The 72,089-nt window shown below is 34.0% G+C and overlaps 1 protein-coding gene across 1 annotated transcript; it reads right to left on the bottom strand.

The window, feature by feature from the left end:
• Positions 1 to 16,511: 16,511 nt before the first annotated feature.
• Positions 16,512 to 64,309, bottom strand: LOC115876117 (craniofacial development protein 2-like). The gene is made up of 3 exons (XM_030891808.1): positions 64,125 to 64,309; positions 17,037 to 17,203; positions 16,512 to 16,978 (listed from the first exon to the last, which is right to left on the bottom strand). The coding sequence occupies exons 1-3, from the start codon at positions 64,307 to 64,309 to the stop codon at positions 16,512 to 16,514; spliced, it is 819 nt and encodes a 272-aa protein (XP_030747668.1).
• Between the last annotated feature and the right edge of the window lie 7,780 nt (positions 64,310 to 72,089).

The following is a 72,089-nucleotide window of genomic DNA, read 5'->3' as shown; positions in this document are numbered from 1 at the left end:
TTACTACCTATGTTGCCATATTTTTAAGATTTTTTTTTAATAAAAACTAAAAAAAAAATCCAAAAAAAAATTCAAAAAATTCCGAATTTTCAATTTTTTTTTTCCGCGAAAGAAACCTCATAGGCGTATTCCTGGGGTTGAACTATACTACCAGTTAAAATACTTGCACTAATTTCTGGGACACCCTGTATAATAAATTCGTAATATATCTACAAGAGAACAGTTTCATAGCCATTCTTTGCTACAACATTTTTCTGTCCCAACCACTGAACGTATTTTTTATACTTCTTTTGGTAAATGGATTCACTTTTAGGTGAAATGCCTGTTAATATTTCTTCAGTTGGTTTGGTTTTTAAGAAATTCGTGCAAAGGGCGTTTTTTGATGAAAAACGAGTCTGTGTCGCTAAATTCATAAAGGACCAAGAGTTATCACTGGAATATTTCTCAAAAAAAAAATGTGCGCCACTGATTTCTTTTTTATATCAAAATTTTGTAGGTCGTTTAATGCCAATTAAGAGTTATCTCTTTATATTTTGTCGAATTCGGCTTTCTTGATGAGATAAACGCAATTTTATTAACCACAATTAATAAAACTAAAATACAAATAAAATTATTATTATTAATAAATTATACAGTGTGGCGCACCTCATTCGCCTCGGTTGATTATATATAAATACATAAAAACTTTATTATTTCAAATGCAACACCCTGTATTTTTTTAAATAAATCGAAGCAGATTCAAATGCTCTTTCAAACTATATTAGGGTTTCCTATACCTATCTATCTCAGATTTTGAATAAAAAGCAATTTTGAAATAAAATGGCAATCAAGATGGCTGGTATCGCCATGGCAATTGTAAAACCAATTAATGACATCTAGAGATCGACCTCGTCAAAATTACCGTCGATCGCTATTCCGGAGCCCTCTTTGACGCCGTGTTTTTATTCGATCATACGGTATAAATAGGATATCATTAATTCTGAATGTCTCGAATAACTCACATATTTTCGGTGTGACAAAATATTATGGCGGAAAATTAAATTTCTTAACTAACAGCACTTTGGTACACCTGGAATGATGCAACAACTTTGGCTTGAGTCCTTTCCTGAATCATTTTAATAGCCCCATTCTTCGGAGCTAAGTTTTTGCTGGAACCATATGGCAAACAATAAATTACAATAACCTCACCATGTAAAATGTATAGTAATATTCTTAATTATGTTTTATTAGCAAGGAAAAATAATGGTAATGAATCACTTAAAAAGAAGTTGTAGCTAGACCAAACTATTAAAAACTAATATTTATTTTTTGTCATGTTAAGCTGATTAAAAAGCGTTAACATTTAGTCTCAAATCTGTTTGGAAAAAATTTAATTTGGATTCAAGTATTTTCAACATATTTCTACAGGGTGTTTCATAAAATATATGCCATCTCTCGTAGGGAGATTTCTCCAGTAAAAATATAAGATTAGTTTTTCATATCAACATTCTGCTTTGTTTCGTAGCTACAGGAAGGTAAAGCTTTATTTTTCGATTTATTATAATTCTCTTCCAAGTGTTTTTAGCCATATTCGAGTGAAATTTGGAGGGTAAAAGTTACTATGAGTGCTACATATTTTAATGCTAAAAAAAGTGTCGACAGATTCACCAGGGACGTGCATATGGGTTATCACTGGAATTTTTTCAGTATCGAAGTCAATGGCGCACATATTTTTTTTAGAAAAATATTCCAGTGGTGCAACCCATATGCACGACCCTGGTAAATTTGTCGATACTTTTTTAGCATTAAAATATGTCGCACTTATAGTAACTTTTACCCTCAAAATTTTATTCAAATCGCTAAAAGCACTTGGAAGAAAATTATAATAAACCGAAAAGAGACGAAGACTTTAACCCCCTGTAGCTACGAAACAGAGCAGAATCGGACCTATGTTAATATGAAAAATAAATCTTATTTTTACGAGAGGAATTTTGCCACGATAGCACATGTTTTTTGAAACGCCCTGTATATATGCACTTTGTTTAAGTGATATTTATACATAAATGGCCAGTATCGACTCTGAAATTCAGCACAGGATTAGCAGCGTCTAAAGAGCATTATGGAAATTAAAAGACAGGGTTTTCTACAATCATGACTTGGGCACAAAAACGAAACTCGCAGTGTACCGGGCAATAATAATCCCCACCATGTTATATGGAAGCGAAACCTGGGTGTCGTACCGCCGCACGGTGGGGTATTAGCATGAAAAAGGTGATCGAAATTCGAAAAAGCAAATGTGTTTAAGATTTCCCAAAAAAAGGTAAATGATAAGTTAAATCATGTCTGCCATGAATGGCGTTGCTATGGATGTGTTTAGTTGCATTCATTTCTTTTAGCGAAACGTCAAAGTTGTTACTTCTCACAGATAAGAGGTAAATGGCTAAATTTTATGTTTAAAATTATAAATTGTTGTTGTTCTTGTGCTCTTTTTACGTTTATATTATCGTTTTGATTGAAAATGGCTCAGCAAGCTGCAGGTACGTATTCTCAAAAAACGTATTATTTATTTTGATATTCTCTATACTAACGATTTTTTTTGCAACTAAAAGTTAGGCGTTCAGAAAATTTGATTAAATGTGTGGCATTTTTATTATACTTAGAGATTTAGTTGCACATTTCAAAGAATTCAGAATTCATTATTAGCCATTAGCAGTATAGCACAATTTGGCATTAGTAGCGACTTTAGTGGTATGGGCATTGCTCGCGGATCAGTCGTAGCATTAGTAGTAGTAGTTGCGATATTACTACTGGCACTGACCGTGGAAACATTGGAACAGTGATTTTTCTTTTTTTTTAGAATCGACGAATTATCCTTTATTTTGTTCATATTATTTCCTCTTTAATTGAAAATAGCAATAATTTATATAAGGTCTACATAAAAAAAATTCGATGAACTATCATTGTCAAATACCCCACTGTGCGCCGACACATGAACGCATTAAGCAAGCTGCAACAGAGACACCTTAGACAACTCTTAAAAATCAAATGGTTATATCATGTCTCAAACATATCGGTCCTTGAAAAAGCTAACTGCGAGAGTATTGAAGTCATGGTAACAAAATCCCGCTTAAGATGGGCTGGTCACGTGTGCAGAATGCAAGAAAACTGCCTACCAAAATCTGTGCTTTACGGTGAGCTTGTAGACGGTAAGAGGAGGCTGGGTGGACAACTCAAAAGATACAAGAATATTTTCCACGAAACATAAAGGGGATTATTTTGCATTATTATGTAGAATGGGTGGGAAGAAGCAGCTCACAAAAGAACGCAATGGAGAAGAATTGTAAACTCAGTTAACAGCGACAACCAAAAAGTAAAGACGCAACAGAGCAATGAGATTTTTGAATGTCCGGAGTACCAGGGTCGTCCTTAGATTTTTGACCGCCTTGAGCAAGCCGGAAAAAATGCGCCCCCCCCCCTCCCTACAGACAATCGTTTTTTTATTAGTGCGAAGTTTGATCCGAAGAATCATGTGTGAAAAAAAAATATGAAAGTTGTGCCACAGACTGTAAGAAATATTATCAAAAGCTTTCCGAAAAAAAAAGGAAATAAATATTGCAAGATTTTTCAGAATTAGCAATTAAATTTTGTATTTAAAAGGAGCGTCACATGGTACCTAACAAGAATAAAAAAAACATTATAAGGTACATTAGCCAAACTAACACTTAAAACTAGGTATAGTCTGTCCAACGAGAAGATCCTTGACAGTGATGGATGTGTCTGTCATTTTAATTTCAATATAGTTTATTTTATTTTACAAAGAAATAAGTTGGTACAACTAGAACGCATAGCAGGAAATAGCAGGAAATTAATATATGTATTTAAAATTTGACTGACAAGTAACTTCAAAATATTGTGAAAAAAACTGTATAAAACTGAAAAAATGTTATCGAGTTATTTTATTTAATAAAAAACGGTATGTGTTAATACAAAACAAACAAAAACAAGACACCACATACCAAAAAATATAAAAAAGAACTATTTCTTACTTTCACGCTTTATGAAACTTCCCGCATTTATGATTATATTTATCAATATAACTTATGTACAAATACAAATTTGTAATATTCCGCAGGAATAAATAAAACAACATAAATAAAACAAACTATTTTATTAATAATAACACTTATCAAATTTTATACCTCACAACATTAATCTTAATTTTTTTTAAACCAGTACCTTTTGACATTATTTTTCTGCAGTACTAAAATCCATTATTTACCTATCGTGTTATGTTGATATTTTACAGCTGCTCCAGTTTTTAGTATGTGTTTAGTATGGTCTTTCTACCATATTCGAGATGCACTTATCTACGACGAGATAGTATACGAACTTTATTGATAGTAACTTTATTGGTGTATCTGTATAAGACTTTCTGCCTGGGCAGCGAGTATTAACCATAAACTGTGCTCTGGGTTCTACAATTAATTTTCACTCGATTTTTCCTCCACTTGACTTCAAAAGACACAAAACACACGTAATAACACGAATCAAAATGCATCATCTTCCAAAACGCAGGGTATTTGACAAAAGTTGTCACAAAATTATAACCTATAATTTGGCAAGACTTTGACAAACGTCAAAAATCTAAAGGCGAGTTCATACGCATCGGCGTCCGTTTGTCGTTCATCGTTCCGTCAAACCAATAAAATTGAAATACGAACTGTCATTTTTGAAATAAACCCATAAAACTGGTTAAAAACAACAAGTGACGACGCATGACGAATTTATATTTAAACCCATCCATAGTTAACTTAAAAATTATTAGAAACTTTTTTTAGTAAAATAAATAGATTGGTATGAGACGACATCTGCTTTTCTTCTGTCATCGTCTGTCGAAATCTTACCTGAGAAAAAAAAACAGAGTATAATATAAATTATTAACAAAATTCGCAATAAATACATAGACATAATCTTGAGAAACAAAATTCCTGAAATGGATAAAACTAAAACTTTTTTTTTGCTTTATTTTCGGCAAACTCTGAAATAAAATCGTCGATGTTTAGACTATTCGCCATTTCGTGCTCAATAGATATTAAAGATAATCCGCTTATAATCGTTCTTGGTTCTTGTGTCATACTTGACCTCAGGTAATTCTCAATTATTTTGAGTTTAGAAAAACTTCTCTCTCCGGTTGTCACTGAAACCGGCAGCGTTAATAAGATTCTTATGCAGATGTAAATATTTGGAAAGTGTTTCCTTCAACAGTGAGAAGGAAACATTATCAGGAAGAAGGAAGTTTCATCAGATCGTGAATTTTTAAATATTTTAGTGTTTGTTTTGGACAACTGAAGTTTTCGGCATTATCTGGTGGTATTAGAGCGATTAGAGCTAAAATCTCGTCCCGAAGCTCTAGGCCATTAATATCATGTTTGTCTCCGTCCGTTAAATAGAGATGCAGATCCATACAATGATTTGTTACTTTCTCTCGGTTGATATTCCTGAGAACTGTGAAGTCGTATAAAAACGAAAAATAGTCCGAGTAGGCTTTTAACAGATCAAACCATTTCTGGAGAGCCTCATGGATTGTATCCAGGACAACAAAGAAAAAATCGATTTTAAACTCTTCCTGTGGATCTAAAATTGGCTCATCCACTGATTCATACAAAAACTGTCTAGTTTTTTTTCTGGGACGAGCTCTAATGTCATTAGTAAAAACTGCTTCAATTTCCTGCTCTTCTGCCAGCTCTGCAGCATCCACTAATATTTCTCTAAAATGGTCGTCAGTTCTTATTTTGACAAAATAGTCGTCGATAGCTTTTAGAGCTTTTGTGGACTCAATGATGTCGAGTTTCTCATTCTGAAGCAGTTTACTAGTTCCATTTATACTGTTGGAAATTTCGTACCGAAAATGACCATTTTTCCAATTCGGTCAAAATGTACCGAATTCAGTACAATTGTACCGAAACGGCCTCCCTCAAATTTGGCCGCCTGGAGCAACTGCAACATCACGTACCGGGCTTTTCAGTCATAGAAAAGCTCATGATCGAAAACGCCTTGCGTGACCATCTTCTGATGCGTGTCAAATACTCGTCAGCGAGTAATATGGCAGTATGTATTTTTACATAAATAGGTACGATTGAGGCTATACTAGTGCAAAAACGGTCTAACCCCAATAAGCTTGTTTTGAGAAAGCTTGGAATAAAGTTTAGTGACAATAAAGCTACTAGTTTAAGTTTTGAACAATATTTTGATATTTTGCTGAAAATATTTGCCTAAAGACCAAATGGACTAACATTTAGGCATAAGTCTATGTATAATAAATGTTGGTTACCAAAAAAAAATATGGATTAGGCTATGTTTCTTTATGAATTTATTTGCAGAGTTTGTAGGCCAATATTAATAATTGCATAAAAACTATTAATGAAGCAAATTTTGTAGCTCAAAAAATTTATTTTTGTTTAGATACAAAATAAATTTAATAAAATAAATTTAACTCAGCTGAAATTTGCGAGTTTGTGAATTAGATGGTTTTTGCGCTGGTAGCTTCAGTTTATACCTACATCCTACGTTCACAAATAAACCATATTTGTTTCTATGATAGAAGAACACATACGAAAGAAATGAGAGATTTCTTATAGAATATTTATCCGATTTCAATTGCTATATACAGAAGCAGAAAAGAAAATGTGACCGACTCCTTTTATTCCCTGTTCCTTTTGATGTTCCAGTTTCCAATTTTTTCCCGCTGAGTAACCTGTTAATATTTACAGGATTTTTAATGTAGGTTTTCAGAAGATTTGGCTTGTGTAAACGCGCTTTTAATGACCCATCTCGAACTGACGTTTATGACTATTCCATTTTAAATTGCCGTTTCTTTTGGAATATATAATAATAATAATAATAATAATACTTTATTTTGCATGAATATCATTTACAACAAATGTAATTTACAAATAAAAAATAACAATAAAAAAAACATGCAAAAAAGGAACTGAAGACAATTAAAATTGGTTTAAATTCAGTTCCTGTCAGATTACAATATCAGCTAGTATAAATGTGTGTTATGTAGCTAAATTATTTTACTGTAACTTATCTACAAATATAAGTAAATTATATAGTAATCCTATGACTAAGAAAATTTAGTATGAAATTCAAAGAAATAAACACAAAGAAAAGTATTTTATACTAAAATAATTCTGAGGTAAAAAAATTAAGAGGGAAGAGAACTATCCAGAAAATGTTTTTTAAGTTTATTTTTAAATGCAGCACTCTGAAGGTTCATCATTTCTGCTGGTAAACAGTTGTAAAGCTTGGAAATATTAAATGAGAAACATCTAGTGAACAATGCTGTTTTGTGAGGTGGTGGACTAATAAGTCCCTTAAATCTAAGCTTTAAGTTGTGCACATCTGTTCTGAATTTTATTTTATTCACCAAGTATGGAGGACACTTCTTAGAAATAACTCCATGAAATAAAACCAATGAATGCATCTTACGTCTGTTTTCCATATTCAACCACTTAGCTTCTTTTAACTTATGCGAAATGGGATCATATTTTCTTATACCATAAATAAAACGTAGGCAGCTTTTTTGAAGCTTCTCTATTCTGTTAATGTCAATTTTTTCCAGACATGGTCCATATATAACGTCACAGTAGTTGAAATGGGATAAGACAAGTACTTCAGCTAACTTTATCTTTAAAGTTTCCGAAAGTAATTTTCGATGCGGATATAACATTTTTAAAGAGATGTAAGACCTTCTGATACATTGAGAGACATGTTCCTTAAAGCGAAGATTATAATCTATAATTAATCCCAAATTCTTGGCAGATTTAGTAAATTGTAATTTTTGTTCAGCTAAACTTACTGACATTACGTTAGATAGAAAATCCCGGTGTTTACCAGATATCATAACAGATGATTTATCTGGATTTATTGCCAGGCCGTGATGATTTGAGACTTGTACTAATTTATATAAATCGTCATTTATTAACGTTTGAGCTAATGTCCAGTCATCGAAATTAAACGAAAATAAAAGTTGTGTATCTTCTGCGTAGCAGTGTGCATTAACATTATCTAGGTATGTAGAAATATTACTTGTATATATTGTAAAAAGTAAGGGTCCCAAGATAGATCCCTGTGGAACTCTACAACTAATAACTTCCCTCGGTGATTCCCCTGTAGTAGTTTTTACAAATTGCATTCTATTATTTAAATAATTTTCAATTAGACCGACTGCATTTTCTGAGAAGCCTACATAATGTAATATAGATAGAAGTAGTTTATGACTTATTCTGTCAAAGGCCTTTGAATAATCTAATAGCACCAGTACAGAGTTTTTGCCCAAGTCACAGGATTTAATGATGTCATCAACTATGTTTAAAAGTGCCGTTGTGCAACTATAGCCTTTTCGAAAACCAGATTGATTTATTGGTAGGTCTACTGGTATATGAAACATCAGGGTTGCTATGTTTTAAATAATTTGTTTAAGAACAAGTGTTTTAAACAGTGCTTTCCATAAAATCAATAAAATGAAAAATATACGAAATAATATACATGTACTGATTTCTTTCGAAAATCGACAACTATGAAACTATAAACCCTTCCCGGACACAAACGATACATTGTGAGACAGGACATTATAGAGAGAAACAAGCCCTATAACATAGGATACAACATTTTAATGAACAGTGCTTTCCATAAAATCAATAAAATGAAAAATATACGAAATAATACACATGTCCTGATTTCTTTCGAGAATCGACAACTATGAAACTATAAACCCTTCCCCGACACAAATGGTACATTATGAGACAGGAAATTGTAGAGAAAAACAAGCCCTATAACATAGGATACAACATTTTAATGAACAGTGCTTTCCATAAAATCAATAAAATGAAAAATATACGAAATAATATACATGTACTGATTTCTTTCGAAAATCGACAACTATGAAACTATAAACCCTTCCCGGACACAAACGGTACATTGTGAGACAGGACATTATAGAGAGAAACAAGCCCTATAACATAGGATACAACATTTTAATGAACATTGCTTTCCATAAAATCAATAAAATCAAAAATATACGAAATAATACACATGTCCTGATTTCTTTCGAGAATCGACAACTATGAAACTATAAACCCTTCCCCGACACAAATGGTACATTATGAGACAGGAAATTGTAGAGAAAAACAAGCCCTATAACATATGATACAACATTTTAATGAACAGTGCTTTCCATAAAATCAATAAAATGAAAAATATACGAAATAATATACATGTACTGATTTCTTTCGAAAATCGACAACTACGAAACTATGTTCCTCTCCCCGACACAAACGGTACATTGTGAGACAGGAAATTGTAGAGAGACATAAGCCCTATAACATAGGATACAACATTTAAATGAACAGTGCTTTCCATTAGATCATCAAATATTATCTATTTGCTTTTTGCTTTAACAGTCTCTGGTTGAAAAATCGACCATCACTACCACACTCCCTTATTTGTTAACTTTTTGAAAAATGTTATTAAGAAGATATGCTCCCTTTCTGCTAGTTTATATATTTTTGAAATCAATTTGATCAAACTAGAAAATATTTAGTACTAACCTATAAAGGGTTAAAATTAAAAAAGTATCTTTTTTTACCGTTATCTACTGTCAAATACAAACAACACCTTAATTCAAATAGAATGCAAAAGACGTGTAGATACACAAATTTCAACTATAGCGTTAAATTTAGAATGTTAGAGTTAAAATATGTCACGGAGCACGAAACCCAGCCATATGTATGATCGGGCCGAGGACACGGAGAGGCAAAAGTGAAGTAACAAAGCAGTCATGAGTTTATAATTACGTCAGGAACAGTAATAGCGGATTATAAAAACGTGCGATTAGACATCCGTGAACGGAAATAATTGGGAGAGCAAGATGTCGTCTAGCTTGGTGGTAAAATTACCACGGGCAGAAGAGCGAAAAGCAAACAGAGCAAAAGTGCAGCGCGCGGAAAGATAGGATTTTTTGATGGGTTCGTTGTTCATGTGAGCGATTTTCGTCGGAATTATTAATGCTCGGTTGACCGCCTATTTGCGATGGAAGCGTTTTCGGTTGAAATGTCTAAATGGAAATATAATGGGTTAAAGTTCTTCTTTTCGATTGCATATTCACGTATTAGTTTTCTTTTTTTATGTCTGTTACGGACAATGATGTAAAACCGACCTTTAACAGCAATGACCGGTCAATATTGTATACCTACAAAGTGTTTCGAGAAACATGTACCATCTCTCGTGCATTAAGATTTATTTTTTATATCAATGTAAGTCCAATTCTAAGAGACTGGCATGTATTTGCATCACAGGTGCCATGAGAACATGTCCAACAGCAGCAATGGAGGTCATTCTAAACCTAACACCACTGCATATTGTCGTCGGTAGTTATGCCAATGCGACAATGATTAGAATGGTCATTGACGGAAACAGTACTGGGAGAATTTTCAGGTCAGGGGCTTGGAACATGCTCAAAAAGAAAATTCTAGTTCTCCAACTCCCAGTGGATGGCATACCAAGAATTTACAACTTTGAGAAATACCTCACTGTAGTATTGAGTAATAAAAAGGATTGGAAGCAAAGAAACGCTTACTCAGCATATAAAAGACCATACCATCACGTGGTATACTGATGCTTCCAAAACCAAAGCAGGGACAGGGATAGGAGTATCTTTCAGGCAGAAATTTACGCTATCGAAAGATGCGCGTACAATTTATCTTAGATAGGAACTATCAAAAACAGGAAATTGCCATCCTATCCGATAGTCAAGCAGCACTTAACGCGATCAACTCAGTAACCATCAATTCGAAGTGGGTCAAAGAATGCTTAGAGAAGCTCAACAAATTAGGCAAAGAAAATAAGTCCTCCTACTCTGGGTACCTGCTCACCAAGGGATAGAAGGCAATGAAAAAGCAAATGATCTAGCTAGAAAAGTTCTAGCTAGAACACTCCACTAACTGGACCAGAATCGTTCTGTTTTCCAAACGGGAACCAACTAAAAGCAAAACTGAAGAATCTGGAAGACTCCATCCGTAACTTGGAATGGGTGTCCTCCAACGGTCTAAGACACTCGAAAAAATTCCTCAGAACTTACGACTGAGAAAAATTAAAGGTTTTCCTTGATTTAAGTAAAAACAATCTTCGGATTGTCACGGGGTTTCTAACAGGACACTGTCTTCTCAACGAACACCTCAGTAGGCTGAAACTGAGAAATAACGGCGAATGCAGATTTTGTGGGGAAAATGGGGAAACACCAGTACACCTTATCACTGAGTGCGCCGAGACGACGACCATTTGTGCCATGAACCTTGGTACGTCTGATGTTGAGGATGGAGAGCTGGCCTCTCTGGAGCCGTCTCAGATACTGGCTTTTGTTAAAGCCCTGAAACTGTATGATGAGTTATAACTCGTTATAACTCAAGAAAGGGGAACACACAATAGATCTATAAGGTCGCGGTGATTAACTCCCCTCCTAAATATTCTACATTCTACAAGTCCAATTCTGCTTTTTTTCGATTTATTATAATGTTCTTCCAAGTGCTTTTAGCCATTCGAATGAAAATTTGAATGTAAAAGTTACTATGAGTGCGTCATACTTTAATGCTAAAAAAGTGTCAACGTATTTACCAGAGACGTGAAAAAAATATCAAAAAATATCACTGGAATATTTCTCTAAAAAAATTGTGCGCCACTGCCTTTTTACTTTAGTAAAATTGTGTAGACCGTTAAATGCTGATTAAAAGTTGTCTCTTGATATTTTGTCAATTTCGGTCTCCTTGATGAGATACACGCAATTTTATTAATTTGCCTTAATCCAAGTCTATACAAGGTGTCCTAGAAATAAGTGCAAAATATTTTAAAGGGTGATAGATATCGATAAAAGAAACATATTTTCTCTTTATCGTTTTTTCAAATAAGTCCAAAATAACGGAGTTGTTTTACTTTGAAAATTTCAAAAAAAAAAATGTTTTTTTGCTAAAATTTTGAGAACCACTGGGTCTTTTCTGGATTTTCTTTCATGTAAATTTAATCTATTACCTATCTATGTTGCCATATTATCAAGAAATTATGTTTTTTGACTAAAAACTAAAAAAAATTCAAAACTTTTTTCAAAAAATTTCGAATTTTCAAAAAAAAAATTTCGCGAAAAAACCTCATAGGCGTGTTTCTAGGGTTGAACTATACTACCAGTTAAAATACTTGCACTTATTTCTGGGACACCCTGTATATATAATAGCAATAACCTTTAGAAAAAATAAAGTCATTAACTTGCCAAAGAGTTAAATAAATACTCGTTGATTCCTTATCAAAAAATATAAAAATTGTGGCAACTTGACATTTTTTACAGCAGAGCTACTACCTGAATCCCCAGCGGGAAATTTAAATTTCAGTTACTCAGCCCGGTGCCGAATATGTCCATGGTTGGCAACAATGAATTTAAAAAGTTGCGCCCTCGATTACGTAACTAAAAGTTTAATTGATATGAAATATATATCCAGAGCTAATTTATAAACTACCCAAATGCACAGAATTTAATTTCTTATGACATATTTTACATCTTTTTTCTTCTTTGTACATTATGTTTGATTCAATCTGATATGCCAGCCAAAGAAATTGAATAGGTATGGTTGTTCCTCAGACCCGCATTTCGGCGAACCCTATTGTTAATTTCAGCATTTGGCTGAGATAGGATTCTTAACGAAAAGCTGAATAGCTCTAGCTGATGATGGCATAACTACACAGAGATCAATTTAATAATAACAATAATTTTGCTGGCATACTTATGTTTTTATTTTCAATGGAACTTTATTTTTCACAATTTAGTTATTCATTTTACTACAACTGATAATAGATTAATATATTTAGCTTAGTTATATTATCTTCATTTCAGTGGTATACATGAAACTTTTTAAAATCTATACTAATATATAAAATCCTAAAGTGACTGACATACTGATTAATCACGATCCTGCTTAAACCACTCAACGTAAGAAACTCAATTTTGGCATACAGGTTGATTCTAGGGTGTAGAGATTCGATAAGAAGGGATTTTTCGAAATTCCAGTTCCAAGAGGGTGAAACCATCCCTCAAATATTACAATATTTTTTATTTAAAAAACGGCCAAGTTTCCGAAAAAATGCTTAAACACGTATATTTTATTTTGTTTTTTTAATTATTTTAAGATTTTTTAAAAATGTATACAGGGTGTTTCGAAAAATCTGGCCATTGATTAATCACGATCCTGCTTAAAGCGCTTGACGTAAAAAGCTGATTTTTGGAAAACAGATTGACTTTAGGGTATAGAGGTTCGATAAGAAGGGATTTTTCGAAACTCGAATTCTAAGGAGGTGAAACTATCCCTCAAACATTAAAATATTTTTTATTTAAAAACCGGAGAGTTTTCCAGAAAAACTCTTAAACACGTATATTTTATTTTGTTGTTTTACATATTTTAAGATTTTTTATAAATTTATACAGGGTGTTTCATAAAATATGACCATTGAGTAATCACGATTCTGCTTGAACTGCTTGACGTTTAAAGCTGATTTTTGGCAAACGGATTGACTGTGGGGTGTAGAGGTTCGATAAGGAGGGGTTTCTCGAATCTCTAATTCCAAGAGGGTGAAAACGCCCCTCAAATATTACAATATTTATTATTTAAAAAACGGTTAGTCTTTCGGGAAAACGCTTGGACAAGCATAATTTATTTGGTTTTTTTACATATTTTGATTTTTTTTTAAAAATCATGGAGGGTGTTCCAAAAAGTTGGGTAATTTCTTAACCACGATTCTGCTTAAACTGCTTGACATGAAAAGCTTATTTCTGGCAAACGGATTTTTAGAAAGTTAAATTCCAACGAGATGAAACTACCCCTTAAATATTACCAAGGTATATAATAATATCGCCATATTGTTTTTTCTCATGCTGACATAAATGTGAGAAAATTTTATCTAGTTTGTATGTTAATGGAAATTGTTGCTTTGCTTTATCATCACCATTACAAATGATTAATTCGACGCGAACGAAATCGCTGGTACACGCTAGTAGTTTATATTTTTCTACACAAATTTTCCTACTAGCGTAAAAACCGGCAACACTGTGTGCCGATTTTAATTTTGTCTCTCTGTCTGTCAACCGGTCATTTACTATATTTATCTCTGTCGCATGCATTAAAATACTGACCATGCAGATGAAGTGACCAAAGCTAGAATGTACTTGAAGTTGAAGAATTAAATGATGAAGATTCTGATTCAGACCGAGTTTTTCAAAAGCGTATCCGTTTCCAACCGAAAATAGATAAACAAACGTGAAGTTCATTAGAATTGCGTTGACTGAAGAAATAAGAAGTTGCTCAACCTTATGGGCAATTTCGTGACACAAAACCTGTCTGAGATGTAGCTGGCGTTATCGTCATCTTGTCCAAGAATTCCGAGATTTAGTTTAAATCTGCGCTGCTGCGTGCTGATAGTCGTTTACAGCGCAGCGGATAAAGAATACTGTGTCGTAGTTCTGCTTTCAGTCGACAGAGTGAGTGGTTGCCGGAGATAGGGTTGTCAGAACTAGTCATTAATTTGTAGATTTACGGATTTCGGGTCATCATCATCACGCATCATCACCTTTCACGTCCATAGTTGAACATAGGCCTCCTCCAAACGTCTCTAGTTTTCGCGGTTTTTAGCTGTTGTAATCCAGTTAGTTGTTATTCGTTTCAGGTCGTCGGTCCATCGGGTGGGAGGTCTGCCTTGGCTACGCTTGTCGGCTCTTGGTCTCCACTCTATAAGTTTTTTGTCCATCTCCCGTCTGCCATTCTAGCAATGTGTCCAGCCCATCGCCACTTTTGTTTTGTGATTCGCTTGATAATATCATCCACTCCCGTACATCGGCGTATCTCTTCCTTTCTTACTCGATTTCTCAAAGTCAGGCCAATCATAGACCTCTCCATCCGCCTCTGTGTCACTCTCAATTTTTCTGCGGTTGCTTTTGTTAGAGTGAGTGTCTCTGCGCCATAGGTCAAAACCGAGAGGATACATTGGTTAAATGCCTTTCTTTTCAGGTGTATTGGGATATTTGCTCTAAAGACGTCCCTCATTTTTCCGTAAGCCGCCCATCCCAAGGTAATTCGTCTAGCCAGTTCACAGGTTTTCTCTGCTTATTTTGATCTCATGGCCCAAGTATACATATTTGTGGACTAATTCTATTCTGTTGTTGTGAATTTGTTTGTGTTCGCTGGGCACCATATTAGTCATTATCTTAGTCTTGTCAAAATTTATTGTTAGTCCAATCTCGTGTAATGCAGCGTTAAGTTCTTGAAGCATGTCTTTGATCTCTCCCAGACTATCTGACACTATAACGATATCATCCACAAAGCGTAGGTGGTTGAGTCTCTCTCCATCGATAACTATTCCTTTTTGTTGCCAAGCCAGCATTTTGAATGCATGCTCAAGAACAGTAATAAACAATTTTGGCGACATGGTATCGCCCTGCCTAACTCCCCTTTTTATTTTTATCTGGTTAGTTGTGGAATATAGATTTACAGTTGCTGTAGCATTGTCATATATGTTTTTTATTATGTTACAATATCGATGGTCGATTCTACATTCTTGTAGCGCTGTTAGGATGGCCGGTAATTCTACCGTATCGAACGCTTTTTTAAAATCGACAAATATCAGTGCTAGGGGACGATTGTATTCGATGGTTTTTTCTATTAAGGTTTTTAAACACTGCAGATGATCGTTGGTACCAAATTCGGAACGGAAACCAGCTTGCTCTTTAGGTTGGTAGAAGTCCAATTTTTCCTCTAGTCTATTTATTATAATTCGGGTATATAGTTTATAAAGATGGTTAAGAAGACTAATTGGTCTGTAATTTTCCGGGTCTGCTATGTCTCCTTTTATATGTAAGAGGATAATTATTGAGTTATTCCACTTTGTAGAGATATTTTGATTTTCCAGACAGAGATTGAACAGCCGTTGAATATTGGTCATTAATACTGTTCCTCCCATCTTTATCGCTTCTGTGACGACACCATCATCCCCCGGAGCTTTATTGTTCTTCATCTTTTTTAGAGCATTGTAAATTTCACTTACAGAGATTTCCGGAACATCCTCAGAACCCTGATTTTGAACCTTTCCTTGTAGGTACTTCCTCGAGTCTAGAGTAGAATGGTTGGTGTATAGTGTTTCATAGAATGTTTCCACAATCTGTAATAAATGTTCTCTATTAGATGTTATATTACCATTTTTGTCCTTGAGTTTGACGATTTCTTTTTTTCCATTAGTGAGCTTGCGTCTCATTATTTTCAAGCTCTTATTATCCTCGATAGTTTTAACAATTTTTTCGTTTCTGTGCTTTCTGATTTCTCTTGATGCAGTCTTTTCTGATTTCTCTTGATATTTCCTTATTTAGTGTGTCCATGTCTTACTTTGTTTTTTCCTTATCATTTTGTGCCGTTCGTAATTGGCGTTTAATATAATTGTGGCTCTCACCATTCGATGGTCACTTGATTTTGCAAATTTTTAAGGACCGTTACATCACTAAATATGTACCTTTTGTCAGTGATAAAGTAATCGATTTCGTTTTTCGTTCTGCCATCTGGGCTTTTCCATGTCCATCTGCAATGGGGTTTCTTGTGGAAGAAACTGTTCATTTGAAACAAGTTTTTCTCTAATAGGAAATTTAAAAGAATGTCACCACGATCATTTCGTCCTGGGCTTCCAAAGTTGCCTAAGGGAGTTTCTGATGGATCTAATTTCGTTCCCAATTTGGCATTAAAGTCACTGCATACGACAGTGAAATGTGTATGGTTATTTGAGATAGCTGTACATAAATCATCATAAAAAGTCTCAATCTCCTCGTCTGTATGTTCTGTTGTTGGAGCGTAAACTTGAACTACTTTTAGGTTGTATCTAGTGTTTATTTTAAAAATGGCGTATATTCCTCTAGTGGATACTGAATGGATGATTTTCAGGCTTTCTGCTAACCTCTTATTTATGAAAAAAACCCACACCTCCTATTGACTGCTGTTGTTCTCCATTATAGTAAAACAAATGACCAGATTTTAGGGTCTCGAGACTTTCACCTCGTCTCCTGACTTCGCTCATTCCGACAATATCCCATCTTATCTTTTCCAATTCCTTTTCCATTTCGGTAAAACTTTCTTCAGAAAGTAGAGTTCTAGTATTAAAGGTTGCAATTGGATTTTGGGTACAGTACGTTAAAAATGCGGATTTTCTATCATTAAATATTTTAATATAATATTATATGATTAAACAAAGAACGGCGTCAGAGTTGGCTTGGTTGTTATTTAATACATAGATCATATAGTTATTTCATTATATAGGTCTGTCAACTAGAATCAAAAGCAAATAACACATGGTTTTAATGTAAAAATTACGAAAAAAATGTTAGCGTGTTCTTCAAAAGCGGATATATCCAACAAAAATAAAGCGATTGAGATGAACCAAATTTAAACTATCGAGAAAACGAGAAAGGGTGTACCGAGATGATGAAATAATTTAAATTCATTGCTGTCTTAACATATTCCACAGGGTATTTCAAACTTTCACTAAAATATAAACATTTTTTTCCCTCGTATAATTGACAGATTGGAACTTTCATTTTTAATTTAGACATTATCGACTCAGAGTGTCTCATGTAACATTACCCTAGGCTTGAGGACCCCTCTGGCCCAGTCCGACTGGACATGAGCATACAATATTTAAAGACAACAAATTTTGGATATTCATTTTTTAATAAAATAAAATTGTCTAATTTGCAACCTTTTATTGACGATTTGATAGCACATAAAGGGTTAATTTCGTTTTGCACTACCATATTATTAAACCAGGCGCTGCCACTGCTTTTGTCCATCATCGGCCACAGACGAGGGTTCTATTTTGGAGCGAATAAGTCAAGCGGAAAATAAACAAAACGCGTTGACTAGAAGTTATTTCCCCGGATTTTATTATATAATACGGTTAGATGATTTCTCGCGAGACCAGTCCGACATAAATCGAAATGTTGTTTATTAAAATCCTTATTTAAATTTTAGATTATTTTAGAAATAACAATCGAATCCTTATTTGCTTGTTTGCATACAGGAGTTTATTAGTACAGTTCATTCCAAATAGTTTTAGTCAGGTGATTAAGCTTCACCGGCACACCGTTGCCCACTGTTATATATTTTCTTTTAATCAAAATATTTTAGGACACAAAAATAAACTAATTATAAATATATAAACAGTTATTATTTACATTAACAAAACTCACCTTCTTAACAGCACCTAAGGGACATAAAGGGCTATTACTACCGCTTTCCCGTTCAAAATATTCTAATAAAGATCCAATGAGTTTTTTGATCTTGTACACTTCGCACTAAAAGAGGTTCTAAAAAGAACAATGTTCGACTGCAAGGTCTACTAGTAAACATTTTCAAGCTTAAAGTAGCATAACATTATTTATTTAAACCAAAAACTTGTAATACAAAACTAAGGTATCAAAACGAGTACAATGTCAGGAGCATGGCATTTTTTGCAGCAGAGCTACCACCTGAATCCCCAGCGCGAAATTTAAATTCCATTTGGTCAGTACGGCGCTGAATGTGTCCATGGTTGGCAACAATGAATTTAAAATGCATGCGCTCGATTACGTAACTAAAAGTTTAATTGATATGAAATATACCGGGTGTTGCATCGTCGAGCGGGACATAGGAAATCCCATGTAAATTTTAATGGGGTCAATTGAGCACCAGTCAAGGTAAAATATCACTGTCAAATGAAGTTGTCATTTCAGAAATTTATCTATTTAGTGCTTTATTATTATTATTAAAAACTCATACCTACATCGAAAATATAAGCCATGAATTACACTACCGAAGAAAAAGTATTGATGATTAAATGGTATTATCAAGGAAATAGTTATCAAAAGGTGTCGGACATGTTTGCTGCTCTGTATCCGAATAGACCGATACCTGGAAAATCTACAATCGCAAGGAATATTCAGAGATTTGAGACCAAAGGTACCCTAATAAATAACTTCAGATGTGAAGCAAGGCAGGAAGAAAGAGAAGATACAAGAAATGATACGACTTGGAAGTTTTATTGTGCGTGGAAGAGAACGATGGAAAGATCAGCACAAGGAAACTTGAGGATGAAATATGAATAGATCACACTACAGCGTTTCGAATTTTGAAACGACATAAATACTTTTCCTTCAAATATGAAAAGCACCAAGAGCTACGTGATGGGGACGAAATACGGCGGCAGACGTTTTGTTTTGATATGATGGAAAGAGCAAACACGGATAGGGAATTTTTTATAAACATATGTTTCACTGACGAATGCACGTTTACCTTAAATAATGAGCCCAATGTTCAAAATTATCGATATTGGAACAAAGAAAACCAACACAGGTTTGTCGAAACAAGGACGCAATATCCACAGAAAGTAAATGTTTGGACAGGGATATTCTACAAGGACCCAATATTATCGAGCCATTATTTCTTACGCGAAATTTAAATGCAGAATATTATTTGGAACTACTCGAAAATCATATTTTACCTGCTTTACATGATGCCGCTAGGGAAAATCAGGAAGTTTGGTACCAAATGGATGGCTGCCCGGCATATAGTACCCTGGCTGTTCGGGAATATTTAGGCAATAGTTTTAACGGAAACGTTATTGGTCTAAATCATACAGTAAATTGGCCAGCAAGGTCTCCTGATATTTCGCCAAATGATTTGTTTCTCTGGGGCCATTTAAAAAACAGGATATACAAGGATAAAAAATACCCAAATCTAGACGAGTTAAAAAATTTCTGCCGAATGCAATAGAATTTCAATTTACCAACTAGCGAATGTAAGAAGAGAATTTTATGATCGCCTAGGTTATTGTCTAGCAGTCGATGGAGGAATATTTGAACATCTGCTTAAATCCTAAAGTTCTAACAATTTAATAGTACCTAAATTAATAAGTTATTGAATATTGTAATAGTACTATAATTAACCTTGTAATGTATTACTTTATTTTACTTCAATTCATATTAATTTGTATTTATAAATACATTTTTAAGATTTCCGATGTAGGAATGAGTTTTCAATAATAATAAAGCACTAAATAGGAAAATTTCTGAAATGACAACTTCATTTGACAGTTATCTTTTACCTTGACTGGTGCTCATAAGTAAATACAGGGCCATAAGAAAGGAGAAATATTTAAAAAGAAATCGGCGATAACTCGTAAACGAGCTAATCAAAAATATCTAAAGTTATTCTTTTGAATGTGGATTTAGTGCTCTTCAATAAACTTAAATAGAATTATTCTCTAAAATAATTAGGGAAGTCAATAATTGACCCCATTAAAATTTACATGTGATTTCCTAGGCCCCGTCCGACGATGCAACACCCGGTATATTACTCTGTGGAGTACACTTTTTTTGCCAAATAATTATAATTATTACAGAAATAAAGATGTCTAATATTGATAAAGATGTCTAACAAATGATAGACTTGGTGCATTATCTGCCGGTGCTGCCACCATCGCAGAATATCGTAAACAACTAGTATAACAAATAGACGTATAACAATAAACTAAAAGTGTTAGGAAGTATAATTTGTGAAAATTCTAAAAATAAAAATAAAAAGCAATAATTTTGATATCTTCAGAAGGTATTAATATTGTATTATAATTTATTATTCCAGCTGAAAAATCTTGATTCAATTCAACTGACTTGGTTTTACATTGATCTCACAACATTGCGTTGCGAGAGTTGGTATTTTTTTACATTCTATGATTCTGATGGGATCTTTATTTCACTCAACGATTTTAAATTTATTTTTGAAGTGAAACTTTACGCGCGCTGGGAGTAAAAATTCAAGGCCGTGACAAACGATCTAGCGAGATGAAAAGTAGTAAAGATCGCCCCAAAAAACACTAACACGGAAACACCAAAAAAACATTCGATTTGAAGCCAAGAAAATCATTATAATAAACCAATATATACCAATATCTTCTGGTGGTGTGTTAGAAAGTAAAGTTTCATGCGTATTTTCATTGATAATCACGATAAATTATGAACAAAAACAGACTACACGAATTGTCGGTTAGGCTCAAAATTTCTTATCTTCTTAAATAAAATTTACGGGGCGTTAAAAATATGTTTGTTCCAACCGGAAGAGAGAACCACCCTAGAACGGTAATTTCCTATTAGTCAATTCATTTGTTAATCTTGAGAAACGATCAAACTTTTCAAATAAGTGGGCGACTAAAAATTACCGTCCCAGGATCGGTTCTCGGTCCGGCTGGAACGAAGCTATTATTAGGCATTTGCATAAAACTGTATATTTTGGTTGGTATTCCACAAAATTTAGAGGCTAATGAGGAAACAGAAAATCTACAGATTACAGAAACAAATTGTTATATATATATTGAAACACGATTGTATGTCACTTTTTCGAATATGTCCTTCAAATCCTTCAATTTGATAGATATTATTTAACACAAACAAAAATGATATTCCATATTTTGGGGTTATTTATAGATAATCCGCACTTTTTTTGTTTGAAAATATCATTAGAAGTATTCTTGTTCCCTTTTCTGCATAGAAAATTATCGTACAAGACCTGAGAATTGTGGATAAATCGAGTTAATGGAAGAATGATAACATTTAAATTAATTTTTTTGTCTCTCAAAAAGGCTCATTAAATTACGGGGTATTTCCGTACCCACGTGCACTTATCGAGGACCTACCACTGGCCCAACAGAGAAACAGTGGCTCTTGCCCTCTGACTGAGTTTTTCGACCCCGCCTGACCTACTTTTCTGCTCTGTAGGTCAAGTGCACGGTGCCGGCAGCAGCCAGGCACCCCCTATAACTGCTCGGTCGGCCTAATAGAGGGCGCATGTACGTGTACAGAGGGGCTGCAATCCCCCTTAGAGCAGCGGCTCGTTGTTAACTTCGATGACGTGTGGGGGCGTTTTTATTTAACATAAAATAACGTAGGTGTTATTGTATTGTTTGGGCGTTAATGCGATCAGTTTAACCACCAAATGCAGTGACTACCAAAAACGAATGGAGCAGATGTGATTTTTTTATTGTTGTTTTTTTATTGTTGTTATACAGAAGTTTTTCTTGGATGTGTCATATAAATATCATAATAAAAATTTCACAGTCAACTCACAGCCTACTGGTTTAAAAAAAAGTATATTTATACACTGAAAAAAATATTGTGAAATTAATAACAATATTGAGGCAGATTGAGGGTTATTTCTTGCCACAGATTATTGTAGTAAATTTACCATTTGTTCATTAGTTTTACAATTCTACTTACACTAATTTGTGGCATGTATATAAATATGTTATAGATATCTTTATATTTACCAATATTCTATGTGAATTTATTTAAAAAATAAGTATCTCATGGTAAATGTACTTATTCAAATTTATCTTTTAAAATCGCCAACTTCTTGTACTGTTACTATATAGTAACAACAAATAAAAACATTTTATTACAGTGAATTTATAAATTATTTGTAATAGTCAATTACAATTACTTTAGTAAATTCACAAATCGTTAGTAAATATTAATAAATTTAATAAAACACCTTTCATAATTGTAGTATTTATTATAAAGGTTAATAAAAAGTCACAAAACAGAAGTTATGTATGTGAGATACTTTTGCCATCTCTTCTTGTCTAGAAGAACCTTACTGGAATTTTGCGCCTAACCAAAACATGAAAAAAATTGCCATTAGATACAAACATGCAAGAAAAAGGTATCTAATCGAAACAGTACCAACTTAGAGACTATGGATGTATAGAGTCTACTCGGGCCTCTATTAAATTTGTCGTTTGAAACACTATTTGAAAGAATAAATGATATTTAGAGATAGATATAGAGTTGATGTGGAGAGATCATGGAACAATTATGTTTACATTAAGAAATCGTTAAAATTAAGATGAAAATAATTATAATAAATCGAGATTGTATTTTCAAAGAGAGTTGGATTTATATTTACAGAACCTACATATAAATATAATTAATATGGTATACTTACCTTTTAATTATATAAAAACACTAATCACCCACGCACTGACACTCCCACCTGTTCAAAAAACTACTTAGAAAAATATTTTTCGCTTTCCTCTAACTACTTTTTCAATCGATTACTTAATTCGCATCAGCTTCGCAAGAAGTCACGTGACGTCGCGTCGCTTTTAACTAAATATATTATCATAGTAGAAGGAAAAGAATAGTTGCACTCTCCCAAATATTTTCTGCCAGTTTTTACAATCTGTCGAATATCGGCAGATTGCAGAGCGTTTCAGTTGAGTTCCGTCCGTCGACCTGCGAGGTTCGAGCGTTGCGTCCCAGAACAGAGACGGATTGACAAAATCGTCGATAGTTAGATTGACAGAATCGCCCTATACAGGGTGAGTCTTAAATAAGTGTAAATATTTTTAGGGGTAGTATATTTTGACCCAAAAAATATGAGGAATTTCTATGCAATTTTGCAAAAAAATTGGAATTTTTTTTAGTGTTTAGTTAAAAAACATAATTTCTTGATAATATGGTAACTATGGTTCAGAACCGGAAATTCCCGGTTTTTTAAGATATCAAAGAACCGGGACTAGAAATTATTAATTCCCAGTTCTTTCGGTACCTTCGGGACTCGGTAACAATAACTAAAAAGTTGTTCTTATATTACGCGAGAAAGTAGTGATGCTATTACTCATTGTTCTTGCTCCTTTTCTCTTTTGAGATTTCTGTAATGTTTATTTGCAATTATTGAAATTTAAATATGTTATTTTATTATTTAGTGCAATGTGTTGTTTAATGTATTAGTTATCCAATGAAAATCACCTAACCAATATATTACTACAAAACAAACACATTAATGTTCGTAAAATTAAACTTGTTCTAAATTTAAAAAGAGTTGTAGAAAATCTTTGAAATAGATAATAATATAAAAATATGTCATTATATATTTTTTCCGAATTTCTTCCTATCAGAAGGTTTTCAGATACAGAAGAATTGTTAATTGTTACACGAAATGTACTTATGTTGTTACACGAACATTCTGTTTTGAAGCAAATTTTTACACGATGATCAATTTTTTTTATTTTATTTTATTGTGAACTCATATTTTCCTAAATACATCTCTGTGAAACTATGGCGAGTGCCACGACTATACTTTGCCAAGTTATAAACCACGACTATACAGCTACGTCAGTGGTCACGGGACGCGAGAACAAGGTCATATAAAGTGGCAGAAAAAGAACAAAGGATTTGACAAGGAGTAAAGCTACTAGTTTCATTATACTATGATATTGTGGTAAATTCACACAACTTTTGTGAATATGTCTAGAGGCATATTATTTTACTACATTATTGTAAAAAGTTTTAAACTCACAAAACTTAATAAACACTAAACAATAAACCGTTTTGCAAAATTTAATTTTTTTATAAAAATATGCAAAAATATATGATTTTGATATATGATGACTAAAAGTTTTATTGTTAAAAATTCCATAATGTGTCTACATTACTGTGTTACTACATTGTTGTATAATTAGTATATTTTTTTCAGTGTATCATGCAATTGTTGAAAGTAACATTAAATACAATATAATATTCTATAGTAGTTATAATGATATTGACAAATTGTTTATACGAAAAAAAGGGTACTTCGTATTATGCTAAAACTTAAAATAAATCAATCTTGCAGAGGTAAATTTCGCAATAATAATCTATTAACAGTTCCGGCTATTTTTGTTCAGGAATGACTGACCCTTCTAAGAAATCTTCTAATAAAAAAACTAACAAACTTATAAAATCGTTATACAGGTCGACTCGAGAAAACTAATCATATAACCAGTTAATATTTGTACATTATTCCATAATGTCTCTCTCATATTGGCACTAGATGAGCCCGAGTTATCATTCCACTTCCGGGGTATCACTCCCCAAAGAAACATGACAAAAAAAGTCATACTACCCCTGCGGGATCTCTTTCATTTGGCGAACAAATAAAAATAAAAAACAACGACCAGCCGAGTGCTAAATTATCAAATTTAATTATAAGGGGTGGCGAAAAGAATAATAGAGCTTCTTCAGAAAAATTGGTGCCAAAAATATATGCATAAATTACATAGGCAGTGAAAATAAGAAATAAATTGAAAATTAATAATAATTAATTCAATTTGTGAAATATCTAGACTTTAAATGTTCTTCTATTTTGATGACTTATGGTAAGTGATTTTATATAGCTTGATGAGATGCTGTAGAATGTAGAATGAGTGGGAGGGGGGTTAATCTCCGCGACTTTACATATCTATTGTCCCCCTTTCTTCAGTTAAAACTGATCATACAGTCCCAGGGCTTTGATAAAAGCCAATATCTGAGACGGTATTTAGTTCTTCATCTCCGATATCAGTCGTACCACAGTTTATGGAACGAATGGTTGTCGTCTCGGTGCACTCAGTGATGAGGTGTTCTGGTGCTTCCCTATTTTCCCCACAGAATCTGCATTCGCCGGTGTTTCTTAGCTTCAAACTACTGAGGTGTTCATTGAGGACAGAGAGTGTCCTGTTAAAAACCACTTGACATTCCGAAGATTGTTCTTACTTAAATTAAGGAAAATCTTAGATTTTTCTCAGTCGTAGATCCTGAGAAATTGCTTCGAGTATTTTCGACCGTTGCAGGATTCCCATTCCAGGTGAGGTGGTGGTTGATGAAGTATACATTTTTCTCAAACCAAAGAACAGTTCCTTACATTTCACATAGTTGTACGCCACCTCAATTCTAAAAAGACCACTAAATCTCTAAAAAAAATAGTTTATTTTGTTATTTTTAATGATGGTGCATAAACTACGAAAGGGTAGAGCTGCCATCGCAACATTGAAAAATATTTTTAGCAAAATTTACACTTTTTCTGTAAATTTACAGATTTTCTGTAAATTTACAGATTTTCTGTAAATTTACACTTTCCTGTAAATTTACAGATTTTCTGTAAATTTACACTTTTTCTGTTAATTTATGCATGGTAATTTCTGTTAATTTATGCTAGTGGCAACAGTGGTGCGTTATTCTACGAGTAGTTCCCATCGAATTCTGTTCTACGCCAGTTTATTCACAAAAGTCTTTACTAGTAAAGACAGAATTAGGGAACCACTGCGGCAATTAATTGAAGGATTGAAGACATGCGGACTATATGAAAAGATTAAGCAATATCCCAGTATATTCAAAGATATATTTTGTTCTGAAACCACACTCTCTTCAAAAATACTTGAAGAATTATTCCTCATCGTCTATACTGAACCTGGGTCTAACATAGTACAGAAAATCGGGTGATCCCTTATTTTAGGGATTATGTATTAAATTTCGAATGTGTGTGATATAATAGTATGGCATTTTTTTGTTTAATATGTTTTCTAATATGCTTTTAATCGACCCGGAAAGTATTTTCACCCTTTCCGATGCATTACTGTTTGCAAGAGGATCTGATGGCCCCCACCTCTGGGATGACGTAAACTGTCGTCTGCAAATGATGTAAACTTAAGGCATAACCATCCTCTAGCAGACATGTCAAAATTTCTTTGTGACTTAATCCGATATGAAAGTAGGTTTTAATGTATTCGTCCATAATCTCTGATGAATATCTGTACTACTTAGGCACAATAGCAACTTAATCAGCGGAGAACAATGCTCACTTGTAACTAGTGAGTAACGAGCAGGTCGATGCCGAGACGTCATTCTGCTGGGTAGTAAATTTCGCATGCAATTTACAGAAAAAATGTAAATTTACAGAAAAAGTGTAAATTTACAGAAAATCTGTAAATTTACAGAAAAAGTGTAAATTTTGCTAAAATTATATTTCATTGTTGCGATGGCAGCTCTACGCTTTCGTAATAAACAGTAGTTCTGTATAGTTTCCCAATTTGTACCAGTGGGATTTTTTCTCTCCCTATATGATTAATTTTAAACATTCTATTAATATACTAATATCTCCTATCTCCTACAACTCTACTAAGTTCAAATTTCATAGAAACGAAGTAATATTTCTAAGAATGTTTAAAAACCAAAAAACATCCATCCACAAAAATTACGCGACTTTTCAGCAGATTCTCGAGGGATACCCGAGTCTTGTCTGGCGTATTTTAGTCCAAGCACTTTAGATTTTTTCAAGAAAAAAATTACAGAGCAGGAACAATTATCAATTTTTCAACATTTCAACAAACATATTCAAGTATTAGCTTTTGCGACGTGATTGACAAAATAAAAGAGTAATTTTAAGCCCTAGGCATAAAAGTAAAGCTAGGGACAGTTTTTGGATAGTTCAGATTTTGCATGGGGTTTCCTGTATTTCGAACGACGATGTACCACTCGGTATAAGAGTTGGAAAGAATATTTAATTCTCTACGAATGTATTTATAACTCTATTTGTCGAAAAATGCAAATCAAACAACGCAAGGAACTCCACAAGGTTGAGTATCCTCCCCCTTACTGTGGAGCTTGGTAATGGATGAACTATTAGACAAATTAACTCTAGCGAGAATAAAATATATAAGGCTAAGTGATATTAATCAATGAGAGCTCCGCATCACTGAGTGACGGTGCAGGACTCGCAGGTGAGCATCAACTCAGACAAAACCGCGGTAATGCGTATTATAGTCACTTGAAAGCGAAGTCTGAAGAATCTGAAAAGAAATACTGCCCCATCAGAGGAAGTCAAATATCTCAGAATAATCCTGGACAGTAAACTTCTGCGGAACAGGTATAATAAGAACATTTCCAGCAAAGCCACAATGGCCTGGCGGTAAATAGATGAGACTGCGCCCCTAATATGTTGCGCTGGATGTATACCATGAGAGCAAGACCAAAAATGCAGAGCCTGGCATGTGTCTGCATCAAAGGAGCCATGAGAACCTGCCCAATAGCAGCAATGGAGGTCATTCTAGACCTAACACCACTGCACATTGTCATTGGTCGATATATGCCAATGCGACAATAATTATAATCATTGACGGACTCGTACTGGGAGAATTGTTAGCTCAGGAGCTTGGAACCTCTTTAAAAGAAAATGTTTAAAACTCTAGATCTTGGAAGACTCCATCCGTAACCTGGAATGGAAATCATCCAACGGTCTATAAGGCACTCGAAGAAATTTCTCAGAAAAAAAATTAAAGAGTTTCCTTGATTTAAGTAAAAACAATATTCGAATTGTCACCGTGTTAGTAACAGGACACTGTCTCCTCAACGAACACCTAGATTTCAGCTGAGAATGCAGATTCTGTCTGGGGAAACACCTGAACAATTCATTACTGAGTGCGCCAAGACGACAACAATTCCTGCCATAAACCTTGGTACGACTGATATTGGAGATGGTGAACTAACCTCTGTAAAACCGTCTCAGACACTGGCGTTTGTCAAAGCCTTAAAACTGTATGATGAGTTAGCATAAGAGAAATTATGGAAGTTAAACATACAATAGTGAACGAAATAAAGAACAGACAACTCATATGGTACGGGCGTGTCCGGTGTCCAAAGAATGGCAGAAATAAGAATCCCAAAACAAATCATAAACTGGAAACCTGCAGGAAGAAGAAAACCGGGTAGACCGAGAAGAAGTTGGCAGGAAGAGATTGACAAATTTATGGAGGGAAGAGTTCTCGGAGACAGTGCATGCATGGAGAGACACACAGGCATGGAGAGATTGCATCGGAAGACGTAGAACGTTTTAAACCGATTAATATATGCAATCGTCTACTCTCTAAGTTTTTCGATTCTTTCTCTAAATTTTAACTAAACCGTTTGGTCTAATTCGACCAGAATTTGTGACTACTATTCAAAAACTCGCGCCGGACGGCTGAGTCAGCGTTCTCTCGTGTGAACAAACTTTTAACTTTTATTAGGATATCATTAATAAACGCTGTTAATTACAGTTAAAATGCACCAAGTAATATTAATAGCGCTTCCATATATTTTTCCTGATCATTTACATTGATGTAATTGGTCGTAATGCGATCCCCGCGTTAATTGGTATCGCTTTTAAAGTGTTTTTAATTACTCGTGTGTTATATTCGTTTGTGTTCGTTCCATCATTGTTTGACTTAAAGCTTCGGAGCGCCGGATGAGCGAATTTTTAATTTATCTCTCTAGTTTTTGCTGTCATTAATTCGATCGGGGGCTTTAGCTGAACTGATGATGGACGAATATTTGTTCGCGCATATGTCAGATGCGTTAATGAAATTGTTTATTTTACATTATATGCTCGTTTTTTACTAAATGGAGCGGATGGAAGGATTATAAGAATAAAAAGTATTAGAAGAAATAATGTCCATTGTAGATTGTATGAAAGGAGGAAGTTATCACCGTGATCTTATAGATTTAATGTGTCCCCCTTTCTTGAGTTAAACTCAATATCACAGGCAATAAACAGGGTTGTTCACCACATGGAATGTGACACGGAGTATTGTAGCTAAACGATTAGATTTTTACAAGTTGTAAGTTTTGGGTTCGTTGAAGGACTATTAGAGCAACAATTTAAACATATTTTTACAAGATACAGAGTATCCCAAATAAATAAAAAATATTATAGTTGTATGTTTTTAAATGGAACGCCCTGTATATTATTCTATTTTTAGATTCTACGATTGAAATAAAGGTAAATTTAATTAAGGTTTATCACACTCAAACCTTACCGTTTCTGAAATATTTTTAAATTGCAGCAAAAATTTTAAAACTTCATTTCTCCAAGGGTATAGAAGTTTTTAATATTAAATATTTACTGAAGTTTATTTATTGATCAGATATTGTGTTGCAATAATAAATAAAATACTACCTTGTACAGAGTGTCTAAAAATGTATATTAAATAATTACTAGTTTTAAACCGCAATAACTTGTTCAATTTAAATGGAACACTGTATATTTTACGAGAATCAGATACACAATTTAATTGTCTATCAAACTGTATTGTACCATTTTTTACCTATCTCTTAAAATTTTCGTAGAAAATGCATTTTTTATAATTTAAACCTCATTTACCACTATACCCATGGAGTATTGACATTTTAGATTATTTTTAAAGACGTAACAAATCTTCAAAGAGTACCTAATATTGTCAATATAGTTAGCTTATTTCATTAAAAGATAAAAAAAACTGTTTACATATTTTTTGTTACAGGGGACCAATTAATATGATCCCAGTATTCAAACTACATTAAATGACGTTGATTAATAGTTTACGTTGATTAATAATAATTACTCCATATACTAAAAAACTGAATTTTGTATATGTATTAGACAGTGTGGTAAAAAGTAACACGACCTTATAAATGTTATTTCAGTTTTTGACGAATGCTTATTTATAACAGAGACGTTCATTTTCATAACTTATTATTGTATTGATTTCTGAGTCAAATCCACATTTATTTAGAATAATTTATTAATTAAAACAATTAAGTATATAATTAACTAATTTTTGGGCGGAAATAATGGTACGTGGTCTATTAATAATTAGTAATAATTGGTATAATTTTTTAAAAAGATTTAAATAGTTTTCTTTTTGTAAACAAATGGGCTTGCAATATTATTATTTTAACCACCTGTACACTGTACATTTTGTACATATATTGCTTTAAAATATCTAAAATGTCAATATTCCATGGGTATAGTGATAAATGAAGTCTAAATTAGAAAAAAAATGCATTTTCTACGAAAATTTGAAGATATAAAAGGTAAAAGATGGTATAATACAATTTGATAGACAATTAAATTGTGCATCTGATTCGAGTAAAATATACAGGGTGCTCCATTTAAATTAAACAAGTTATTGCCGTTTAAAGCTATAGTAATTACCTATTTAATATATATTTTTGGACATTCTGTATAAAATAATACAATTTTAATTATTGCAACACAATATCTGATCAATAAATAATCCTGAGTAAATATTTAGTATTAAAACATTGGAGATTCATACCCTTGGAGAAATGAACCTTTAATTTTTTTTGGAGGATTCCCATTTCAGGTTACAGACAGATGGAGTCATCCAGGTTTAAATAAGGTTTAATAAGATATATAAGAGGATATATACGATATATAACACATAATTCCAGGTTAAATAAAATAACTATATAACTTAACCTACATATGTTGCTTAAAAATTATCAAAACCGTCCTACTAGAACAAACTATATAAAACTTTAAAATACATCAAAATTTGAGTGTATTTAAGTGTTTCTCATCATAAATTCCAAAACAAAAGAAGCAACGTAATAACAAGCCATTGACCATAACACTTTGTCTCGTTAACAATTAGGTATATAGATTGAAGATTGTACGTGCCGCTCGCACCAACGGGCATTTTTTAAATAAATTACCGCTAGATTATACCCACACATGTGTTACTGCATTATATCTATCGTCCGGATATGTCCAATTATCATATTGGAAGCGTCTATTTACTCTCCGCGCTTATAATTCTGGATATTCGACACTGACTGCGGCCAGCCTGCCTGTGGAAAATGTTAATTAATTATTCTAGTCGGTTTCGGTCGAGGACAGTTCGATTACCCGGCAAATAACATAGGATAACTTCGGAAATACAGTTAAATGGTTTAATTTAATTACCAGTTTTAAGTATGTAAAGTCTATCACAAAGACATCTAATCTAAATGGGTAGACAGACCATGCACTCCATTCATAAAACTCGATTTTTTAGAATCAGTTAAAAAGAGATGGGTACATAAATATGACAACACGGTTGATTTTCGTCTATCTTTCTGTCATTTAACTCTATCAGTGGCGTGATGTTTTTTTTATCAAAAATTGATTGTGATTGCCTCACACCAATTTTCTATTATAACTAGTTTTGCCTGAGGTCTAACTGAGAGCAACTCTAATTTCACAATCGAAAGCGCCAACAAATAAGAAAATATACGTATCTTTGTAATAATCTACTTATAACTAAAAGTATCTAAATACGCTACTGTAAGCATGACTAAAGTTAAAAAAAAATGTAATGACACTTACTGTCGAAATATCAATTCCGGGTTAGAATAGTCCACCTTTTTACAAACTATGCATTGGCGAACCATCGTAGATACTTAAAAACTACTTTAAATAATTTTCTTTGCAATAAACACTAATAATTATTAGAAAGTTGCTCAAAAACTACAAAAACTTTCAATTACCGCAGAAAACTCTACTCACAACCGCGCGCTGTCAAATATAAGTTGAATGAAAACAAATGAAAACGTCAAATGTCAGTGTAATTCCTACAGATTTCGACAATTTCGTAGTAAATGCTGCTAGTTGTCATTATAATTTCCCTAATATAATTTAATTAGAAAACTAAAAATAATTTCAAAGGTATAATCCTGGCACAATCTATGTATATTAATTAAAGTTATATATCTATACAAATATTTAGTTTAACGTTTCTATAGGTACCCAAAAAACATTAATAACAATAATAACAATGATAACGTCATCATCGATTTTTGCGGAACAAGGTTCGTGCTCGCGATAAAATGTAAATTGTCTCCCTTTATTTAGATGCCTTTGGTCTATCCCATCAAAAACATAGAATGTAAAAAAAAATTAAATTTCAACACAAGCTATCTAAATTGAAATTTACCCGATATATAGCCTAATATGTAGATAAAATAACTGTTGTACTTTAAATCAAATTAATAACTTGACACTAAAAGTTATACAGGGTGGGACAAAATTAATATTGAACATTGGTGTACAACCTAACCTAACCTATAAAAGCAAGTTACTTTTTTATTTTAAATGGAACACCCAATATATTATTCCTATATTCAATAGAGAATTCATGTCTCTTCAAAATACCTAACCCAACCTCAAACAAATATTTTCCTAGATATACTGGGTGTTCCCTTTAAAATAAAAGAGTAACTTAAAAGTGACCAATGTTCAATATTATTTTGTCTCACCCTGTATAGCTTTTCGAGTCAAATTTTAATTTGGTTTAATAAACAAAGGTTATTTTAACTAAATATCGGTCTATACAGGGTTGTACATCGGTCTATACAATTACAATTTAGGTGGTTGTTATTGAAATTTAAATTTTATTTTTTTCATTTCCACAAAATATGAAATATGTCAAAAACCTTACATTTTAGGCATACATATATGCTTGTTTAATAAAACTTACTTTTATTTTTTTCCTAAAATCCGAAAATCAATTAATATAATATAGTTTCGATATAAACTCAGACATAAACTACCGTTCTCTTTGGAGCCTCCGCGTCGTATGAGAGGCGCCACCCTGTATATTAAAGATAAAAATTTAAACAAACTGTCAATCTATTTTTAATAAAACTAAGTTGTAACATGATCAAAGAAGTGTGCATAAGTTTATGGAAGTAACGCATAAATAGGTAACACGTTCCAACTCAACACCAATTATTAAAACAGAGTAGTTTTGTTTTAATGGTGTTTAAATACTGGTAGTACTGTTAATTGATGATTAAATATTATATTTCCGCAGTTTATGCCGTTTAAATTGGTTAATTTAAATAAATTAACTATTGTTGACCAGTTCATTTCGAACTCCGACCTTTGATGGAACTTAACTAATGAGAACACTCGATATTTGTTGGAAAGTGACAATAATGAAGTCTGGTTTGCGAGTTTTCTTCTATAGAAATCGCCAGAGGTGTATATAAAATAAGGCATTTATTATAAGAGTTTAATATGTTTAAAACCTTTGGTTTTTGATATATTTAAATATATTTCAATATGCATGCTAAAATAAAAAAGTTTATCAACACCCCGTACATTACTTTTCAGAATTAATTCTTGTGCTGAGTTTAAAGGTAGAGAAATAAACTTTACTGAAAAATTGCTTCCTTAAGTTTATTTAGAATTTTTTAGAATTTAGAATGAGTGGGAGGGGGGTTAATCACTTCGACCTTGCAGATCCATTGTGTCCCCCTTTCTTGAATCATAACTCATCATACAGTCCCAGGGCTTTGACAAAAGCCATTATCTGGGACGGTTTTATAGAGGGTAGTTCTCCATCTCCAATATCAGTCGTACCAAAATTCATGGCACGAATGGTTGTCGTCTCGGCGCACTCAGTGATGAGGTGTACTGGTGTTTCACCATCTTCCCCACAGAATCTGCATTCGCCGTTTCTTCTTAGTTTCAATCTACTGAGGTGTTCATTGAGGAGACAGTGTCCTGTTAAAACCCCGTGACAATCCGAAGATTGTTCTTACTCAGACCTAGGAAGATCTGTGATTTTTATTGATCATAAGCCCTCAGAAACTTCTTCGAGTGTCCTAGACCATTGCAAGATTTCCATTCCAGGTTGCGGATGGAATCTTCCAAGTTCTTGAGTTCCTCCTTGAGTTGGTTACCACTTGGAAAGCAGAACGGTTCTGGTCCAGTTAGTGGAGTGTTCGCTCCTTTTCTACCTAGATTATTTGCTTTTTCATTGCCTTTTATCCCTTGGTGAGCAGGCACCCAGTGTAGGAGGACTTTGTTTTCTTTGCCTAATTTATTCAGCTTCTCTATGTATTCTTTGACCAATTTCGAATTGATTGAGACTGAGTTGATCGCCTTTAACGCTGCTTGACTATCAGATAAGATGGCTATTTCTTGTTTCCGATAGTTCCTATCTAAGATAAGTTGTACGCATCTCTCGATAGCGTAGATTTCTGCCTGTAGGATACTAGGGTAAGTGCCCATTGGTTCGGAGTAATTAGCTCTCGGCCCAAACACTCCGATCCCTGTTCCCGTATTGGTTTTGGAAGCATCAGTATACCAAGTTATGGTATGGTCTTTTAACTGCTGGGCAAGCGTTTCGCTCTTCCAATCCTTCTTATTGCTCAATACTACATTGACATGTTTGTCAAAGTTGTACGTTCTTGGCATATCGTCCATTGGGAGTTGCAGAAGTGGTATTTCCTTTTTGAGGGTGTTCCAAGCCCCTGATCTGACAATTCTCCCAGTACTTCCTTAAGTTTATACAGGGGTATCAAAAATTGCAGGTCTATTTTAAATCTATATTTTACATAAAAACTTCGTTATTTCAAATGCAACACTATGTATTTTTTAAAATATGTCAAAGCAGATTTAAATGCTCTTACAAACTATATTAGTTTCCTATACCTACCTGGCTCAGATTTTGAATAAAAAGCGATTTTTCAATAAAATGGTAATCAAGATAGCTGGTATATTTTAAGTCTATGGTATCGCCATAGCAATTTTCTAGTGACACTTATACCTATATGGTATAATAATATTAAGTACTTAAGACTGCATATCTAATGGAGTCACTACTTATGAATAATATAATAAAACTGTTATAAAATTAAATAAAGTCCATAAACTAATGTTGATTTTAAAAATACACTGAAAAAAAGGATCTCTCAGTCGAAATGAATATGACTTTAACCCAAAAGATTGGCGCTTTTCAATAGGGCCAAGAACGACGTTTCTTTACCCAAAGCATTAACTATCTTTTCATTAGCTTTAAAAAATTACTTTAGAGAATAGAAGAATCTATCTGTCCAAAGTATTTCATTCTTGACCCAAAATTAATATGCAAAGAAGTTCTTGCTACAAGAACAATAATCTCTTTGATTCATGCAAAAATTGATTGAAAAGGGACATTTCTTGATTAAAGAGACACTTTTCTTAAACCAATAGCGAATACCATTGAGTCAACTAAAATTTATTTTGATCTAAGAGAACTCTATACATCATATACAGGCATATTACGAGGTATATTATTTTCTGATAAATTTAGGTTTCCCTGGTCTGTAGTAAGTAAAGTGATATTATTTTCCTCGATAGTAGTTATTTCTGCTTCTACACTCCTTGGTATTTTTTGGGATGGTTCATCACTCTACAAATTACAAAAAAATGTTACATCACAATTAATCAAAGTAAAGCAAACAAATTATTAAAATTATAAGCTTTGGTCACATTTTGAATTTTTTACGACGCGACGACTTGAAATTCTAAAATTTTTGTAATTATTGCATAAAAAAATCGATATACCTATATTCTTATTCTATCTATAGTCACGCATGCATTATCTGAACAGGTGCATTAAGTAAATGTCTCTTACCTTCAAATAATATACAGGGTGTCCCAGAAATAAGTGCAAATATTTTAAGGGGTGGTAGATCTCGATAAAAGAAACATATTTTCTCTCTATCGTTTTTCACTAAGTCCAAAATAACGGAATTATTTTACTTTGAAAATTTCCAAAAAAATAATTTTTTTCCAAAAATTTTGAGAACCACTGGATCTTTTCTGGATTTTCTTTCTTGCAAATTTAATCTACTACCTATGTTGCCATATTATCAAGAAAATATGTTTTTTAACTAAAAACTAAATAAATTTCCAAAAAAATTTTCAAAAAATTCCGAATTTTCGAAACATTTTTTTCGCAAAAAACCTCATAGGCGTGTTTCTGGGGTTGAACTATACTACCAGTTAAAATATTTGCACTTATTTCTGGGACACCCTGTATAGGGAAATTAAAATAACTTTCGTTGCACATCATAATACGATCACCAGCAAACTCCGTAAGACGACACATGGTGTCATTGATGACGTGCAACGAAAGTTGTTCCAATTTCCCTATAGCAAATAAATGCTCTAATTTCCATTTTTTCAGAAACTCCTTTAAAGAATCCACATATCCTAAAATTTGTCCATAAAAAAATGACAAATGAATGTTAATAAAGATCACTAATTTGTTACACGATATGCGTTTAAAAAGCAAATTACGCAAAATTCCAACTGGAAAATTCCAAGCAACAAAGCCCGTTCGTACTATGATGCGACCTATGAAATGCGACGTACGACTGATCGGACTGCCGACTGATTGTATATACCGTTCTTCGTCATCGTCTTTGCGTGTCGTTATTATTTTTCATCTAAAGAGTATTTAGCTATTGAAAAAATGGCCATGTTTCTTGAATGAAGTACTTTCTAGCGTATTTTTGTTATTATCTTAAAACAAAGTAACTTGCACTTGGTTGAATAAAAATAGATTCAAGAGAAATTTTCGAATTTTTCAAGAGAACCAGTTTTCTTGAGTTAAGAGAGTTTTTCTTCAGGCAAAATATTTTCTTTTGCGCTAAAATAAATTCTCTTGCCACTAAATTTTTTTTTCAAGAACGATGACGACTTTAGTTCAAGTCTATCTTTTTTATCGGTGTAGCTACTAACTGTCACTAGCAAACTGCCATGGCGACACAAGCCATCTTAACTGCCATTTTATTGAAAAATCGCTTTTTATTCAAAATCTGAGCCAGATAGGTATAGGAAACCCTAATATAGTTTGAAAAAGCATTTAAATTTGTTTCGACTCAGTTTAAAAAATACATAGTGTTGTATTTGAAATAACGAAGTTTTTATGTAAAATAATTATTTAAAATAGACCAGCAATTTTTTATACCCCTGTATACATTTAACATTTAAAAGCAATAAAGTTTTTTTAGTAAAGTTTACTTTTCTCGCTTCAATAGCATGCATATTTAAATATCTCAGAAACCACAAAGCATTTAAACATATTAAACCCTTAGAATAAATGCCCCATTCTATGCCCCAGAATGCAAAAATTAAAAAAATACAGGGTATTCCATAAGAAAACTTATAACTTTGGTATGGATCTTATTTCTGACACACACTTTACTTTTCAAAATAATTTTAAATTATGCACATTGCCTCTCTACATATACCAATAAAATATTTTTCTCCATAGCAACTGTTAAAATTGTCTTATATCTATCAAAAATAGAAGATAAGATAGTACTTTAACCACAAGGGTAGATTAAATGATACTTTAATAGCGAGGATAGGTTAAAAACTTTATTTCTTCTCGCACGTTTTTTAATTGCTTCCATTTTTGAAAATTTTTGTATTCCTTTTCATTATGTTAATTTGAATTTCCCGTTATTCGGGATTTAAACGGAAGTAGTTTGGATATGGCGTTGTAACGTTGAAGAAGTTGTAAGAAGTTGTAAGAAGTTGTAACCAATGCAATCAAAACTCTTTCGTGCAACTTCGTGGGTATAAATAGTCAGATCTCGTTGGTAAAATAGCAGTTATGGGAAGGAGCGGTTCTTCTGGCGACCGCCTTTCTTAATTCCAGAATGAGCGAAAAAAACACGCTAAATTTAGGTTTAGCATTGGCAACGTTGCTTTAAATGCCAGAAACACATAAACTTACTTCGGGTTTCTCTTATTACCGATTCTGAACCGTCCTAGAACTGTGATGCGTATGCGCAGAAGGAAATATGAAGACATTATTTTATTTGCGCATGCGCTGCAGAGTTCTTGGACGGTTCAGAATCGGTAATAACAAGAACCCGAACAAAGCTATAATCTAACATTTTCAGATTGTTTACAAATTTATTTTAGCAAATTTTCCTCTAGTATGTACAGAATTGGTTAAAAAAGTAACAGAAAATAGCAAAAACATTATTGATTATTGAATACCTAACTAAATATCTGCTAGAAAACCTTAAAAATATGAGAAATTAAGAAAAATTCGATATTGAAATTATTTTCCGTTTTTCTGAAAAACGGTAAGAGACCGCCAAGAAAAAAGATTCGTAATCTACGACTTCAAAATAGGGTGTATACCAATTTTGGTGAAAATCGGACGATTTCCAGTTTTCCCAATAATTACCAAAAATGTAAATTTTTTATTCATTTTTACCTTGCCCCCCCCTAAATTTCATTCTTCCGGCGCCCATGTCTGGCTCTAATTCAATCAACAATCGACACGAATTATCGTATATATTATATTATATTATTATATTAATCTTTTCGGTCGACGATAAAATACCATTTATCGTCTTATATAAAAAATAACTATTGTTTCTACATCTTTCCGTTTTCGTATAATCAACCGAGGCGAATGAAGCTCGCCACCCTGTATAATTCTATTATTTATTCGATTATTTTAATCATCAATTTTGTTTAACAAAATATCTACGTTAACTTTGCTTTACCGCCTACCTTTCCCCATTTTACCATTATTCCTCTTTAAATACAACAGAATCAATATTTAATCTACTTATCTTCACCGAAGCCCTTAATCGAGTTTTAATATAATCAATTATGCAAGGGAAGGTAAACTAATGGAGTCACCGCGATTTTTAGTTATTTTGGGGATGTCAGACTTCGTTATTATTAGCTAAAATTTCGCTATTATATTACATTGAATTATGTTCATTATATACAGGGTGGCGCCTCTCATACGACGCGGAGGCTAAAAGGAGAAAGACAGTTTGTATTGACATGGAATTTTGTGAGCATATGTAGGTTAATTTAGAGCATTTTTTAAAAATATAAGGAGTTCTACAGGATGTTCCCAAAAAAAAGTAACACATCAAAGTTGTGTTTTTTTTTGTAATAGAATACTCTAGATATTAATCGATTTTCGGATTCTAGGACAAAAATAAAGATTTATATTTAACATTTTTTCTAGAAGTTTAAAACAATATTTAAATTTCAGTAAAAGCTACCTAAATTGGAATTTACCCGGTATAGCCCAATATGTAGTTAAAATAACTATTAAACTTGAAATCAAATTGAAACTTGGCCCAGAAAGTTATACAGGGTGAGACAAAATTAATATTGAACATTGGTTATTTTTAAAAGCAAATTACTCTTTTATTTTAAATGAAATAATATACCGGGTGTTAAAAAAAACACCTTGTATATTATTTCGATATTCAATGGGGAATTCATGTCACTTCAAAATACTATTAAAGTGCCTAATAACACCTACCCCTCAAACAAAGAATTTCGTACATATTTTCATTTTTATGATTTAGTGTCAGTAGATCTTTATTATTTGATAAAATCTCAGGAATATAGGCTATATGATAAAATCCCAGAAATATAGGCTATATAGGCTTTGGGGGCTCACTACCTGCCCCCCCCCCCTCACCGTGGATCCACCACTGATTCCCACTATACCTTACCATATATTCTCACTATTCTATATCCATTCCATATTCGTTCTTTTAGAATTTTTTTCGAACACCTGGAAAATGCTTTAATAAAAGCATATTCCAGGTGTTCGACATCGTATTAGTTGCCACGATATATTTCATATTTCAAAAATTCCCAAAATCAGAATATGGGTACATTGGTTCCAATTCATTGATTTGACAAATAATAATTTAACAAAATTCTAATATTTTCGTTGTAAATTAAGTTGTGAGGGGGAGCCCGATCTTTCTGAAAGTATATTTCACGTAAATTAGCTAAAGGAATATTTAAAAGTTCCGATACCATAGCTTCCAAGATTTACAAATAGCGGTAGAGATTTACGTTTCTCTAAATACAAAGAATTAATTAGTAGCTCCCAAAATAAAACAAGAGACAGATAGCAGTATTACTTTTAATAATTCTTTAGTTTCTTTTATTATCAATCATGGCCTATACATACATTACATATATTAATAAATATAATATTTTTCTAAATATTGCATTAAATAATGAAAATAAATATAGAGTGTTATATATTTTTGAGAAACTTATGGCAAGCCAGATCATATAATTTATAAATATACAGAGTGTTCTATTTAAGTTCATATCTTTAAAAATATTCTTTTCGTAGAATAACAGACTACGCTACTGTATTCTACGTAAAAAGTTCTACAATAAACAATTTTTGACCGTCTCAATACCTTTAACAATAACAGAGATACAGGGGTGTCCCAAATTGCAAAATTTTCAAAAAGACCCTGTAGCTCAGAAACGAAGAGAGCTATGAAAATTTTGTTTACGGCATCTTCCGTTTGGCAAAAAAGTGGCACAGCTTTGTGCAAATGCGCACCCTTCTATCTTCACGAATAACGGAGATACCGTATGATTTCAACTAAAATGGGACACCCTGGACATTACTTTAGTTTTTGTTAAATTCAATAAAATACCTATAAACCTTAATTTTTAGTGAAGTTTATTACTTTTTTATCTACAGACTTATGTTATTTTGATAGAATATCGAAAACTGGACGTTGTTGCAGGTGTGCAAGCCATAAACGCGCCTAGATATTCGACCGAATCGGAATTCAGTCGATTCTTCGAATTCGAAGCGAGAGGAGAAAAATTTCTTCTCCCATCGAGACACGTTAATAAAGATCTTAATTTTCGATAGGCGCGTAGCGAGCCAGCGGCGCGGTTATTAATTTTTTTTCTCGTAAAAGCCACTCTTTTTTGTCGTCGCATCTATTAAACGGCTTCTGTATTGTCGTTACGTATGAAATTTACGGCATCGTTAACGGATCCGGAATCCCGGACGGCAATAATTCGGCCGTCTTCGGTTTTCAGGCCGTTTCTCATTGGAATTATCATCGTTATTGGATCTAAAAATCTAGAAACATAAAAACGAATGTATATAAACATACGATTTTGTTTCATCACATAAAAACTATATGATATTTTAAATGTCTATTTGTAGCAAGCTAATTTCGTGAAAACAGTCTGAAAATAAAAAAAATATCTATACCTCTGTGGCGGATTCATCTCTTGCATACAACCCTTTAGTTTTTTTCCAACAGATACCTACGTCTACAGGGTTATTCACCACATACGACATGGAGTATTATAGCTAAACTATTAGATTTTTACAAATTGTAAGTTTTGAGTCCGTTGAAGGACTATTAGAGTTACAATTTAAAAATAGTTTTACAAGATACAGAGTGTCCCAAATTAATAAAAAATATCAAAGTCTCTTAAACTAATCTAAATCCTAAAACTACTGATCTTTTATACTACACTGATAAAAAAGATAGACTTGAACTAAAGTCGTCGTCGTTCTTGAAAAAAAAATTAGTGGCAAGAGAATTTATTTTAGCGTAAAAGAAAATATGTTCCCTAAAGAAAAACTCTCTTAACTCAAGAAAACTTGTTCTCTTAAAAAATTCGGAAATTTCTTTTGAATCTATTTTCATTCAACCAAGTGCAAGTTACTTTGTTTTAAGATAATAACAAAAATACGCTAGGAAGTACTTCATTCAAGAAACATGGCCATGTTTCCAATAGCTAAATACTCTTTTGATGAAAAATAATAACGACACGCGAAGACGATGACGAAGGATGGTATATACAATCAGGCAGTCCGATCGGTCTCACGTCGCACTTGATAGGTCGCACATCATATTACGCACAGGTTTTGTTGCTTGGAATTTTCCACTTGAAATTTTGCATAATTTGCTTTTTAAACGCATATCATATAACAAATTAGTGATCGTTATTAGCATGTATTTGTCATTTTTTATGGACAAATTTTAGGATATATGGATTATTTAAAGGAGTTTCTGAAAAAATGGAAATTAGAGCATTTATTTGCTTTATTTGAAGGTAAGAGACATTTACCTAATGCACCTGTTTAGATAATGCATGCCTGACTATAGATAGAATAAGAATATAAACAAAAAGGTGAAATAGTCGTATTATTTGCTCCAATTGATTTGTGATATCATTTTTTAGACTCTGATTTGAGTCTTTTTTTTTATTTTTTTTTATCTGCAATATAACTTTATATGCAATAAAACGTTATATTTCGTACATTATAAAAATTATACAGATCACACCATGAATAGTTCTGACTGACAACGAAACCCATTAGCAAGCAACGGAAATGTTAATATTAGTCGGGAACTATTGTGAACTAAAGACCTAGTTCAAGAAACTATTCCTCTGGAGGAACTAGAACTAAGGAACTAGAATTCCCACTCTAACTGTACCTGTGACAATGAATAGATATATTTATCAAATAAAATAATAACGCTTCTAACCAAAAGTTGCGCAAACTACCACTAATTCTCTTGCAATTATTAGATTCGGAAGAATAAATTTCGACCGCGTCGCATGGATACGCGAAGAGACAGCGTCACACTCCTATAAACAACCCCAACAATGGTATTAATTAATCCTCCTTATATTGCAGGAAACCTGGATGCGACCGCAAACAACGTCTTTCCTTCCTCCGCGCGTCTCTCTTGTCTTCTTGGGCAGGAACATCCAGCCTCACCACCGCCACTGCAGTGCCATATATCAGAGCGTCAACCTCCTGCGAAGAGGCGCTGCCCCAGGCGCTCCCCCACCCACCGGCACCCCCCGATCTGTCCTGCCGTCCTTAAGAAACAAAGCCCACAATCGATAATCCTGCGAAACGGCTCATAAGTCCTGCCGGCTGCTCCCGCTCCGGCTGCCTCTTTAACCGCTATATATGTTTCGGTTTGTGTTGGAGAGCGTGGAGGAGAAAAAACGGCCGAAGCCGAAGATGTATCGCCGCTTTGCGGAAGCCGGCCTTTCCTGCTTAGGGCGGGTTCGGAAGGAAACTACTTAATACGGGGTTGGGTTACGGTATTTTATTATCTGCTATAGCTTTATTGTCATATTATATTTGTTCGATAATACATTATGATAATGTAAAATAAGTAGATTAGGTGAGATTTTTGAGGTGGTTAATAGCCGAATATACCCCCCAGAGAAATCCTGAATTATGACTCTTGGTTACGTATTAATGTTTATTTGCTTGTGATGCAGTAAAAATAACGTTTTCTAGTTTTGTTTAGTTAATATTATTTTGTTGTGTTCAAAAAATGTGTTAATTTTTATTTTTTTAGAAAATTTGTAGGTATTTAAATAATCTACGGGAATAAGGTTCATGGGCGCCGGAAGAATGAAATTTAGGGGGGGGGCAAGGTAAAAATGAATAAAAAATTGACATTTTTGGTAATTATTGGGAAAACGGGAAATCGTCCGATTTTCACCAAAATTGGTATACACCCTATTTTGAAGTTGTAGATTACGAATCTGAACTTTTTTCTTGGCGGTCTATTACCGTTTTTCAGAAAAACGGAAAATAATTTCAATATCGAATTTTTCTTAATTTCTCATATTTTTAAGGTTTTCTAGCACATATTTTGTTAGGTATTCAATAATCAATAATGTTTTTGCTATTTTCTGTTACTTTTTTAACCAATTCTATGCATAATATAGGAAAATTTGCTAAAATAAATTTGTAAACAATTTGAAAATGTTAGATTATAGCTTTTTTCGGGTTCTTGTTATTACCGATTCTGAATCGTCCAAGAACTCTGCAGCGCATGCGCAAATGAAATAATGTCTTCATATTTCCTTCTGCGCATACGCATCACAGTTCTAGGACGGTTCAGAATCGGTAATAAGAGAAACCCGAAGTAAGTTTATGTGTTTCTGGCAATTAAAGCAACGTTGCCAATGCTAAACCTAAATTTAGCGTGTTTTTTTCGCTCATTCTGGAATTACGAAAGGCGGTCGCCAGAAGAACGGCTCCTTCCCATAACTGCTATTTTACCAACGAGATCTGACTATTTATACCCACGAAGTTGAACGAAAGAGTTTTGATTGCATTGGTTACAACTTCCATGCAGAGGGTGTTAATCTTTTGTTGTTATATTATTAGATTAACTAAAAAAGATTAACCCCTCCGCAAAGAAGTTAAAACCAATGCAATCAAAATTCTTCCGCGTAATTTTGTGGATATAGGTGTATATTTAATTATTGTCGATCTCATAATAGGTAATTTATTTGAAATCCCTAATCACCCGAAAAAATAGAAGATATGGCAACGTTGTAAATTTTCAAATTTCTAGATTAGGTCTAGAATATATTTCTCTCTCTCTTATTGCATAGGAGAAAGAAAGAAGGATATATCAAATGTCAAACTTCCATCTGGTCTCAATTTTCTTTGCTATTTTGTTAAGAAAAGTGTTTTTCAGTAAAATGTTGGACACTTTTCTATCCCCAATCAAGTGTGGCTTTTAGATAAACTATAATATAATGAAAATATAGTGAAATTATTACTTTATAGGGCCGAAATAAAGAAAAATTCAATGTTGAAATAATTTTCCGTTTTTCTGAAAAACGGTAAGAGACCGCCAAAAAAAATAGATTCGTAATCTACGACCTCAAAATAGTATGTATACCAATTTTGGTGAAAATCGGACGATTTCCAGTTTTCCCAATAATTACCACATTTTTATTTTACAGGTAACACCTAACAATTTCATAATAATGATTATTTTTTTTACAGACGGATGTAAGAAGATAGCTTTTATTTTTATTGTTTCAGTGATCCAGGGGGGGGGGGGGCAAATGCCCCCTCTTGCCCCCCTGTCCGACGCCCATGATAAGGTTTGATAACCAAGTCTATGAAATCTATACTAATATATAAAATCCTTAAGTGACTAACATACTGATTAATCACGATCCTGCTCAAACCACTCAACGTAAGAAGCTCAATTTTGGCATACAGGTTGACTCTAGGGTGTAAAAGTTCGATAAGAAGGGATTTTTCGAAATTCCAGTTCCAAGAGGGTGTAACCACCCCTCAAATATTACAATATTTTTTATTTAAAAAACGGTCAAGTTTCCGAAAAAACTCTTAAACACGTATATTTTATTTTGTTGTTTTACATATTTTAAGATTTTTTATATATTTATACAGGGTGTTTCATAAAATCATAAAATATACAGGGTTTTCCATTTAAATTAAACAAGTTATTGCCGTTTAAAACTAGTAATTATTTAAAATAAGTTAATTTTGATCGGAATTAACGCCCCCCCCCCTCCCCCCAACCAGCAATTCACTTAATTTTTTTCTTTGCTATGGGTCGTGAATTGTTATTAAAGTTGTTACTAATACGTGAAAAAGGCGCTAATGAAAATTGGTCAATAAACACCACGAAACTGCCTTATTAGCTATTCAAATAAGCGTCTCTATGATCGCTCGACGGAGCTGCTAGACTGGTCAAATTGGCCCTAAACGTTCACAATAATTGTGAGTTATTTCAATTTCAGAAAATTGGGTGAGTCACTCACTTCGGTTCGCACGTTCCATCATTAAGCTATTTATTGCCGTTTTGTGGCCTGTGCTGCCAATTTACGCAGCGCTCTTTATTAAAATTGGACGAATTATGCGTTTCCGTCGAATTAATGTATACGTCGTTCGACTAATTTTTATATGTATCATACCAATAGGTGGGTATTTATATCTATATTCCGTGCTTCTCTAATAAGTTCCTTTATTAAATGTTTTACTATTAAGCATCACAAATGTTCGTTCAATAAAACACAAAGCTTACTTAATCGGTAATGAGTTACATAGAGGCCACTAGCTTTTTAATTTTAACAGCCGGGTGGTCGGGGTTCAAAGATATTAATAAAAGGGCGCCACGAGATTATACTCTATGAACTCGGCAATAAAGATGTATCTATTAAGTAGACTTCAACACTAACATCGAACTGTTGAGTGCAACTATCATGAACTTCAAATATTACTATAATTCGTTAAACTTAAGTGACTCTAACTTAACTATGAGACTAGACTGTAAATAATACTACTAAAAATATTTAAGCAATTTATTAAAATATTAAAGAGTTAAATATATATAAAAAAACGAATGAAATGTAAAATGTAATATGTTAAGAAATTATTTAAATCGAAAGGTTGAAAAAGAAAATGGAATTTTAAATTAAATGCAATAACTAAACCTATGACGTCAAACCCCCTTATCTAACTTAATACTAGATACAAACAGGGTGGTTTACACAAATGAAATCTATATTATACTAATCTAAACTAAAATTGTACAGTCTTACTATATTCGATTGTACTTGAAAACTTCCTCCGGCTGAGCTACGGTGTATAGTTATAGGGTGGCTACGGCGGTGCGCAGCAGCTCGGTGTACTGTCACTGGAGCCCACGGATGTCAGCAGACGTACGGATGCCGGCCAGGTGTAGGACTTCAAAAGGTGAACATAAAAAACCCTAACAAACATTGGTTGTCTTAGAAAAGTGCCTCAATTATAGAACAAGGACTAGCACAACGTGTAGGAGTTAATAAAGGTAATAAAGAACGGCTAATCAAATCTGAACTTTACCTCAACGAGGGTTTATGATGTCCAACGAGTACCTCTACACGGACAACAGGAACGGATGGAATTCTGGACTGTTCTGTGCTACGGTCTGGATCGGTCTTCTTACTCTACAATTACGAACAACCAAATAAGATTTAAGAAAGATAACACTCAACTAATCTTTCTACACCACGTGGGCGTGGAAAAGTCGAAAACCAGTCAACAATATGAACAACAATCAGTTGAGCATTGACTTAGAATAGGCAGAAGAATTATAGCATACCTTGGAACTGTTCGGGGACTTCTTGGGCACGTGGAATCGGGATATCGGTCGGAAAAATTTGGCTATTTAATCCCTTACGGAAATTGGTCGGTGGTCCATGTAAACTCAACAAAATCCAACCACGTCTCTGACCAAATGTGTTTCGGAAGCCTCAATCCTTCTTTACGAAGACCTGCTATTCACCAACAGGGAATGCTTCACGAAACGGCAGCCAGTTCTTCACGACGACATTCGGACGGTGGGTACACAAGAAGTGATGCAAGGATTCGATTTCCTTCACAAAATCAGATTTCAACCGGAAATCTCCCTCCAGGATATAGATAGAGAACTATATATCTTGACTAGTCCAACTCACAAAAAGGCATAAATAAAAAAATGATGTTTTCTCCTCAGCCATATTCCATATCCGGTCAATGAACGAACTAAACTCGGAAATTCCACAATTAAAAGAACAAATTGCACACTGTGATCCACATCAAAAATAACCAATTTAACTACGAAATTTTATGTGATAATTATAAAATTTCAATAACCAAAACAAAGGATAAATAAATCCAAAAACAACTGATTTGATCTGACAGTGACAAGTGACGGAGGTGATGATCAAAGATATAGACAGATGGACAAAAAGCCTACTACTGCTGGTGTGCTTGGTCCAGTGACAATATTGTGTATCTATAGCGCGGTGTATATCGGGTTGCATAATTGTAAAATTTAAATAAAATAATATTTAACAATAAAATTATAGTAAACATGATGCAAAAATAATAGCTATTTGCGATATTTTATGAGTTAGCACACAGAGGTCATGGCGAGGAAATTTGACTGTTACATTATAAACGTACAATACCGGACAAACTTATTGATGATAAAAACAAACTGGTGATAGATAAACAGGAAGAACTGGATATATGGAGAGCTTACATAACGGAATGTTTTAATGATTATCGAGAGTCAACAGATCAATGGGACAATTGCTTAGACGGACCAGACATCCTAAAGGAGGAATTAGTTAAAGCCTTGACAGAAACTAAAAATGGAAAAGCTGTCGGTCCTGATGATTTAAATGTTGAAATCCTCAAACTATTGGGCGAAGAAAATATGAATCTTCAACTTAAATTGTTTAATCGCATCTACAACACCGGAGAGTGTACCCTAACAATACCTAAACAATGGCTGCAATCCACATTTGTAACTCTCCCTAAAAAGTCAAACTCCAAAACACGCAACGAGTATAGTCTGATAAGCCTTATGTATACATTAAAAGTGTTTCTGCGTGTCTTGCACTCTAGACTATGGAGAAGGATTGACGAAAATATAAGTGAAACTCAATTCGGCTTTAGAAGTGGGCTGGGAACCAGAGATGCTTTGTTCTCAATACAGGTTTTAGTCCAAAAATGCCTCGATCAGCAGACAAGTGCCTTCGCATGTTTCATAGATTATGAAAAGGCATTTGATAACGTTAAAAATGACAAGCTGATACATTTACTGAAGCAGATTAGATTAGATGGCAAAGACATCAGAATCATTAGAAACTTATATTGGATATAGAATCAGTCAGCTTATATAAAAATCGGAAATATGTCAACAACGGATATAGAAATTCTTAAAGGCGTCAGACAAAGATGTATATTATCGCCACTTCTGTTTAATTTATATTCTGAATCGATATTCCAGGAAGCGTTGGAAGATTTAGAAGTGGTAATAAAGGTGAATGGTAAACCTATTAATAACATCCTATATGCTGACGATACGGTGCTCCCAGCTGGCAATGAGAAAGATTTGCAGTGCCTGGTGGACAGCGTTAGCAGTATTAGTCAGAGTCAAGGTCTTAAAATAAATATAAACAAAACAAAATTTATGATTATCAGCAAACTAAATATTGAAAATATCAGGATACAAGTGGAAGATCAAAATATAGAAAGGGTAAGAAGATTTAAGTACTTGGGTTGCTGGCTGAATGATAAATGGGATCCTGATGAAGAAATCAAACATAGAATTGAAATAGCTAGAAACACTTTTTTCAAAATGAAAACTCTACTCTGCAACCGAGACCTGAATCTGACTACTCGATAATGCTATGTACTCTCTACATTGTTATACGGAGTTGAGGGATGGACGTTGAAGGCACGGACCATGTCACGCTTGGATTCATTTGAGATGTGGTTATACCGACGAATGTTGAAAATATCCTGGACCGAACGAATAACAAATCTCGAAGTATTAGAAAGAATGTGTAAGGACCAAGAACTATTGACTACAATAAAACGACGGAAAGCAGCATATATTGGCCATATTTTTAGAAATAACAAATATAGTTTCCTACAGCTGATCGTTGAGGGAAAGATTGAAGGACGACGAGGCATCGGGCGTAAACGGTTTTCCTGGTTGCGGAATTTGCGCCAGTGGTTTAATATAGGAGATGCCAGTGCAATTATCCGTTTGGCTCAAGACAGGGAGGAATTCCAATTGATGTTCGCCAACCTCCGATGAGGAGAAGGCACACGAAGAAGAAGAAGTTGGTGAATTCACACTGTATTCACCAACGTATGTATTTAATAGAATACTTAAAAGCTCCTGATTTTCTCTAAGCTGGTTTTTTTTTATAGGGATATGTTAAAGAAAATCTTTACAAAACTCGACCAACTATTGTCGACAACATGGGAGAAATGATGTGGCTGTTTTGCGAAGTAGAACTCTACGTACGCCTTTTAATATGATTGATATCTTTTGAAAAGAAAATCATTTTATGCAGTAAACAAGAAAGGAAGCATTTTGAGCATTTGATTTTTTGTGATAATTAAAATATGTTTTAAACGTGTATCTTTTTATTACGGTATTTTAAAAAATCCTTTAATTTTTGTTACATTAACACAGCCACCCCCGCCGCTTCTTGTTTTTTTCAAGTAATAATTACCTACTGACGCAAAATCATAAAAATGAAAATATCTACGAAAATCTTTGTTTGAGAGGTAGACAACCTTAATAATATTTTGAAGACATATGCATTCTCCATTGAACACCGAAATAATATAAGGGTGTTCCATTTAAAATAAAGGAGTAACTTACTTTTAAAAAGGACCAATGTTCAATATGGTTTGTCATCATCTAATAATATCAATTACTTATTTGATAAAATCATTTACAAAAAGAAACATATATGTCGATATACAGGGTCCGGCAATAGTGCGTCGGGCATCTGCAGCTCCTAGAATAAAAAACTTGAGAATTTTGTTTAAGTGCAAACCTAAAGTATGTACCAGGATGTATTTCAGGAAAATATTTTAACTTCTATAGGGTGGCTCAAAAAACTGTGAGTGTACCTGGATGATTTTTTTTAAATGAAACACCCTGTATATTATTGCATTTTTGGCTTCCGTTCAGATCACTTTACATAACCCTAAGATATGAATAAATATATTTCGATAGTTTCAGAGATATTAAAAAATAAATCAAAAATATATATTTTTCAGCCCTTCTTAAAAAAATTATTAAAAATACAAGAACTGTTCTGAAATCAAAACTATATGAGGTATTTACTATAGAGGGTCTGTTCTTACTTTGCTATAAATATGGTAATCGTAAATCATACAGGATGTTCAATATTCAACGCCAAACTTTCTAAAATATAAAATAATTTTTCTTTGTTTTTTTAAATGGAACACCCTGTATATTATTTTTTTATTAAATGGAGAGTTTAAAGATGAACATTTTTTGTATTTAGAGTATTTCAAAACTTTTAATGGTTTCGCAGATACACGCAGTATTATTTCATATGGCGCTTTCAATGGTAAAATACGAGAGAAAAATCATTGGGTGGCTTTGATAACAATTTACTGTGGAAAATGCCATATGAAATATAAAACCGCAAATATCTGCGAAACCGTTAAAAATTTTGAAATACTCTAAATACAAAGAATGTTCATTTTTTAATTCTCCATCTATTGAAAAAATAATATACAGGGTGTTCCATTTAAAAAAACGAAGAAAATTTATTTTATATTTTAGAAAGTTTGGCGTAGAATTTTGAACATCCTGTATAATTTAAGATTTTCATATTTATAGCAATGTAAGTACAGACCATCTAAAGTAAATACTTAGTATAGTTTTGATTTCAGAACAGTTCTTGTATTTCTAATATTTTTTTATAAGAAGGGCTGAAAAATATATATGTTTGATTTAATATTTAATATTTCTGAAACTATCGAAATGTATTTATTCATATCTTAGGGTTATATAAAGTGATCTGAAAGGAAGCCAAAAATGCAATAATATACAGGGTGTTCCATTTAAAAAAAATCATCCAGGTCCACTCACACTTTTTTGAGCCACCCTATAAAAGTTAAAATATTTTCCTGAAATACATCCTGGTACATACTTTAGATTTGCACTTAAACAAAATTGTTAAGTTTTTTATTCTAGGGGCTACAGATGCACGACGCACTATTGCCGGACCCTGTATACTATAGATTTTTAAATACTTATATAAGAACCAAAAAGGCCAAAATAGTTTTGTATTCCCTAAACAAATAAGAAAAAAAAACACTGAACAGTAATAAGAAAAAAAAACACTGAAATTGATGGATCACGTCATATGCACCTCGTCAAGATGTAGGGACGAGAGCTAGATTGAACGTGTTTTCGGCAAAATCAGGATTGATCTAAGAGGTCAAAAACAAGTCAATATCAAATATAACGACCTCCAGGGCCGTATCTGGGGGGGTGTTTTGGGGGTTCAAACCCCCCCCGAAATTATGGCCGAAAATTTTTAAAAAGTAATGATCATTAAGTAAGTAAGAACGAAACAAAAAAGAAGAAGAAGAAGATGGATGAATATCAATGACTAAAGAATACAAGGACATGTAACGCCCATATACGGGCTGCAGCAGAATTTGTGACCTTAGACGCCAACTTTTTAGACATAACGAATGAATCATCAGCTGGTCATCAGCGACAATTTTGGCGATTTTTAATAGTTGGTTGTGTGTAGTGAACTTTGTATAAACTTTATTACAATGGTAATTTGTTCAGCTTTCAAGTGTAAAAGGCGCAATGATAAGAAAGAGCCAGAAGTTACGTTTTATAGGGAAATAAACAGTCCCCTACACCTTTTTAGCGTTTTTTTATTGAATTCGATAATTATTTTTCTGATATTATATGTACTTGATATGTACTATACGTCGATACTAGTTATGTACCTTTTGTTAACATTTTAATACGTTTTTTTCGTAATTAATTAGTATGATACCACCCGATACACCATAGGCGTAGTGAAAACATATAATATTAAAAATATAAATATCCCTTCAAGCGGCAATGTTAAGTAAAATATGTGCCACGGCACTGTTTGGAAGAATGGTCACAGTTTGGTCTCGGGTGCTATTTGTCCTTGTATTTTTTAGTCATTGATGAATATACATTATACACCCTAACCTCACTTTTCCACTTTGAAAGCAAATGTTATTTTCGATTTTCGATTTTCAACATTCAAGTGTTTAAAACAGCAAAAGACAAGGACAAGATTTTGAATGTTGTGTGTTTTGCTGGTCATTAACGTGATTAACGTTTGTTATTGTTCTGCTATTAGACAAAGAATTCTTGGGCTATGACACTTTAGCGGCAGAACTAGACTTGTGGCGGCAAAAATGGAAGCAGCTACCTGCAGTCGACCGACCTAAAAACGCCATCGAAACGATAATCGGACTGTAACCAGTGTATATTTCCAAATATATACATTTTATTAATGATCCTAGCAACTCTACCAGAGTCAACAGCTACACCAGAACACCTTTTTCAACCCTAATGCCGCAACCGCGCATGCGGTATTCGGCGATCTCCGATCGGGGCTTCGCCGATTTCCTATGTGTGTGGATGAGGAAGTCGGAGTTCGGCGACTCGATCGGCGACGAGAACGAGCGCTCATCTCTATGTTGTTGCTATCAGAGCCCGCATGTGTGGATGGAAAGGCGAAGTCCGATCACGAGCGTTAGGTAGTTGATGAGCGCTAGGAGTTCGCTAAATGCCGCATGTGCGGTTGCGGCATAAGACGATTGAAGGACTTCCTACGTAACTCTACAGTTCAGGAGCGATTGACAGGACTTGCTCTATTAAGCGTACATAGAGAAATAAATATCGATATCGAAGAGGTAGTCAATCGTTTTTCCAGGGAAAAGACCAGTTTATCCTTTAAGATTAATAATTTTTACCTGTTACTTTTTTAAAATTTTATTTTCAATTAAGATTTGAGTGTAGCCCAAAGCGATTTTTTTATTATGCTTTTTTCCTAGCAGCTTTTGTACCCCCCCCCCCCCCGAAATTTTGGTCTAGATACGGCCCTGACGACCTCTGTTAAAAGGTCGAGTGCAGAGGGTGAAGTTTGGATGTATATTATTGAGCCAGAACCAATCCTCGTGGTGGTAGATTAAGAGAGAGAGGTAGAGGAAGAAAAAACAGCAAAAAGACAGTGGATTAGAAAATGTAGGCAAAAAAATATTTTTTTTTAAATTTTCAATGTGAAATAACTCGCGTATTTTGGACAAATGATAAAGAGAAAATATATTTTGTCAATACCTACAAGCTCTAAAATTATTTACACTTATTTTTTATTTAAGACTTACCCTGCACAATAAATACATATTATGTGTCTATTATAAAGAATACAGGGTTGCTCACCACGTACGACACGGAGTATTGCAGCAAAACGATTAGATTTTTACAAATTATAACTTTTGGGTTCGTTGAAGGACTATTAGAGCTACAATTTAAAAATATTTTTACAAGATACAGAGTGTCCCAAATAAGTAAAAAATATTATAGTTGTATTTTTTTTAAATAGAACACTCTGTATATTATTCTATTTTTAGATTCTGCGATTGAAATAAAGGTAAATTTGATTAAGGTTTATCATATTCAAACCTTACCGTTTTTGAAATATTTTCAATTTTATGAAATTTCAAGGCTTCATTTCTTCAAGGGTATCAAAGTTCTAATACTAAATATTGACTGAAGATTATTTATTGATCAGATATTGTGTTCCAATAATAAAAAGTATACTACCTTTTACAGAGTGTCCATAAACTTATATTAAATAATTACTAGCTTTAAACGGCAATAACTTTTTAAATTTAAATAGAACACCCCGAATATTTTACATGAATCAGATGCACAATTTAATTATCTATCAAATTGTATTATACCATTTCTTACCTATCTCTTCAAGTTTTCGTAGAAAATGCATTTTCTTATAATTTAGACCTTATTTATCACTATACCTATGGAATATTGACATTTTAAATTTTTTTAAAGCAACATATGTACAAAATGTACATGTGCTAAAAATAATAATATTGCAAGCCCATTTGTTTACAAAAAGAAAACTATTTAAATATTTGTAAAAGAGTATACCAATTAAATATACCACCATTATTTCCGCTGAAAAATTAGTTAATTACATACTTAATTGTTATAGTTAATAAATTGTTCTAAATAAATGTGGATTTGAGTCAGAAATCAATATAATAATAAGTTATGAAAATGAACCTCTCTGTTGTTATAAATAGGCATTCGTCAAAAAAATGAAATAAAATGTATAAGGTGTTACTTTTCACCACGCTGTCTAATACACATACAAAATTCAGTTTTTTAGTATTCGGAGCAATTATTATTGATAAATGTAAACAGTCAATTAATGTAGTTTGAATACTGGGATCATATTAATTGGTCCTCTTTAACAAAAAATATTAAAACAGTTTTTTTTATATTTTAATGAAATAAGCGAACTATATCGACAATATTAGTAACTGTACTCTTTGAAAATTTGTTACATCTTTAAAAATAATCTAAAATATCAATATTCCATGGGTATAGTGATAAATGAGGTCTAAATTATAAGAAAATGCATTTTCTACGAAAACTTGAAAAGATAGGTAAAAATTGGTATAATACAATTTGATAGACAATTAAATTGTGCTTCTGATTCTCGTAAAATATATAGGGTGTTCCATTTAAATTAAACAAGTTATTGCCGTTTAAAGCTAGTAATTATTTAATATAAATTTTTGGCCACTCTGTATAAGATTGTATAATTTTTATTAGTACAACATAATATCTGATCAATAGATAATCTTCAGTAAATATTTAGTATTAAAAACTTTGATACCGTTGGAGAAATGAAGCCTCAAAATTTTTACTGCAATTTCATAAAATTGAAAATATTTCAAAAACGGTAATGTTTAAGTGTGATAAACCTTAATCGAATTTACATTTATTTCAATCGTAGAATCCAAAAATAGAATAATATACAGGGTGTTCTATTTAAAAAAATACAACTATAATATTTTTTACTTATTTGGGACACTCTGTATCTTGTAAAAATATTTTTAAATTGTAGCTCTAATAGTCCTTCAACGAACCTAAAACTTACAATTTGTAAAAATCTAATCGTTTAGCTACAATACCCCGTGTCGTATGTGGTGAACAACTGTATATTCAGAATTCAGAACACTCTCAGAACACAAATCCACATTTTAAGTAAAAATTTGAAAAATTGGCGCTTAAAAAAGTTGGCAATATGGTATCTAATGTTAAAGGATTCAGTATGTTTTAAAAAAACTAAACAGCTCTACAATGTTTTCACCCTAAGACCCTAAGAATGTGTATCAGATTTTAACATTGTTATCAAACAAAACCATTGCCACCCTTCTTATTCGTATATATAAATTTTATTGGCTATCCCTTACGGATATTTTGATTTGAATATATCAAAAAATGTGTTTTTTTTCTTGTTACATATTATCTCGGAACGTCTGGATCAGATTTAGTTGGCTCCTGGCGGTCAGTACAATCCCAATTTATTTTTTATGTATTTTGAATATACGATCCTGTTCCTTGGAGAGTACAGTAGTCAGCTTGGCCATAAGGGTCGATTGCGTCTCAGTAATACAGGGTGAGTCTTAAATAAGTGCAAATATTTTCAGGGCTGGTAGGTCTCGACAAAAGAAACAAATTTTCTCTGTATTGTTTTTAAGTAAGTCCAAAATAACTGACTTATTTTTCTCAGAACTTATGACCGAAAAAAATCAAAAATTTTTCTTGATTTATGTAAGAACAATCCTCGGATTGTCACGGGGTTTTTAACAGGACACTGCCCAAGTAGCATTTGGACGTTATCTAACGTCGGGTATACGTCGCGTTCAATAAACCCGACGTCGGGTACCAACGTCGGTTCGACCGCCTGACGACCCTTATTTGCACCTAAATGGGGAATACAGATTCGGGTCGCCTCGACGTCGGTATCTGACCTAATAGGGAATGTAATTCTACCAATTACCAACGTCATATTACGTTGGATTTAGTTAAAATTTGTCGCTAAGCACTTACGTTACGTTTGGTTTACATTCGCTACCAAGAATATAAAACTGAACGAAAACCATCAGCAACGATTCATAATCATCCCCAAAATAACCGGCAGTGCCTATCTAATTTCTTCATATTATAATAATTCTGAATCATTAATCCAGACATCAGTTTTGTCAACGGGAAGTCACTTTATTATATCTGATTAAAATACTCCGAAACAATGAGCGCTTCAAAATTAGGTAGATTTATGAAATAAAAATATCTATAAAAAAGTAACTCGCAAAATATTTTTTTAATTTTCTAGCTGGTTTAATCATAAAACTGTACTGTGGTTCCCCCCAAACTCAACCTTATCAATATTATTCTACTAGAAATCGAAATGTGAATATAAATTTTAAAAACAAAAAACGATTTTAAAATGGCTGACAGTCGGATACTTGTTAAGAATGGCGGATTTCTGTGTCCGACTTAATATGAACTACCAATATACCAATTCCGACCGAATCTCCAACATTAGTCGTCTCACACGACCGAAGTCATCAAACCGGACGACCGGCAATAGTGTATTATGACGTATATAATTACAACGTACGCCACGTAACCTCACTTTGCGTATCAGTGATTTATGGATTTGTGCAACTATATTTTAGTTTTTGTTTTCTCCTTAAAAAAAAATGGGCAGTGGGCAGCTAATTTTTTTAAGCCTAACCTCACATGTGGGAGGAGGATGGGGTCTGCTGGTTTCCTAAGCTAAAAAATGAAATTAAGAAGCACCAGTGTAATGCAGCACCTCTTCCGGATAAAAAGCATTTATGGGTGGAGGCAAGACATCATTACTACTATTATTATTTTGCAAAACCCTCGACCTCTTTCTGTAAAATGTAGATGAATGTCTAAATGCCTTTTTAGTGTTTTTTTAGGCATAATAAAAAAATTAAGTTTGTTTACAAAAACTTTTTATTAGGTTATGTTCATGATGTTCATTAGGTCGCAAATGCTACTTAATGGGTTGTATTTACGGATGTAAATAGAGATACGTAAATTAGGTTATAAATATGAACATCAAATACACCAAATATAATTGGACGTTACTTTAGGGATTATCAGTGAGACGTATCCTATTCGGACAACGGGTAGACGTCGGGCTACTTCAAGTATATGTACGTCGTGCAAGCCAACGTGGGAACGACGGCGACGTTGGGAAATTAATAAAAATGATACGTTGTTATTTTGTACGTCGACAGATCGTTGGGTTTACCGACTCGGATCCAACGACGTCACCGGTCGTATCACCAGCACCCGACCTAAATTTGCACAAAGTCTGACGTCGTTTCAGGTCAGATTTAGTTCGAAGTCAGATAGATGCTACTTGGGTGTCTCCTCAATTAACACCTCAGAAGATTGAAACTAAGAAACAACGCCGAATGCAGATTCTGTGTGGAAAATGGGGAACATCAGAGCAACTCATTACTGAGTGCGCCAAAACGACAACCATTCGTGCCATAAACTTTGGTACGACTGATATTGGAGATGGAGAAACCGTGGCTTTTGTCAAATCCCTGAGACTGTATGTGTTATAACTCAAGAAAATGGGACATAACAGATTTGTAAGGTCGCAGTGAGTAACCCTCCTCTCCTACATACTTCATGTTTTAAAAATGAAAGAAGTATTAAAATTAAATTTATTAGTGTTCACAAGAGTCACGAGTATGTACTTATAGTGATTCTAATCTGGTATTTAGCAGCTGACCCCCATTTTGTGGATCGTTGCATTACAATCCGCTCGCTACTACTTCGTCCATTCGTCTAGTATGGCTTCTTCTTGAGCCGTTTGCTACTCGGTGGTCAGTGCAACCTCTGGGTAGACCTTTCGCAACAGCGCCATTTTCACTTGACGTAATATGATTATTAAAGTCTGTATCTATCTCGACTCCAAATATTTTGGGACACTTTGAAGTATGTCATTATCTATTTTCGCTAGCTCATTCTTAATAACTTGTTTATGTCGAGGAATGGAAAAATAGTGTATCTTTGGCGTAATGATATCGTCTTTGTAGATACGATAGTGTTTTCTCTGTGTGTATATAGCAGCAAAAATCGAACATTCCCAACGAATTATATCAACTAGAAACTTCCGTCTACTGCAGGGGCCCGTTTGCAAAACAGCCGAAATAATTCATAAATCGACTGTTTTGCGATATTTAATTGTTAATTCGGTGTGAGTGGGCTAACTCGGCCGGCGCGCGGTCTTAACCCGCCGCTAATTAAGTTTGTTTTCTATTATATTCCGTATAGGTACCCGGTTGACCGGTCGTTATTAATAATGCAATTGTTTTGGCAGAAAGGGCAGAGCAAACGACGCCAAAGGCGTACTAATGTAAAAGACAGGAGAAACGTTCGAAAATTTACTCTTTTTAATGTTACAGGAAAATATTTTGGACAGATATAATTTTTATTTTTCTAACCAACTGTTTACCTCTTCCCTTTTTTTGTTTTATATTAGACTAGATTTGATTTTTAAGGCAGCATTTCCCTATTCCGCGAAATAGATAGGGTTGGTGACTTTGGGGTTGTTTTATATACAGGGTGTTTCAAAACAAATGCGAAAAACTTCAAGGGGTGATTCCTTGTTCAAAATAAAGGGTAGTTTGCTTCATAAACGTTGGGTTAAAAGTCAACCATTAGGGAGATATTGCGGTACAAAGATGGCGGAAAAATAATGTTTTTGTTTTTTATCTTGAAAACGAAAAGAGATTATTATTATTAAAGATTATTATTATTAGACTAATAAAATTTTATGGAAGCATTACTGTTATGAAAACACACTTTATGGTAATTTTTTCACTTTTTTAAAATGAGTGGAAGGGGTTGAAATAAACTACCCCTATCATTCTTGTTAACGAAATTTAAAGAAAAATCTTATCAAACACATGCAAAAAAATTAATTTGGATAGTTTAGTTTGTTTAGAAACTTTTTTATCTCTTGTATTTTTTTGATAAAACTCACCGATTTGAAATTAAAAATAAAATGTAGCATTACATGTCAGGACAAAAGTTTCTGATAAAGACCTAGTGGGTTGCTGTAATTTTTAGAAAAATCTAGTCGGCCGCTGTTTAGGATGTTCCTAATATTATTTTATTTGACATTACTCTACTGCAATACGTTATTATCTAGATGATTATTATTATCGTAAATATTACTAGATTCTTAATCTAAATATGTTTTTTGTCCTGACATGTAATGCTTTACATTTTATTTTTTAATTTCCAATCGGTCAGTTTTATCAAAAAAACACAAGAGGTAAAAAAGTTTCTAACCAAACTAAGCTATCCAAATTAAAGCATTTGCATGTGTTTGATAAGATTTTATTAATTTCGTTAACAAGAATGATAGGGGTAGTTTATTTCAACGCCTTCCACTCATTTAAAAAAGTAAAAAAATTACCTAAAAGTGTGTTTTCATAACAGTAATGCTTCCATAAAATTTCATTAGTCTATCTCTTTTCGTTTTCAAGATAAAAAATAAAAACATTATTTTTCCGCCATCTTTGTACCGCGATATCTCCCTAATGGTTGACTTTTGACCCAACGTTTATAAAGCAAACTACCCTTTATTTTGAACAAGGAATCAACCCCTAAAGTTTTTTGCATTTGTTTTGAAACACCCTGTATAATTACTCTTGCTTTGGCTTCTTTGTATATATTGGCAGAAGTTTCTATATAAAGCCTGTCAATACCTTGATTCGCTAGGGCTTCTATTATTCGGATATATCCAGTCGAAAGACTTCCCAAAGTCTATAAGGACTACCCAAGTAGCATCTATCTAACTTCGAACTAAATCTGACCTGAAGCGACGTCAGACTTTCTGCAAATTTAGGTCGGGTGCTTGTGATACGACCAGTGACGTTGCTTTCCTATTAAAAGCGACGTCGTAAGATGCGAGTCGGTAAATCCAAGATCTGTCCAGTAAAAAACACTAAAAAGGCATTTAGACATTCATCTACATTTTACAGAAAAAGTTCGAGGCTTTTGCAAAATAATAATAGTAGTAGTGATGTCTTGCCTCCACCCACGAATGTAGAGGAGACTGCACATCAGCCAGAACAGGTAGGTATACAATACTTATGTTTGTGGTATTAAGAAAGTATTCTCCTCGTTCAAGTAGTGGTAAAAACTTAATGGGTAATAATATAATCCGGAAGAGATGCTGCATTACACTGGTGCATCTTAATTTCTTTTTTTAGCTTAGGAAACCAGCAGACCCCATCCTCCTCCAACATGTGAGGTACTGGTTCCAATTCTTTTAAATTTCGTATATATACTATCTTAAAAAAGTGGCTGTCCATTTTTGTAAGGAGAAAACAAAAACTAAAATATAATTGCAGAAATCCATAAATCACTGATACGCAAAGTGAGTTTACGCCTGCGAAACCGTTGAACCGTCAACAGTCAAACATTTTTTGACAACAAACAATTGACCTATCATAGACCAATAATAGACAACGTCGGGAATCGGTTACCAGGAATACGAAAAATTATATGCCGACGACGGCCACAGAGTAAAAAAAACTCCTACGTATGCCGGCCGATCGCAAATTTTACGTGGCGTACGTTGGAATTATATACGTCATAATACGATTGCCGGTCGTCCGGTTAGATGGCTTCCGTCGTGTGAGACGACTAATGTTGGAGGTTGGAGGATTGATTGGTTGTTCATATTAAGTCAGACACAGAAATCCGCCATTCTTAACAAGTATCCGATTGTCAGCCATTTTAAAATCGTTTTTTGTTTTTAAAATTTATATTCACATTCCGATTTCTAGTAGAATAATATTGATATGGTTGAGTTTGGGGGGCACCAGAGTACAGATTTATGATTAAACCAGCTAGAAAATAAAATAAATATGTTGCGAGTTACTTTTTATAGATATTTTTATTTCATAAATCTACCTAATTTTGAAGGCGCGCTCGTTGTTTTCCGGAGTATTTTAATCAGATATATCAAAAAGTGACTCCCGTTGATAAAACTGATGTCTGGATTAATGATTCAGAATTATTATAATATCAAATTAGGTAGGCACTTATAGTTATATTCGAGGAGTGATTATGAATCCATTATGTATTCTTAGTAACGAATTTGAAACCAAACGTAACGTAAGTGCTTAGCGACTAATTTTAAGTAACTGAAATCCAACGTAATATGGCGTTGGTAATTAGTAGAATTACATTCCCTATTAGGTCAGATCGACGTCGAGGCGACCCGAATCTGTATTCCCTATTTAGGTGCAAATAAGGCTCGTCAGGCGGTCGAACCGACGCGACGTTGGTATTGGTACCCGACGTCGGGTTTAGTGAACGCGACGTATACCCGACACGGCGACGTTAGATAACGTCCAAATGCTACTTGGGTATGGCTAGTGGAAGTTCGTATTCTTTTATTCGGCTTCGACTGATAGTTTATACTAAGATAGCATATACTAAGAGTAGTATATGCTTTTATAAAGCTTGATTGTTCTCGCGTGTTGTCCAACGTCTAGCGTATTTTGTATTCTGTTGTTTATTATTTTTGTGAATATCTTGTATGTGTTGAATATCTTGTTTAGTGGTAGTAGGCTTATTAGTCTATAGTTTCTGATTTCTTCTTTGCTGCCTTTCATATATGAATTAGAATCATGTTGGCGCTATTCCAGTGTATAAAGTGGTGATTTCGGTGATTCACAAAAAAACAAATAACGATACCTTATGTGAACGCGGCTTTAAGAAAAAAGAAATCCAAAAATAACCCTCTTCTTTAGCTCTCGCCGACGGTCAGTTTTAAATTGATAATTACACCAAAGAACCCCCAACCCTTTCGAACACACAAAACAGCCCGGAGCGGGGGCGGACGCAGCTCTGTTCCGGCTCCCGCTTAATAATTCGCGCACCCCGCGCGCTCTGGCCAGTCCATTCTCCCCTTTCCGCCGAAAAAAGAATCCTTCCGTATTGTATCCCGGAATCCTTAATTCCGGTTAATTTTCCGGTAATGCGGCCGCGGCATCAAAGGCCTCCCGCCCGGTCAAAGGCAACATTTTAAGCGACTTTTCCCGCAAGGAATAATGCATTGTGGCGGCGGGCCCGGCATAAAGCCAAACTTAATTTACCTGAGCAGCGGCGGGCGGTCGGGGGGGATTGTGGGGGTCTGGCCCGGAGCTATCTTGCTCCGGATCCGTTTCTCTCTCTCTCCCGGACTCGGCGAGAGACTAAATCGGACGGACGCCCTCTAGCAGATCAGAGGCGCGGTTTCGTTTGTTAATTAATAGCTCTCGCTTTGAGCCGATAGTTTTTACTTTCACCGATACACACTACTAAGACGTATAAGGGATCTCGGGTGTTCAAGACGTGTAGGGCTAACGACGACGATGTTAAACTATATCACGGTAGTGTCTTTATATAATTCTGCTTGTACCTGTAAGTATATATCAGATTACAATGTTCCATTATCTACTCAACTGTTTTTGGTTTAATAGTAAATTTAATAATATCTCCCTTTTATAGCATTTACACGCCTTGGGAATAGCAAGATACACCTTGCTATACTGAGTGGTGCATTATCGTTGAAAACAGGAAATCCCATGCAAATTTTAAGCTGTCCAAATATTGCCTCCTCTGAGTGACGTAGCGACCGGTCAAAACCGGTTTTCAAAAATTTTATATTTTTATTACTAGGTATAATACAGGTTGGTCAGAATTGTATACCTGAAACTTCGGCAGCATATTTTGCAGATAAAAATAAGTAAAAAAGTTTCCAGTATACACTGCCTTCGATCTTCCCAATCTCCTGGAAGTAATTTTTTTTCGGACGTGGTTCGGTTAATGCCCTCAATCCAGATAACATTAGGTCTTCCTTTCATTCATCTTTCCGTTGTTGGTTATTCGTTCTACTCTTGACTTTCCGACAGATCTTCGCCAAAAATCAATTTCAAGAGCCAGTAGCTTACGCTGCTATGGGTACCGGATGTTGCATCGTCGGACGGGACATAGTAAATCCTATGTAAATTGTAATGGGGTCAATTATTGGCTTCCCTAATTATTTTAGAGACTAATTCTACTTAGGTTTATTGAAGAGCACTAAAACCCGCATTAAATAGAATAACTTTAGATATTTTTGATTAGCTCGTTTACGAGTTATCTCCGATTTCTTTTCAAATATTTCTTCTTTCTTATGGCCCTGTATTTACTTATGAGCACCAGTCAAGGTAAAAGATAACTGTCAAATGAAGTTGCCATTTCAGAAATTTACATTTAGTGCTTTATTATTATTGAAAACTCATTCCTACATCGGAAATCTTAAAGATGTATTTATAAATACAAATTAATATGAATTAAAGTAAAATAAAGTAATCAATTACAAGGTTAATTATAGTATTATTACAATATTCAATAACTTATTAATTTAGGTACTGTTAAATTGTTAGAACTTTAGGATTTAAGAAGATGTTCAAATATTCCTCCATCGACTCATCATCATCATCATCACGCAGCCCCCTGTCACGTCCTTAGTTGAGCATAGGCCTCCTCCAAACATCTCCAGTTCTCGCGGTTTTTAGCTGTTGCAATCCAGTTAGTTGTTATTCGTTTCAGGTCGTCGGTCCATCGGGTGGGAGGTCTGCCTTGGCTATGCTTGTCGACTCTTGGTCTCCACTCTATAAGTCTTTTGGTCCATCTCCCGTCTGCCATTCTAACAATGTGTCCATCGACTGCTAGACAATAACACAGGCGATCATAAAATTCTCTTCTTACATTCGCTAGTTGGTAAACTGAAATTCTATAGCATTCGGCAGAAATAGCTTTTTTTAACTCGTCTAGATTTGGGTATTTTTTATCCTTGTATATCCTGTTTTTTAAATGGCCCCAGAGAAAGAAATCATTTGGCGAAATATCAGCAGACCTTGCTGGCCAATTTATTTTTAATTTTTATTTTTTCCGTTAAAACTATTGTCTAACTATTCCCGAACAGCCAGGGTACTATGTGCCGGGCAGCCAATGGCAGCCATGGTACCAAACTTCCTAATTTTCCCTAGCGGCATCATGTAAAGCAGGTAAAATGATTTTCGAGTAGTTCCAAATAATATTCTGCATTTAAATTTCGCGTAAGAAATAATGGCCCGATAATATTGTGTCCGAATATCCCTGCCCAAAGATTTACTTTCTGTGGATATTGCGTCCTTGTGTCGACAAACCTGTGTTTGTTTTCTTTGTTCCAATATCGATAATTTTGAACATTGGGTTCATTATTTAAGGTAAACGTGCATTCGTCAGTGAAACATATGTTTTTTAAAAATTCCCTATCCGTGTTTGCTCTTTCCATCATATCAAAACAAAACGCCTGCCGCCATATTTCGTCCCCATCTCGTAGCTCTTGGTGCTTTTCATATTTGAAGGAATAGTATTTATGTCGTTTCAAAATTCGAAACGCTGTAGTATGATCTATTCCTATTTCATCCTCAAGTTTCCTTGTGCTGATCTTTCCATCGTTCTCTTCCACGCACAATAAAACTTCCAAGTCGGTATCATTTCTTGCATCTTCTCTTTGTTCCTGCCTTGTTATTTATTAGGTTACCTTTGGTCTTAAATCTCTGGATATTCCTTGCGATTGTAGATTTTCAAGGTATCGGTCTATTCGGATACAGAGCCGCAAACATATCCGACACCTTTTGATAACTATTTTCTTTGATAATACCATTTAATCATCAATACTTTTTCTTCGGTAGTGTAATTCATGGCTAATATTTTCGATGTAGATATGAGTTTTTAATAATAATAATAAAGCACTAAATGGCACTAAATAAATAAATTTCTGAAATGACAACTTCATTTGACAGTTATCTTTTACCTTGACTGGTGCTCATAAGTAAATACAGGGCCATAAGAAAGGAGAAATATTTAAAAAGAAATCGGCGATAGCTCGTAAACGGGTTAATCAAAATATCTAAAGTTATTCTTGTGAATGTAGGTTTTTAGTGCTCTTCAATAGAGATATTTGTTGACCATAATAGTGAGTTTAGGCATCCTATAACTCTTTTCCCTTTAATTAGTCGCTCCCATATTTCTTCTTAAGTTAGTCCACTTTGGCTAATCTTTGTTCCGAGGTAGGTATAGGTAATCTGAACAATATTGTACTATGCAAAGTTAATCTCCACTCTGCATATTCTTGAAAAAGTTTCTTCGTTATGAATTCCCTATCTTGGGCCACTGCTACTTGGTCATCTGCAAACTGAAGAGTATATAAGTTGGTGTTATTTTTTAATTCTATTCCTATTCCACTGCAGAATCTTCTCCATTTCTTTAAGGCTTCATTGAGTTGGCAATAGACAACATCCCTGACGAAGGGCCTTTGGTCAGATAAAAGGTTTCTGATATGTTACTGCCGATCTTTATTCTGGAAAATGCTTGATCGTATAGCTCTTTGATGGATTTGATCGCTGTATTGTTAATTGGAGAGTTCTCCAGCACTTGCCACAGTTTTTGGATTGGTACTGTATCATATGCTTTTGAAAGTTCAACAAAAAGCAGACGAGCCTCTCTATTCCTTGCCACCTTCTTTACATTAAGTTGGATTAGACTAAATATATGATCTCTGCACGATCGACCAGCTCTTGTGGACCATATTCTGTTTCTAACCAGTTTTTCGTATACTCTGTTCATTGTGCTGGTTACGGATATACATCTATAGTTTGAGCATTCGTCTCGTCTTCCTTTTTTGTGAATTGGTATTGTCCAGCCTTCTTTCCATATAGTTGGTACAGGATCCCCATTATTTAGGAACCTGTTAAATAGCTCTCGAAGAAAGAAATTTAGTTTTAATAGTAAATTTAATAATATCTCTCTTTTATAGCATTTACACGCCTTGGATAGGGTTCAAAACCGGTCGGGAAATCCCGATACCGAAAGTACCGGGAATTTCCAGTTCTTTTCACACATCAAAGAACCGGGACTCGAAATTATTAATTCCCGGTTCTTCCGACGAAAGACTTTTGATACTTTCTAGCAGTCGAATTCAAACTCTTCTTAATAAATAGTGATGCTGTCTCTTACTTCCGAAGTTATTTTGAAGTTTCTATAATTTTTATTAGCAATTATTAATATTTAATGTTTAATTCGTTTCTGATCATAACTAATTTTCGAAACCATTTCACCCGATTTAGAATAGGCGGACATGTTTCATTTTGACAGAAAATATTCGGCGACGTGTAAGGATAACGATGCAGCCGTTAACTGATTTTTACGAAAATGTGGACCTGTCCCCTTTCTACAATCAGCGATTCAACTATTTCCCGCACTACGGCTGATGCACGGTCACATTGGTAACTTTTCGAGCGGGCCCGGTATTTGAGCGCACCGACTCAAAAAGTCCTCAATCAAACAGAAGCGGCCGCGCCCGATCAATAAGCCAAAGTAAGAAATCCGAAACAACACACGTTGTCGCTCTCCGGAGTTCGAAAGGGCCACGCGCGTATGGTGGTAGGGATAGGAGAGGCAGTGGGAGGAGGTGGGAGGAAATACTGGAACGTCAGAGAGGTGACGGATACGGTGGGGCATCAGTCGAGAAAATTAAAAGACTGGACGGACCAGGATGTTGACTGTTGGTGGAAAACCAGGATCGTTGCCTTTTTCTCGCAGACAGATATTGAGACCATGTCCATGATCGAAAAACTTGATAGGTAAAGGGTTTTAAATTGTAGGGTAGCCTAAAAAATAAATATTAAAAATAATATAATAGGTAAATTGTAGGGTTGTAATAAGTCTTTTTCGCATCGTTGTCATTAGCAGTCGCTTAGCAGTAGAATTATATTATATTTTCTCAGTATATGTGAAGACTACACGGAAAAAACCAGCTTTGTCCATTTTAATTGGAGCCGAGAGAAATGCAATTTAGTGTTAGAATCTTATTCCCATTCGTTAATTTTTAATGAAATATATTTATTTTCGGTTGAATAATTAGAAAAATACATATTACTACCAATCCCGAATTATTAATAGATACCTAAGTATCATTTGGACGTTATCTAACGTCGGGTATACGTCGCGTTCAAAAGACCCGACGTCGGGTACCAACGTCGGTTCGAGCGCCTGACGACCCTTATTTGCACCTAAATGGGGAATACAGATTCGGGTCGCCTCGACGTCGGTATCTGACTTAGTAGGGAATGTAATCCTACCAATTACCAACGTCATATTACGTTGGATTTTAGTTACTTAAAATTCGTCGCTAAGCACTTACGTTACGTTTGGTTTCATATTCGCTACCAAGAATACATAAAAACCTAACCAAACTACCTAATTACAAATGGATTCATAATCACTCCTCGAATATAACTATAAGTGCCTATCTAATTTCATACTATAATAATTCTGAATCATTAATCCAGACATCAGTTTTGTCAACGGAAGTCACTTTTTTGATATATCTGATTAAAATACTCCGGAAAACAACAAGCGCCTTCAAAATTAGGTAGATTTATGAAATAAAAATATCTATAAAAAAGTAACTCCCAAAATATTTTTTTAATTTTCTAGCTGGTTTAATCATAAAACTGTACTGTGGTTCCCCCCAAACTCAACCTTATCAATATTATTCTACTAGAAATCGACATGTGAATATAAATTTTAAAAACAAAAAACGATTTTAAAATGGCTGACAATCTGATACTTGTTAAGACTGGCGGATTTCTTTGTCCGACTTAATATGAACTACCAATATACCAATTCCGACTGGGTCTCCAACATTAGTCGTCTCACACGACCGAAGTCATCAAACCGGACGACCGGCAATCGTATTATGACGTAATTCCAACGTACGCCACGTAACCTCAGTTTGCGTATCAGTGATATGTGGATTTGTGCAACTATATTTTAGTTTTTGTTTCCTCCTTAAAAAAATGGGCAGCCACTAAGCCTAACCCCACATGTGGGAGGAGGATGGGGTCTGCTGGTTTCCTAAGCTAAAAAATGAAATTAAGATGCACTAGTGTAATGCAGCATCTCTTGCGGATAAAAAGCATTTATGGGTGGAGGCAAGACATCACTACTACTATTATTATTTTGCAAAAGCCTCGACCTCTTTCTGTAAAATGTAGATGAATGTCTAAATGCCTTTTTAGTGTTTTTTTAGGCATAATAAAAAAATTAAGTATGTTTACAAAAACTTTTTATTAGGTTATGTTCATGATGTTCATTAGGTCGCAAATGCTACTTAATGGGTTGTATTTACGGACGTAAACAGAGATATGTAAATAGAGATATGTAAATAGAGATACGTAAATTAGGTTATAAATATGAACATAAAATACAACTAAATATAATTGGACGTTACTTTAGGGATTATCAGTGAGACGTATCCTATTCGGACAACGGGTAGACGTCGGGCTAGATCAAGTATATGTACGTCGTGCAAGCCAACGTGGGAACGACGTTGGGAAATTAATAAAAATGGTACGTTGTTATTTTGTACGTCGACAGATCGTTGGATTTACCGACTCATATCCAACGACGTCGCTTTTAATAGGAAAGCGACGTCACCGGTCGTATCACCAGCACCTGACCTAAATTTGCACAAAGTCTGACGTCGCTTCAGGTCAGATTTAGTTCGAAGTCAGATAGATGCTACTTGGGTATATTGTTAATGATCGCAATATTCGGGAAATACCAAAATAAAAATGTCAAAATACAAAACAAAACATGGGGAAAACCAGGGATGTCCAATTAAAGGTTGTATAAAATCTAAATCTAAACTAGTATAATATTTTTATTGTAGGAAGAAAATTAATATTTAAGTTTAAGTAGGTTTTACATAAATTATACATAAATTTACTACATGTATACTAACACCAAGATGCATGCTTGTCGTCCATACGTTAGGACATCTCTGGTTTTTGCCATTTACTCGTGGCTACTCTGGTTTTCCCTTGTACGGCAAAATAACGAAACTGTAATATTTCTGGGTCTAAGCGTATTGTCGTCTACCTACGATTGCTGTCTTTGATGGAGCCACGAATAACGATAAGTTTCGCCTACAAATGTTGTGTCACTATTTTAATTTCTAATGTGCGACAACCACAATATGTCTCTCCCTACAACCCAAGTTCACCTGGTAATGGAGTAGTGCTCCGAAACCGGTAGTGAGAGCAGGTTGTTTCCCTCTATTATGATGAACACAATGTGGAAATTATTTCTCTATACAAGCAGTTGGAAGTAAGATATCTTATACAGGGTGTTTCAAAAAACATGTACCATCTCTCGTGAGAAGATTCCTCACGTAAAAATAAGATTTATTTTTCATATTAACATAGGTCCGATTCTGCTTTGTTTCGTAACTACAGGGTGTTAAAATCTTAATAATCTTTCGACTTATTATTATTTTGAGGGTAAAAGTTACTATAAGTGCTACATATTTTAGACTTAAGAAAGTGTCGATAAATTCATCAGGGACGTGCATATGAAAAAAAAACATGTGCGCAACTGACTTTTTTCTTTTGAAATCAAAATTGTGTATGGTTTAATGCCAATTAAAAGTTATCTCTTGGTATTTTGTCGAATTCGGCCTCCTTGATGAGATAAACGCAATTTTATTAATCACAATTAATAAAATTAAAATAAAAATAAAATCAATAAATTAAATATTTTACCTAATTTATTATTAAATAGCATTACTATTAGTTATTATTACTAGTAAGTAATCCAACCTTCAGAAATTTCATATAAAAATCGGTCCTACGTTGATATGAAAAATAACTCTTATTTTTACGTGAGGAATCTCCTCACGAGAGATGGCACATGGTTTCTTGAAACACCCTGTATAATTTTATATTACCATACTTTTTCCTATCCCTCCACAATGCATACCCATCTACCCAGCGCGCTCGACCTTGACTCCTACATCGGCCGCCGTATCTCCTCCACGTTGCACCAGTCTCCCACCCCCCTCGAGCCCTTCTCCCACGTACCCGCTGCCTCCTACCGACCGTCCAGCTCGCCGGCTCGAGCGCCGTAAAAATCAATCGAACGGCGAACGGTCCGCTGCTGCCGCCCCTCCCCCTTACGTTCCCCCCTCGCCCCCCCGATGGCAAACCGATCGCGCTGATCGGTTCTGGCGGCGGCTGCGATTGGTCGGGCGGCGGCGCAGAATCGATACGCTCCGTTCTATTGCTATAGATGACTACCTATAGAACCAATCGGGAGTATATACGGACCGTTATATACCTGAAGTGATCGGCAATATCGGCGAGAACAGGGTATGTATCCGTCCGTCCGTGGTGCTGTAGAGGCGTGCGTTGTTTATATACGGGGTGTTAGTGAAAACACCATCGTAAATACAAAGGGGTGATGTTTTGAGATATTATGCTGAACTGGAATTTTAAATAATTCACCTATTTAGTACTGATTTGAGTTTAAAAATGAAGAGAGCAGTTAAATAATTTTAAAGTTTCTGAAATACTTTATGTACCTATATTCTTGATAAAAGATGATTTTTTTCTTTAAATACGAGGGAGCTTCAAAAATATATGTGAAATATGCTTAAAAGTAAAGTACCCTATTTTTTGAAATATAGTAAAAAAGTTAGATACTTAAAAAACAGTGTGGACACTATGTGCGCATATTTGAAGTGAAACTTCTTCCTAACAGCTATTAAATTCAAATATTTGAAGGACATGTTAGAAAAAGTGACACATCTGCTGTGTGTCACTGTGACACTGAAAATGCTGTTTTAATATAAATATTATTTTCAGTTTATTTCTGTAATCTGTACATTTTCTGTTGCAATAGCCTGCACATTTTGTAGAATACCATCCAAAATACATATTATTATTGGTTTGAAATAAATATGACAGTGTAATGAAAATTCGAGTTGCTTAACTCTAAAGCGGCCCATACATTATCAAACATATTGCGCAACACAGGCTGTTGCGCAACGAGGCAACGAGAGCCAATGTATGGTAACGTTTGATGTGTTGCGCAATTGTTTGATAAGTTTCAAGAATGTTGAATGTGAATTCTTTTGTGCTAGTGTTTTGTCTAGTGTACATATATGCACTGAAAAAAAGGATCTCTCAGTCGAAATGAATATGACTTTGATCCAAAAGATTGGCGCTTTAAAATAGGGCCAAGAACGACGTACGTTTCTTTGCCCAAAGCATTAACTATCTTTTCAGAAGCTTTAAAAAATTACTTTAGATAATAGAAGAATCTATCTGTCCAAAGTATTTCACTCTTGACCCAAAATTAATATGCAAAGAAGTTCTTGCTACAAGAACAATAGTCTCTTTGATTCATGCAAAAATTCTTGATTGAAAAGGTACATTTCTTGATTAAAGAGACACTTTTCTTAAACCAATAGCGAATACTATTGACTCAACTAAAATTTATTTTGATCTAAGAGAAGTCTATACATCATATACAGGCATATTACGAGGTATATTATTTTCTGATAAATTTAGGTTTTCCTAGTCTGTAGTAAGTA

Source organism: Sitophilus oryzae, unplaced genomic scaffold, assembly GCF_002938485.1.
Source record: "Sitophilus oryzae breed Bouriz unplaced genomic scaffold, Soryzae_2.0 scaffold_1398_pilon_pilon, whole genome shotgun sequence".
In the NCBI taxonomy this organism is placed as follows: domain Eukaryota; kingdom Metazoa; phylum Arthropoda; class Insecta; order Coleoptera; family Curculionidae; genus Sitophilus; species Sitophilus oryzae.
This window is presented reverse-complemented; position numbering and strand designations above follow the sequence as displayed.

Coding starts and splice junctions, on each gene's coding strand:
- LOC115876117 (XM_030891808.1), bottom strand. CDS start 64,309: ATGGCAGACGGGAGATGGACCAAAAGACTTATAGAGTGGAGACCAAGA. Junction 17,204..64,124: donor GCCTATGCTCAACTAAGGAC/GTGACAGGGGGC, acceptor CTTTAATACTAG/AACTCTACTTTCTGAAGAAA. Junction 16,979..17,036: donor ACAACAGCAGTCAATAGGAG/GTGTGGGTTTTT, acceptor TCATCCATTCAG/TATCCACTAGAGGAATATAC.